This window comes from Sinohyriopsis cumingii, chromosome 3 (assembly GCF_028554795.1).
Source record: "Sinohyriopsis cumingii isolate HCF-2022 chromosome 3, ASM2855479v2, whole genome shotgun sequence".
Lineage (NCBI taxonomy): Eukaryota > Metazoa > Mollusca > Bivalvia > Unionida > Unionidae > Sinohyriopsis > Sinohyriopsis cumingii.
In genome coordinates, this window is record NC_142963.1 from 135,678,087 (window position 1) to 135,750,175 (window position 72,089).

The following is a 72,089-nucleotide window of genomic DNA, read 5'->3' on the forward strand; positions in this document are numbered from 1 at the left end:
GGTTTGAATCTCGGATTCGGCCAGTGTGGGTATGTGAGAAAGCTTGCCAGTAGCTTCTCAAGGGTTGGTGGTTCTTTCCAGTTTCTTCCTCCACCATTAATACTGGCCGCCATGTAAAGCTTATTGTGTGCTGAAAAATGGTGTTAAACCCTGCAGCAACAACAACAACAACAACTAAAGACATTGACATACCTAATGAAGACACTGACATCAATACTTAAGACAGTGACATACCTTTCGAAGGCAGTGTCATATGTAATGAAGCCAGTGACATACCTTTTGAAGAGTGACATACCTATTGAACAGCGATATACCTAATGAAGACAGTGACATACCTACTAAAGACAATGGCATACCTTTACAACAGTGACATACCTAATAGACACTGACATCCATACTGAAGAGAGTGACATACCTTTTGAAGGCAGTGTCATACCTAATAAAGACAGTGACATAACTATTGACGATAGTGACATACATATTGAGGAATCTCTTCAAGTTTTACTGTTGTAATACAAGTGAATGATAATTAAATATTGTCAGCCACAAAGAATGCAACATCTGATGTCTGCTAAAAAGAAACAATATAAACAAGTTGAATGCAAATTAGGCATATACCTTTCAGTACTTTGATTTGAAGGTGTGCAAAGAAGCTTATAGTTTCAGACAGTTAATCATCCTATACTAAGGATTTGTGAAAACAAGGTGCAGGAACACACTGCATACCTGTATATATCTAATGTATGACTGATGTGGAATACAAAATTGTTCACAAGTTGTTAATCGACTTAAAGTAATTCATTGGCTACTTGATAACTGATAATTCATTGGCTAATTGATAATTTCTTTCATAGAAACATCACTTTCTAGCTTTTGTGTAACATGCATAAGATGTGAAAATATTTCACTATGGTCTTACAAACCTTGTTGTTGTTGTAGGGTTTAATACCATTTTTCAGCACAGGCTAGGCTATACATGGTGGCCAGTATTAATAGTGGAGGAAGAACCTGGGAAAACCTCCGGAAAGAACCATCGACCCACGAGAAGCTACTGGCAAGCTTTCTCACATACCCACATTGGCTGAATCCAAGATTCAAACCCACACAGACAGAGGTGATCTTAAGAACCTAAGAACATACTTTGTCTCAAATACAAAATGTGCTGAAGTGTGGTATTTGAGGTTAGGACAATGAAAGCTTCTTTCCTTTTGGTGTGATAAAGGACCCTTTACAATAATAGCTCTGGGAGAAAAATATCATGCAAGGATGGGAAATATAGGTCACACTGACTTAGGAGACAAGAATGATGCAGTGAGATTCATATCCTCATTGAATTGGCTGCCATTTTTATACAAAGAAAAGTCTGGCCAAAGTGAAGCAAAAACAAATTATAGGTCAAACTGACCTGGCTTGTTCTGTACAAATGCATTACCAATAAAGTTACTGGACTAGTCTAGTTGTTATTGATATGATCTGGATTTTAAAATGCACGCTTAACACATATTTATAAAGTCAACATCTGGCTATCTAACATGTGAGGAAATAAATAAGGATGAAAACAAGCTTGCATTTTTGAAGAAATAAATATTTTTATTATTCATCCTGTATCTAGTTTGAATGTTCATCACATCATTATTCTTGAAACAATTTTAGAACACATTTTCTATTAATAGAATTTTAGAACATATTTTCTATTAATATAATTTTAATACACATTTTCTATTAATATAATTTTAGTACACATATTTTATTATATAAATTTTAGTACACATTTTCTATTAATATAATTTTAGTACACATTTTCTATTAATATAATTTTAGTGTACATTTCCTATTACTATAATTTTAGTACATATCTTCTATTAATACAAGCACACATTTTCACAACATTAAAGATTAACTATTTCACATGCAAGTTTGGTACAAGACTACCCTAAGAAACAACTGAATGGCAAAAACAAACAACTGTGCCTTGGTATCAAGGTTCTCACATACCTCTGTACAACCCCTCCTCCCAACACACACTCACAAACATCTGATTTGCAAATAATTTAACTTAAAACTTGACACCTTTGCCATTACTGTCATTGTTGAAAGTGTGGAAACTATGATTCAGCATATTTACACAGATCAGATATTAATGCATTGGTTCCTTATTGTAATGCTGTTCAAGGGAGTCACCTAAGTGTTCCTTACTACAATGCTGTTCAAGGGAGTCACCTAAGTGTTCCTTACTAAAATGCTGTTCAAGGGAGTCACAGAAGTGTTCCTTAATACAATGCCATTCAAGGGAGTCACAGAAGTGTTCCTTACCTCAATGCCATTCAAGGGAGTTACAGAAGTGTTCCTTACAACAGAGCCATTCAAGGGAGTCACAGAAGTGTTCCTTACCACAGTGCCATTCAAGGGAGTTACATAAGTGTTCCTTACTACAATGACATTCAAGGAGTCACAGAAGTGTTACTTACTACAAGGCCATTCAAGGGAGTCACAGAAGTGTTCCTTACTACAATGCCATTCAAGGGAGTCACATAAGTGTTCTTTACTAGAGGCTGTTCAAGGGAGTCACAGAAATGCTCCTTACAACAGTGCTATTCAAGGGAGTCACTGAAGTGTTCCTTACTACAATACTGTTCAAGGGAGTGACATAAGCATTCCTTACGAGAATAATGTTCAAGGGATTTACAGAGGTGTTTCTTTCTACATTGCAGTTCACGAAAGCCACAGAAGTGTTTCTTACTACAATGCCATTCAATTGAGTCACAGTAGTGTTCCTTACTACAATGCCATTCAATGGAGCCACAGAAATGTTCCTTACTACAATGATGTTAAAGGGAATTACATAAGTGTTTCTTTATACAATCCTGCTCAAGAGAGTCACAGAAGTGCTCCTTACTACAATGTCATTAATGGAGTCACAGAAGTGTTCTTTACTACAAATCTCTTCAAGGGAGACAAAGAAGTGTTCCTTACTACAATGCCATTCATGGGAGCCACAGAAGTGTTCCTTACTACAATGATGTTCATGAGAGCCATACAAGTGTTCCTTCCCACAATTATGTTCCATTTATTGGCATTTTTACCTTGAATTTTGTAAAATTAATATATACCTGACCTAATTACTTGACTGAACTGCTGACATAAACAGTTCAAAGTAATGTATTTCATTTCTACAGCACGATGGATAAACATTACATCTTTTCAATGCTGTGTGCAGAATAGGCCGACATATCGCTTGTCAGGAAAACACAGGTTGGTATCAACTGTGTCCATAATTAGTATTATTTTGAACAGAATATTCTGGTGACAATTGCCTCTTAAAAATGGTAAGCATTGCTGCATTATATTTTCATCGGTCGAATTTGGTATGCATTTTGCTTCAATATTGGAGACGGAAACCTTAAGTGCGCAGAAATGCCTGACAGCATTGTATATTTGTCAAGAATGTCACAAATGGCAAGTATTATCGTGTTCAAATTTACACTGTTTTAAATTTGTAGACCCATTAAATTCATGTTGGTAATTATTAACCCTTGTGCTTTTTGTCATTTTACTTCTACCACAATCAAATCTATCTATTGTTCATTCGTTCATTTGATCAACAGTATTTCTCGAAAAGAGTGTTGATATTTGGTATTAAAATACCTGTCTAATTTGGATCAAATAATAAAACTAGAATGTATCCAATTCAACACACAAATTAGTGATGTAGTACACAATGTGTGAAGTGATACACATGTTAAGCGAACGTAAACCATGTGGAATAATGTTTTGATGATCTCCTAAAATACTGTAATTTATCCTGAAATTAATGTTGCTCTATGAGAAAAAAATAAACAAAGTACACCATTAAAAAGAGGCATTTATTCACAGTTAATCTCAGCACGATTGTAAATTGAGTATTCAACGCTATTACCTGCCAACCCACCCACCCCCTTTTGCCTTTACGTTGATCCCTTTATTTGTTTTGGCTTCTTTTATAGGTCCCTTGATTACTTGCGCCTCACTTATAGTGCAGTCGATGTTTTTGCACCCCAATGTGCACAAGTTATCGAGGGAGAGGTGTATTACACAATGTAAAAGGACTATTGATTATATCCAGATAATATAGAGGTCTGTATTACAAAAACAGGGTACACTGTACATAGCATTAACAGTGCCTTATACCAGGGTACACTGAACATAGCATTAACAGTACCTTATACTGGGGTACACTGTACATAGCATTAACAGTACCTTATACTGGGGTACACTGTACATAGCATTAACAGTACCTTATACCAGGGTACACTGTACATAGCATTAACAGTACCTTATACCGGGGTACACTGTACATAGCATTAACAGTACCTTATACCGGGGTACACTGTACATATCATTAACAGTACCTTATACCAGGGTACACTGTACATAGCATTAATTGTACCAAAATACAATCTATAACCATAACCACCTTGTAAAAGGGACCTTGTTTAATAAGGCAACTTGTACTGAACAAAAAGTGCATAATTGACAATATCTATTTTGGGCAGACATGCCTCATCTAGTGAATACTGGTAGACATATTTTGTCCACAGGAGGTATTGCTGATTGGTTACTTACGTAGTCATCCGTTTGAGGGAGATAATATTCTGACTTTTTCAAACAAATTTTCACATCAGTTTATTAAACGTCATGGCATAGCTAAGTTTACAATGCCATGCAGCACATAATGAAACACATGCACTGTATAATCAGATAATGTCCCAAAATCAATCAATGTACATGCAGTGTATAATCAGATAATGTCCCAAAATCAATCAATATACTTCAAACATGATACCAGCCTGAATCACATTCGGTCACTATAACATTTAATACTATATACTGCTTGTAACACTTTCGTAAACAGTCAACAGCGATTCTTTCTAACCTTCTTTTGTCACTGTGCAAGATGACAATGGACGCCCAACTGTCATTGTGTTGTCTGCCTGCAAAAAACGAGGATGTTCCTGTCTTAGAGGAAAAATTCTGATATGGAACCAGAGGATTACACCCCCTATGTCCAACTAGCCCAGGTAACTAAATATCATGTTTGGGCTAGTATAAATCATAGAACGAAAAGCCTTTTGTTTGACATGGCTTTCCATGCATTGTTTATGCCTGGTTAGTAGGTCAATATTGCTATTATTACCACCTGACACTGACCAACAGCTTTCCATCCATCCTTTATTTTGGGTTTGTAGATCAATATTGGAATTATGGCTTGACACTGACCAATGGCTTTCCATGATTTCCTGTGCTGGGCTAGTAGGCTAACACTGGAATTATTGTACATCAAAAGCCAAATGGTTCCGGTTTCTGATCAATGGTGCTTTTTCATACCAATCTTGTACATCAAAAGCCAAATGGTTCTGGCTTCTATTTCATGATAAAATATTGTAAATCTCAAAGATAACATTTCATTGGGTTTTTTTATTCTGGAAAGTTTTAATCACTTTAATAGAAACAAAGTGACAAACTGTTACTGTTAATCAATAGTGTTATGTTTCTAATTTTTTTAATTCACAAGCATTTAATGATTCCAAAATAATATATTTAAGGAAAATAAAGCATGCAAAGTAAATTTATCACATGATTTCTGTGTTAAATAGGTTACTATATATATATATATATATATATATATATATATATATATATTTGCTTATAAGATGAGTACAACTGCAAACTGCACAGACCCAGATCTGAAATTGCATAATACACATTTCTCTCGATAACTCGCACACAACAGGGTCCACAAACATAGACCGCACTATCAGCGAGGCACAAGTTACTGAGGGACTTCCAAAACTTGGATAAAATTGCTTTGACTTCGAGAACACCATGTGTGTGTGTGTGTGGGGGGGGGAAGCAACGTTAGGGACCTGGGCTGTTTATTGACTGGATCCTCATTTTACAATCACGTCGATACTACATTTTAATAATGTGTTTTTTTCTAAGAAAGTTGTTTGTTATTTTGTTTAAATAGCATTTATTTTCAAAATGTTCAGTATGTGAGAAAGCTTGCCAGTAGCTTCTCGAGGGTCGGTGGTTCTTTCCGGTGTTTTCCCGGGTTCTTCCTCCACCATTAATACTGGCTGCCATGTATAGCCTATTGAGTGCTGAAAAATGGCGTTAAACCCTACAACAACAACAATAAAATGTTCAACATATGAAAGATCGTTCCAACTGGTTTCAACAACCATCACGCGAAAAAATCTGTGTATTACATACTGCTTTCTGTTTTCTTGATGAGTCTGGTTCCCGTAGTGGTGCTTAATATTATTTTGCCAAAACAGGAGTCCCATGAGCTAGGAACTAAACTAACTGTTGATACACTGCCAAACAAGATTCATTTTCTTCAAAAACATGCAATATTTATTTCATGTGACAGTGGTCTGTGTCAAAACTCAACTTTTCTATTGTTTAATAAGTACAATATTGATGTTGTGATTTCACTGAAAGTAATACTGAAACTTCTTATCATCCTTGAGGATATCTCTTAGTGCTAGTTCAAGAATTCTCTGAAACTCACTTGCCAACAATGGAATGTATTTGTGAAATCAAGCTCTTTATTTTACGAAGTATTCATTTCGCATGGCTGCCTTGTTATCTTTGATCACACTTATGAAAGAGTCGGATAATACAAAGGAGGTCAGCTTTTAAATCAGTACAACAAATACTTCAGGAAGTCAGCTATCAAAACATGGTTGGCACTTAGTTAGGTTCTCGGAGAAACACTCGTGGATATAGCTGTTACGGTAGAGTGACGCATTTCAAGTTGAATTTCAAGAGGGCACATCACATTTATTATGATTACACTTAAAAGAAACTAAAAGATAGAACTAGAACAAAAATTTCAATTGATACATTGTTTAAATTTAATCTGTATGTATTAAAGTACTGCCGCCACTCGGCGTAAGTCACATTTCATTGATCAAAATTTCCTTACGAATAGTTATTTGTGGTGTCATTTGGAAAGAAAATGTAAAAAACTGTATGATCTATTTTTAAATTTGATAGTGTAAATTAAAATTTCCAGGTCCTCTCTACTGTTTTGTACGATAAAACAAGTGATACATCAAAGTTTCCATTACCAATTTATGGAGTATTTTCTGGTTTAAAAAATGGGATCCACCCCTGACCCTGCATTATAAGTGGATTTGCGAGTTATCAGAGCACAAGTTATTGAGGGAGTGGTGTACAGTGAAAGATCTAGTTTTATGCAATTTGTTAGGAGTAATCAGTAGAACAAACAACATAGACCCTAATCTGACAGAATAAAAACAATGAAGACCCTGATCTGACAGTACATTATGCATTGGCAGATCTGGATCTATCTTCCTTGCAACCGGACTCGACTTGTAATCAAGTATATACAGCACAAATATCATACTCTTTCAGTATGTAACATGTTTAATAATATGGCATGATATAATAATTGATGTAATTATGTAATATATGGCACAAAGGTAATATCAGTTACATGTTAGTAACCAGAGTATAAAGAATGTAATCATCATCTTGAACATCATACACCTTGAGCTGAAGTGTGTATTAGATACAGGATGGTCATAACAGTCCATACCCAGCATAGCTACAGGTAATGAAGTCATTACCTAATAAACAGTCCATACCCAGTATAGCTACAGGTAATGAAATTATTACATAATAAACAGTCCATACCCAGTACAGCTATAGGTAGTGAAGATTTTACCTAATAAACAATCCATACCCGGTACAGCTACAGGCAATGAAATTATTACCTAATAAACAACCCATACCACAGTACAGCTACAGGTAGTGAAGTTATTACCTAATAAACAGTCCATACCACAGTACAATTACAGGTAATGAAGTTATTACCTACTAAACAGTCCATACCCAGTACAGCTACATGTAGTGAAGTTATTACCTAATAAACAGTCCATACCACAGTACAGCTACAGGTAGTGAAGTTATTACCTAATAAACAGTCCATACCCAGTACAGCTACACATAGTAAAGTTATTACCTATAAACAGTCCATACCCAGTACAGCTAAACATAGTGAAATTATTACCTAATAAACAGTCCATACCCAGTACAGCTACAGGTAATAAAGTTATTACCTAATAAACAGTCCATACCCAGTGCAGCTACAGGTAATAAAGTTATTACCTAATAAACAGTCCATACCCAGTACAGCTACAGGTAGTGAATTTATTCCCTTATAAACAGTCCATACCACAGTATAGCTACAGGTAATGAAGTTATTACCTAATAAACAGTCCATACCCAGTACAGCTACAGGTAGTGAAGTTATTCCTAATAAACAGTCCATACCCCAGTACAGCTACAGGTAGTGAAGTTATTACCTAATAAACAATCCATACCCAGTACAGCTGCAGGTAGTGAAGTTATTCCCTTATAAACAGTCCATACCCCAGTACAGCTACAGGTAGTGAAGTTATTACCTAATAAACAATCCATACCCAGTACAGCTGCAGGTAGTGAAGTTATTCCCTTATAAACAATCCATACCCAGTACAGTTACAGGTAGTGAAGTTATTACCTAATAAACAGTCCATACCACAGTACAGCTACAGGTAGTGAAGTTATTACCTAATAAACAGTCCATACCCAGTACAGCTACACATAGTAAAGTTATTACCTATAAACAGTCCATACCCAGTACAGCTAAACATAGTGAAATTATTACCTAATAAACAGTCCATACCCAGTACAGCTACAGGTAATAAAGTTATTACCTAATAAACAGTCCATACCCAGTGCAGTTACAGGTAGTGAAGTTATTATCTAATAAACAGTCCATACCCAGTACAGCTACAGGTAGTGAAGTTATTCCCTTATAAACAGTCCATACCACAGTACTGCTACAGGTAATGAAGTTATTACCTAATAAACAGTCCATACCCAGTACAGCTACAGGTAGTGAAGTTATTCCCTTATAAACAGTCCATACCACAGTACAGCTACAGGTAATAAAGTTATTACCTAATAAACAGTCCATACCCAGTACAGCTACAGGTAGTTAAGTTATTCCCTTATAAACAGTCCATACTACAGTACAGCTACAGGTAGTGAAGTTATTACCTAATAAACAGTCCATATCCAGTATAGCTACAGGTAATGAATTTATTCCCTTATAAATAGTCCATACCACAGTACAGCTACAGGTAGTGAAGTTATTACCTAATAAACAGTCCATACTACAGTACAGCTACAGGTAGTGAAGTTATTCCCTTATAAACAGTCCATACTACAATACAGCTACAGGTAGTGAAGTTATTACCTAATAAACAGTCATATCACAGTACAGCTACAGGTAGTGAAGTTATTCCCTTATAAACAGTCCATACTACAGTACAGCTACAGGTAATGAAGTTATTACCTAATAAACAGTCCATACCCAGTACAGCTACAGGTAGTGAAGTTATTACCTAATAAACAGTCCATACCACAGTACAGCTACAGGTAGTGAAGTTATTACCTAATAAACAGTCCATACTACAGAACAGCTACAGGTAGTGAAGTTATTACCTAATAAACAGTCCATATCCAGTATAGCTACAGGTAATGAATTTATTACCTTACAAAAATTCATAAAAAGAATACATAAACTTATTTGTGGAACTAATGACATAAAAATATCATCATTGCTGTTCATACAACTGTTTACATACATCATGCTAACTGCAAAAGTTACCTCCCTTGGTACAGAAAACTACCTATCCTAAGGGCTGTTCCATTTAAACATACATTGGTACCCAGGGCAGGCAGTTTAAAAAAATATATATGATAGGGTTCTTTTAATTTACATTTTAAAATGATAAGGAAATTCTAAATTGCATTTATGGGTGAGGACCCCATTTCAAAATTCCTTCCCTGGGTCTCATGTTTGTTTTAATGGAACAGCCCCAATGCAAGGCTAATGAATCTGCACTGTTTAGTTAAAATTTTGCTTTCTTTTGGGAGACAATTTCAGTTAATAGTAAACTAAATAGTAACTCCTTTCTAGGTATAATAACATCATTTCATATATATCAATAAAAATTAGGCATTTGCATTTTGGCTTTTGAGGCAGAAGATGTCTGCCATTTGGTTTTAACCAGCTATGTATAACAATTTTGAAAAGAAACACTGGATTTAATAACAGAATAACTGATTAATCAATTTCAAGGAATTTGTTTGTGCAAAATAATATTCTAAATCAAGACAACACAAATGTCAAGAACGTCAAGAAAGATACATTTACAAAGAGAAAGGCAAAGCATATTTTTTATTTATTTTTGAGTGCAAGTCACGTTATCTCTTGTAATATTTACACCCCTTTATAATAATAATCAATAAAAAATACCGGATTTTATGTCTTCACTACTCTCTTCATACCCTCTTAACTATGACCCAGGAATAATGACCCAATATCCATAGCAGAGTTCCCCCTCCACAGGCTACTGCCCAGGGATAGCTGAGGATGGATCCCAAACATTACCCACATGCACAAGGTTACATGGGAGGAGAACCAAAACATTATGTGATTTTCAGATGGTTACCTGGAGAGGAAGAAAATAATTACCACTCTTACACATGGTTACCTGTCGGGAAACTAAAACATTATGACCCTTGAACATAAATACTTGAGGAGGAACCATAAAATTACCCTGCCCATTGCATATGATCATCTGGGATGGGAACACAAATATTACCCTCTCACATATGGTTACCTGTGGATGAAAGTGAAACACTACCCCACTTGCACAAGGTAACCTGGAGAGGGAACCTAAAACACTACCCCTATTCACATGGTTACCTGGATGATTATGAAAATCCTAATTCTATATAAAACCTCTTACCATTACATGCACAGCACCTTTCATCCATTTGAGTCATCTAACTTCTGTCTCTTTTCACCATCCGGTACCACTTCTGTTTGTATAGTAACCTCCACATCATTTTCATCTCCCTTAGCTGGTTCAACCTCACTGGCTATCATCAGAGAAACAACATTATATCGTATCTTGTCAAACTATAAAATCACATACTGTATACACCTTTCCCTCGATAACTCATGCACAACAGGGTCCACAAATACAGACCACACTATAAGTGATTTACTGAGGGACCTCCAAATATTGAAAAAATCGCTTTGACATCTAGAAAACGGTAAGGGGAGGGGAGCGGTATTAGGGAACTCAGCTGTTTATTGACTGAATCCTCATTTTACAATCATGTCAACGATAATTTTTAATAACGAGCTTTTTATAACGAAGTTGTTTGTTATTCTGTTTAAATAGCATTTATTTTCAAAATGTCCAACATATGAAAGATCGTTCCAACTAGTTTCAACAACCATTACATATATGCGAAAGAATCTGTGTATTACATCACTACTTTTTGTTTTCTTGATGAGTCTGGTTCCCGTAGTGGTGTTTATTATTATCCTGGCAAACTGGGAGTCCACAGAGCAGGGAAGTAGTTGATACACCACGAAAACGAGATTCCTTTATTTAAAAAACATTTATTTTGTGAGACATCTGTCTGCATTGATACTTAATTTTTGTATTGTTCAATTAGTACGATATTGATGTCGTGATTCATTTGGAAGTAATAATGAAAGTTCTTATCATCCCTGAGGATATCTCTAAGTGCCAGTTCAAGAATTCTCTGAAACTCGCTTGCCGACAATGGAACGTATCTGTGAAATCAAGCTCTTTATTTTTAAATGAAGTATTCATTTCGCTTGGTTGCCTTGCTATCTCTGATCATAATTATAAAAGAGTTGGTTAATTTAAGGTAGTTTATGTTACTTACACAATACAGTTAATAGTGCTTGATTAATCAAATGAAGTGACTTCACCTGACATACGACCACGACCGCTAGATTTTAAGTTTGCAAGATTTTGGTGCCTTTTAACTTTTCTTTTATTCCACCTCCTTTAATTGATTCAAAAGACATAATTAACATAGTAATACAAAGGAGGCCAGCTTTGAATTCAGTGCAACAATACAATAAATACTTCCAGAAGTCAGTTATTAAAATACAGTCGGCACTTAATTAGGTTCTCAGAGCAATGCTCGTGGACAAAGCCGTTATGGTACATTGACGCACTTTACGTTCAACTACAAGAGGACACATTGCATTTATGACGATTACACTTAAAAGGAACTAAAAGATAGAACTAGAACATAAATTTCAATTAATAAAAAAATTATTTAATTTGTATTTATTTATTAAAGAATACTGCTTCCACTCGAAATAAGTGACATTTTCATTGATCGAAATTTCCTTACATATCGTTAATTGCAGTGTTCTAGGAATGTCGTTTGGATAGAAAATGTAAGAATATTATATGACCTATTTTTAAATTTGATATTTCAAAGTGTTGATTAAAATTTCCAGGTTCTCTCTACCGTTTTCGATGATAAAACGAGTGACAAATCAAAGTTTCCGTAACCAATTTTTATCGTGATTTTCTTCATGTTCAACAAATAGGGATCAATTTTTAGGGTATTTTCTGGTTTAAAAAATGGGAGCCATGTGACCCCACATTATAACCAGGTTCGAGTTATCAGGGCACAAGTTATTGAGAGAGTGGTGTAACTCTGTTTTTTAAAAAAAAATAATATACCATATACTGTACATTTCTATAGTGTCTATATACCATATACTGTATATATATACCATATACAGCATAATCCTAGAGTGTCTAACTATATACCACATACTGTACAACCCTTGAATGTGTAACTATATACCATATACTGAATAACCCTAGAGTGTTTAACTATATACATGTACCATGTACTGTATAACCCCAGTGTCCTAGTATATAACACATACCGTATAACCCTTGAGTGTCTAACTGTATACCATATACTGAATAACCCTAGAGTGTTTAACTATATACATGTACCATATACTGTATAACCCCAGAGTGTCTTACTATATAACACATACTGTACAACCCTAGATAGTCCGAGTTTCCTCTGAGACTTGCCACCCCATTTTTCATATTTGGACATTTATGTTGGGGTGTAGGGTCAGAGCGCATTCCCTATTAAGTGACTTCTATATAATATGTCCAAATTCTATGTACAACAACTTGGGAAATTTGCTTATTTTCGTTATCATGTGACTATATGACCTCTGATGTTATTGACATGTAGGTTCCGTGATTTGTTTAGTCATGTGACTCGGAATGCAAATGGCCAGATCCAGGTCAAATTTCAACAACGACGTACTTTCATCTAGTCTGTCAGTGGATTAAAGACATGACAAATGCTATGCTCATGATTTTTGAGAAAATAAATCATATTCCTATCGATTTCATGCAGATATATCTCAATGAAAGGTCGTTGAGGTGTGCTGGATTGGCTAGAAAGCAGTTACCCCATGCTGACAGAAAATGGTGTCGGCGAACTCCAGCTTTTCGATAGGGAATGCGCTCTGACCCTACACCCCAACATAAGTGTCCAAATATCAAAAATGGAGTGGCAAGGGTCAGAGGAAACTTGAACTAAACCCTAGAGTGTCTTACTATATAACACTTACTGTATAACCCTAGAGTGTCTAAATATATACCATATAATATATACTATCATCTGTCTGTCTGTCAGTTTTGTGTGTAAATGCCTTTCTCTTTTTGTCATATCTCACAATTACAGTATTTCTTATATATTCGTTTGAATTAAAGTTTGCTTCTCTCTTTATGGAGTTCAATTATTTTGCTGTGCATCTGTCTGTCTGTCTGTCTCTTCAGTTTTCTGTCTACATGTCTTTGTCTTGTCTCTCTCAGCAAATCCATATATTTTTTAAAACTTTTGTTTACTAAGTATATTTCATCTTTCAATACAGTTCATTTATGGTCTTTTAAGAACCACTTCCAAAGTTAAAGAAGAAAGAGAAAGAGTAAGAGAACAGAGTACTGGCTAAAGATAATATGGATTATCATAAAAGGAAGAGAACAGAGTACTGGCTAAAAATAATATGGATTATCATAAAAGAAAGTGAACAGAGTACTGGCTAAAGATAATATGGATTATCATAAAAGGAAGAGAAGAGAGTACTGGCTAGAGATAATATGGATTATCATAAAAGGAAGAGAAGAGAGTACTGGCTAGAGATAATATGGATTATCATAAAAGGAAGAGAAGAGAGTACTGGCTAAAGATAATATGGATTTTCATAAAAGGAAGAGAAAAGAGTACTGGCTAAATATAATATGGATTATCATACAAGGAAGAGAAGAGAGTACTGGCTAAAGATAATATGGATTATCGTACTGTCTAACTTCCTCAATCTTGACCATATCTGTATTCATGACACATATCTAATATTTTTTTACTGCTCTAAAAATATTATCCAAAAGCAAAATCAAGAAAATATACCTGTCTCTGACTGCTTGTTTTCTGTTTCCTTTTTTTCCTGTTTGGATTTTAGAAATGCTCGTTGCATGCACAATTTCTTCGTACAAAGAAGCTTGAATTCAAGGTCTTTGGATGCCTTCTCTCTATTTTCTTGGGTTGAACTCTCTCCTGTGTTGACATCCCCTAATAAAACAAAATGACACAATAAAATCTTAGATTCAAAGCTTATGACTTTGGCCTGGAAATTCTGTATGAATACAATTCAATGACAGCCATCCCTCACTACAAAAACACTCATTATAATACCTCCCCTCTCATAATGCAAGTATGGTCACTAATGCAGCCTGATGAACTGAAAGAACTGTGTCATTAAGTATAAATATCCAGTTTTGTATCTTTATGCACTGTTCTGATACAATCTTCATGGAACATCCATCAGCATATGGTGGCATCACCTATAAAGTGGGCCACTTTTATTAACATAATTATGAAAGGGGCAACTTTAACGACTCCCATGAAAATAAATACACAATGGTCCACTTTAATGACTCCCATGTAAAGAATTATACAATGGTCCACTCTAATGGCTCACATGTAAAGAATTATACAACGGTCCACTCTAATGGTTCACATGTAAAGAATTATACAATGGTCCACTTTAATGGTGCCCATGTAAAGAATTATACAATGGTCCACTCTAATGGCTCACATGTAAAGAATTATACAATGGTCCACTTTAATGGTGCCCATGTAAAGAATTATACAATGGTCCACTCTAATGGCTCACATGTAAAGAATTATACAATGGTCCACTTTAATGGTGCCCTTGTAAAGAATTATACAATGGTCCACTTTATTGACTCCCATGTAAAGAATTATATAATGGTCCACTTTAATGGCTCACATGTAAAGAATTATATAATGGTCCACTTTAATGGTGCCCTTGTAAAGAATTATACAATGGTCCACTTTATTGACTCCCATGTAAAGAATTATACAATGGTCCACTCTAATGGCTCACATGTAAAGAATTATACAATGGTCCACTTTAATGGAGCCCATGTAAAGAATTATATAACAGTCCACTTTAATGACTGATGAACATCATTTTAAAGTGGACCAATTTACTGGCTTCAATGTATTGTGTTATGATGTGTAAAACTTTTATAACTCATCAGCAACATTATAAAGTGGGCCATTTCTACAACTTCTTGGAACAGCATTATAAAATGGACAATAACTATGACCTCCTTCAATAACATTAAGTGAGCCACTTCTATGACTTCCTTGAAAATCGTTACAAAGTGGGCCATTTATATGACTTCCATAAACATCATTATACAGTGGGCTGTTCCTATGACTTCCATGAATAGCATAATAAAGTGGGCCATTTCTGTTCACATCCCTGAATAGCATAATAAAGTGGGCCATTTCTATGACTTCTCTGACCAAGATTATGTAGGCTATTTCTATGACTTCCTTGACCATCATTAAAAAGTGGGCCATTTACATGACTTCCTTCAACAGCATTAAAACATGGGCCATTTCTACGAATTTCTATGAATTACATTATAAAGTGGAGCATTTCCTTGATTTCTATGAACTGCATTATAAAGTGACATATTTTGACGACTTCCAGGAATTATACAGTCAGAAATTTATATAACTTCCATGATCAGCATTATACAGTGGGTCATTTCTATGACTTTCTTTAACTGTAATCAGATAACTTTTACTGCTTCCATAAAGTGTTTAAAAGTGGACCACTTTTCTGACTTTTATGAACAGCATTTTAAAGTGGGCCACTTTTATGGCTTTAATGAATAAAGTTAAAGAGTGGACCACTTTTACGGCTTTCATGAATGGATTTATAGAGTGGACCATGTTTATGGCTTTCATTAATGGATTTATAGAGTAGGACACTTTTATGGCTCCAACGAAAGGAATTATAGAGTGGGTTACTCTTACGACTTTCATGAATAGAGTTACAGAGAGGGTCTCATGAATGACATTACAGAGCGGGCCACTTTTATGGCTTTCATGAATAGAGTTATGGAAGGGGTCTCATGAATGACATTACAAAGTGGGCCACTTTATGGCTTTCATGAATAGAGTTATGGAAGGGGTCTCATGAATGACATTACAAAGTGGGCCACTTTATGGCTTTCATGAATAGAGTTATGGAAGGGGTCTCATGAATGACATTACCGAGTGGGCCACTTTTATGGCTTTCATGAATGGAGTTATGGAAGGGGTCTCATGAATGACATTACAGAGCTAGCCACTTTTATGGCTTTCAACAAAAAGCTCATAAAGATGGAGAACTTTACAAGGCTATGTTTAGTGGAAGTACATTGACAGTTATTCTTTTCACAATGGATACTCATGTACTATTTACACTTTGTTCACCAGAAAGAAGTAAAATTCCACAAAAATTTCCTTTTATTACAACTTGGGTAAAAAAAAATTAAATGTTTTTGTCACTTCTATTCAAGTAAATGTTCACTTCTGTGAAGACAAGACAAAATACTTTTTACAGTTTAAATGCAGAGAACAAAATCACAAAATATATACAAATCTCATTTAAATGAAAAATATTATTTGCAAACACACCTCTTGAAGAATTGTACTGGGCAATAATTGTGACAGTTATCTTTTAAACTAAAGATCAATTTAATTTCATTAATAAACAAACTGCTTTATACAAAAGAATCTCAAAAGTTCTAACTAATACTCCTAAAAAATGTTATTTTTATATTCAATGAAAATAAAATAAGAATAATGTAATCCAAAGAACCCATCATTGCTCAAAACTGAGTAGGAATGAGCAGTGATGTTAAGGAGTTTTGTGAACAGTGATGTTGAGGAGTTTTGTGAACACTACACCTGATTGTCCAGGACTGCTCAAAACTGAGTAATAGTGAGCAGTGATGTTGAGGAGTTTTGTGAACACTACACCTGGTTTTCCAGGACTGCTCAAAAACTGAGTAGGAGTGAGCAGTGATGTTGAGGAGTTTTGTGAACACTGCACCTGGTTATCCAGGACTGCTCAAAACTGAGTAATAGTGAGCAGTGATGTTGAGGAGTTATGTGAACACTACACCTGATTTTCCAAGACTGCTCAAAACTGAGTAGGAGTGAGCAGTGATGTTGAGGAGTTTTGTGAACACTACACCTGGTTATCCAGGACTGCTCATGATTCTACCCTTAAAGTGTGAAATTATCAGTAGACTTAATATTTCCTCCAAAACGATATTTTCAAAGTTTATTTTATAAGAATATTATTGTTTGATTATTAAAATTCAACAGAAACTAGTTGCATGTGCTATATTGGTGAAAAAATATGCAGGCAGATGAGAACTGTAGACAACTTGTCCTGTACAAGTGAATGTCTGAGATAATATGCTGTAAGTAACCTGTCCTACACAAGTGAATTTTTGAAATGCTTGAAGTAACTTGTCCTATAAAAGTGAATGTCTGAGATTATATGCTGTAAGAAATTTGTCCTGTACAAGTGAATGTCTGAGATAATGTGCTTTAAGTAACTTGTCCTGCACAAATGAATTTTTGAAATGTTTGAAGTTGTCCTGCACAAGTGAATGTTTGAAATGTGTATGCTCAGCCAAAAAATGCAGATCCAAAATTTCCAAATTCAACACTCTATTTGTAATCCATTGCCAAAGTAAGGTAGGTAACTTACCAGTCATAGGTTTTTCTTCAAACAACATGCAGGTGCCCAGTGTGTCCTGATATTCGCCAGCAAAAATGTAGTGGTCCAGCTGTAAGATAGGTCTGTCTGTATCTATACCCTGTAAAACAGCCATAATTAAATATCAGTACAGACCTGTATATATACCCTGGAAAACAGCCATTATAACTAAATATCAGTAGAGACCTGCCCCAATGCGTAGACCCCCTCCCCCATCCCAAACACAGACAATATGGCAATTGATTTGTCTGTATACATTATGTGTCCTAATCCTATGTACAACATTTGCCAAATATATTTAAACATGTTGCTGTTATTAGAATTTTTTGCTGTTTGAGCTCTGATCATATCCCACAGACCCCAGGGAAATGTGCCATATACCCTTCTTACAGATGATCATCACATGGGCAGCCTTTGTAGCAAGTCAGGGAAATTTCTAACCAGCAGTTTAAAAGAATAAAATTGGCAGAGAAAATATGTTAAAATGTCAATGCAATTACAAATTCTGCATATTTGATCTGACCCTTTCCCTGAGACCCCAGGTCAATGGTCAAAAAATTACACCCTCTTTCATTTGGTCATCACATATGCAGCCTTTGTATCAAGTCTGGTGAGTTTACAACCAGTACTTTGAAAGGAGATGTCATTATAGACAGATGGACAGGCAGGCAGACAGACAGACAGACAGTCAAGGTATGACAATACCTCCATGCTAAGCATGCAATGATCAGCTACAGTTTATGAGTAATCCATCTGGACAGCTGACCAATCAGATTGCTGCTAGATGTTAGACAAAAGTTATTGATACTTGACATAAGCTAGATGTTAAGCAATGTTTGGGTTAAGAGATTATTATCAGTTAAAAATGCATATATATATATTGAAGGTGTAAACCTGCATTTACTTGGCATACAGATATTCTCAAAGTCCAAACCTGAATCAAGGACTAGTAAGCAGTGAAGTTTTCCTTAGCACAGCCAGTTTTCACATGGTTAAGTCAAAAGCTGGAGTGGTTTCCTTGGCACAGCCAGTTTTTATGTGGTTAAGTCAAAAGCTGGAGTGGCTTCCTTGGCTCAACCAGTTTTTTACATGGTTAAGTCAAAAGCTAGAGTGGTTTCCTTGGCAAAACCAGTTTTTGTTACATGGTTAAGTCAAAAGCTGGAGTGGCTTCCTTGGCACAGCCAGTTTTTACATGGTTAAGTCAAAAGCTGGAGTGGTTTAACTGAGCTCTGAATAAGTTTGTTTCATGACCAAACATCCAATTTCAATCATGTATTCTGATGAGGGACTGTATATTTAATGCAATATTTGTCAAGGACACCCAGCACATGGGATTCTATATTGAAAATTACCTCAAAGGTCAGTAAATTTCAACACATATTTAGAACAGTCTGATAGTAACATTTACTGCAAGATGAGCTGGGGATGTCGAAGGTAATTGTTGACAATAATGTTTAACACCATATTCCCAGTGCAAACTATCAAATAGTAAGCAAAGATTTATGACAATACATTTTACTTAAATTTACATTTCAAAAGGGGAAATGGAAAAGACAGGCTTTAATACATTTCTCTAACACTTACTGAGGTCACAACCATTGGTAAATTGTGATGCTAAACTGGTCTTTCACATAAGAAAATATACTGATATGGTATGGACTAAGTGGTAACCAGTCTACTTGACAAATCCAATCACCTCAGTGCATGGATTTACCCTAAAAAAATGTTTATAAGCACCCAAATGATTCACAAGGCCCTTGTATCTCAAATGAATGAAAAGCTCTGCATCCTTCCAAAATTCCAATATAGAATTCAATAAATTGAATTCACAATCAATTCAATTGCAACTCAATACCATATTTTTTATGTCATGAAGAAGTGGTGGCTGAAAATTCTTGATTTTTCCCCAATATTATTCAATATTTGCAAAATGAAATGGCTTTTGTGACAATCCATATAAATCCTTCCACCTTTTTACTTGTATGACAGAAAATAGTAGTGAACTTATGACAATACTTGTAAATCCTTCCCTTTCACATGTGTAACATGAAATGGTAGTGAACTTAAGACAAGCAAAAAATTCCTTCCCTTTCACATGTGTAACATAAAATGAATGTGAACTTACCAAAATTTTACAATCTTTGGCCTTTGACAAATAATCTGTCTCCATAATGCCAGATAATTCCACAATTATATGGGTTTCCTGAAAATGGAAAAACAAAGTTCATATTTCCGTGTGCCATTTGTTCACACGATTTCTGCTTTGAAGAAATTAAAATAATTGCATAGCAAAGTATACATTTGGTGATTATTACTTACAATCTTATGAAGACCTGAAATAGAAAATACCTAATTCTTTATGCAGTTTAAGTAAAATCATCACTCAAGGCAAAGATAATAATTTAGGATTATTTTTTTTTAACCCTAAAAGCATGCAAAATGATTAAATGATGAAATCTTTGTACAGTGGAACCTGTCTTGAAAGACCACCCCTTCAGCCAAAACATAATGGTCTCTCATGACAGGCGGTCTCTCATAACAGGTTATAACACTATATAATCTCTAAATCTGTACATGGAGAACCTGGTCCCTCAAGACAGGCAGTCTCTCATAGCAGTGGTCTCTCAAGACAGGTTTTACTGTATTTGGGCTCAACAGGGGTCAAGCTAGACTGGAATTTCAGGACAGAACAGGAAAATGTGAAAGCTGGACAGGGACAAGTGGAAGCAAAGCAAGAAATGCAATGTATTTTTATGAATGTGCGTGCTGGTTTCGTTCTTTTATTTGAATTATGCCAACTGTTTCCCAGTATGAATATTTTTGCATTTAACACTGGTTTTAAGCAATAATGTATTTACAAGTAGAAAATTTTCTCAGTTGTATGTACACTGTATATTATAAACACATCTGACAGATGTTTATAAAATATCATATTCATATGCAGTATAATTTGGCAAAATGACTCAAAAAGAGATCAACAGAAGCAATACATTGTAATGAATTTGACTGAGTAACTAGATTACAGGATTGTAATTAGAGGTTACTAAAAATGCTTTATGAACTACTGGTACCCTTAATTATGAATATTTTTTTACTTTCTGAAAATGTAGCCATTACATACCCTGAAGTCTTTTTCCTAATAAGTTCATACTGTGACACAAGCAAATGGGCCTGTTTTAAAGTTGCATTGGCCTACATTTCTGTAGGCAGGAAAGCGATGGAAGCCAAGAATAATGAAATGAGTTAAAACTCCTGTATAATTCTTTAACGAACCCAATAAAAATATATTAATGCTGACAAAGATATTTTGAAAGCTTCGTTTCATTCAAGATTCTTATAATCCTTTAACCACATTAGGTATTCCTGACTTCTATAGCATTCCAGCCAACTGAAATATAGGTCAATGGAATTTTAAAACATGTCCATTTGCTTGTATGGGAATGATAATTTGTAAGGAAAATGATATCAGAGTAAGTAAAATCTGACTAAAACATTACATCTTTAATTTGTAGAAATGTGCCGATATGGTCTGCCAAGTGTGTGAGATATTCCTGAAAATTTAACTTATTGTTCCGATCTTAATCGACATCAAAACACGCTACACATTGCCGTTATTTGGGTGGTAAGACTTTGATGCCTAAAACATAAATTTCATTGTAGACTTACCTGAAGCATATTTCTCAAAGTATTTAAGTACGTTAACACTGACTACTTAATAATACCTTGAACAATGCACATAGTGCCCACAGGACTTGTTACAAAGAAACTTAGGATTATCTACCACAGGTTCTACCCTCCTAATCCCTCAGTTCTTTGATGGATTTTCTTTGTAACAAGCCCCTGTACTAGTCCTACAATGGAAGACACATCATATTTATTTATGTTTTAGTGCTATGCCTTACTACTCAAACAATGGGCTTGTTTAGTGTGTTTCGATGTTGGTTGACATTGGAACATGTAGTCAAAGTTTGAGGAACTTCTTACACACTTGGCAGCCCATACTGACATTCTTTCCAGAAATTGATATGTAATTAAATATACTTACTGTGCTGTTTTTATCCCGGTAGAATACAAATCTGACATTACCACATGGAAGCATTTTCATGCTCCATTGAAATACAGCTGAATTTGTTGAAATGCGATGGCAGTTGAGGTAGGCCGAAGTAAGTTCAAGTAGGTTCATGTGGGGGATATGTTTCTTGAACAAATCGAAATGTTGCTTACAGTTCTCATAGGCATAATATATTTTTATTCATTTTGTTAAAGAATAATATTTCAGCTTAACCCTATTTCAGCATTCCCGGCTTTCATCGCTTTCCAACCAACTGAAATGTAGGCCAATGGAACTTGAAAACAGGTCCATTTCATTTAAGAATTTGAGTTTATTAGACAAAAGACATAAGAGTAAGTAAAGTCGGACTAAAACTTTATGACTTTATAGAAAAGAATCGTTACTGGCTGCCAGCTGTGTGAGATATTCCTGAAAAATCTGACTTTCATTACGATGTTAGTCAACATCAAAACAGTGCCATTATTTAGGCACTAAGACCCAGACATCCAAAACATAAATATCAGCATCAAGGTCTTACATGTAGGACACAGGGTACTAATGGTATGGAAAATGGCAACCAGCCTGGAAATGGGTGAACATAAAATAAAGTATACAGGGATGGTCCTGGCTTTTAAAAAGCTGTCGCCAAAAAAATCGCCAACCTCAATATTTTGTCGCCAATTTTCAAAAAGTGTCGCCAGAACAAGTAGTGTACATTTTTTCAAGTGTTAATTTAGTCTATTAATGTAACAGGCAACAAAAATTACAAAAGATGGGTTAGTTAATACTCTAATTACAACAAGCATTAACAAAATGTTACAAAGTGTTACATGAAGATCCGTCATGATTTTAGGGCTGCCCACTTGTTGAATGCAGTTTCAAAGTCTAATTTTTCACATCTGTACATGCTGATTCTCATTAAATTCTCGAGAGATGAGATGCAGAGTTTATTTCTGATTTCATATATGGGTTAGGCTGACCAGGATTGGTTAATAATGTAAGTTATGTTGTAGGAAAAAGAATCTTTTAAGAGCTTATTCTAGTTGTAAGTGGAAAAAAACAAAGACTTTGTTTTATTGATGAAATTTCAGTCCTTTAACAGTCTTGAGTTTGGAACACTCATTACTAAAATGAGCACCTGACTCTTTGGTGCGGAATTGAAAGCACATGTTTCAAACACATGCAGGTCCAGAAAATGCCGCGGATCCTTCCCTCTATACAAAAGCTAACATCCAGGTTTCATCTATGCTGATAAATATAGGTTTGATCATGAGCAATCAAAAATTTTAAGTTATTTAATTTTGAATATCATGGTGTTTGCATGGGCTTATTATGAGAATTGAATTAGTGCCATGAGTATTATAGGACTACCTTGTACCAGTGCCCACCACGAAAACATGTTACAAATCAGTAAAACTAATTTTCTTATGTACAAATAAAAAACGATTTGTTAGTTTATGGTACCACTATATTTTAATATACCTCTTCTTCATATTCTGAATCCTCTGATGCCATAATAACTGATAGTTTTTTAGACAATGACTTGGCGTCAAGTAGACCAATGTTATATCACGCTTCCCCTGCTGACAAGCTTGTAGAGTAGCTCCCCTTGAGAGACCAAAACTTTGGCTAGTCCAACAGATTTAAAACTGAACCGGATGAAAAAAATTGCGAACTTCCTCCACGGTATCTAATTCCATTACCTGTCTTCAAAATAACAAACAAGCAACAAACAAGAATATACACAAACGCACATTTATTTCTTTCAAGCGAATCCCCCCCCCCGAATTATCTGTGCTGAAAATGTAGTTCAAACACGTGTGATCTCCTTGGCAATTCCTACTGTCTAGATCATGACCCAGGGGTCGTAACCCAAGTTCGTTAAATATATTACAGGTCATTCCTCTAGGACCACTTGTTAAGTTTGATCCAAAAACATTTAAATATTCACTGTAATTACGTTTTCATAAAAAAATATCATCGCTTTTATGGGAACTCATCGGAGGGCACCAAAATTATATTCTTCTCTTGGATGGTTACCACATAGCGCATGTTTTCATTTGCAAAGTGAAGACTATTTGATAAACTAGACCTATTGCATTATTTAGACGTTTGTGTTTCAATATGGCAGTAAAATCACGAAATATTTATGACACTAACATTCACAAGCTGAATGCCTATATGCGATTTTATTAATAATATACTCAACACAGGTATCAGTCTTGAGTTAATATGCCATATGTCTTGTGTTGCCTATATGCGATTTTGTTAATAATATACTCAACACATGTATAAGCCTTGAGTAATATGTCATATGTCTTGTGTTCACAAATCATTATTTAACCTGAAAACGAGAACAATAATTGTTTTGTAATACTGAAGAAAAGATAAGTGAGTGGAGAAAAAGAAAAAGGAAGAATCTAAGTAAATTTATTCAGAGTGAATACACATATTTTGAACTTCTAGTAGTCCATAACATTCGTAAAGTTATATGACCTTCAAGTCAAAGTCGCATGATGGCAATATTAAATGAACCTGATGGCAATATATTGAGTGCCTTAATCTGGCAATGATATATTACTGAATTTATCAAACGAATTGAATACTTTCCAGTTTTTGGAAGTCTTGGAATTTGCATTTAATTCTGACTCAGATACCGCACGTCTCAATTCTCTCGCGTGAAAATATTGTCCTATATGTATACCGAAGCAATATTGCACAATTTGATAACCAGCAACAATTATAAGTATTCTGTCGTTGTTATACAAATTACATTTAAAAAAGAAACTGTCATTTCAGTAAAAAGAACATTTGGCACATATACCATCATTCTTGGACAATGAATTTCCGCCGATAGAACTTCCCATGTGATGTCATATAGTTCTTTCAGTCGGGCCATTTGGAGCTGTTGAGCCCCAAATACATTAATTTTGATGACACAACGATGTTTTTCGACCAGACATTTACATTATTTCATCTGGAAGAATGTTGTGCTTTATTAACATTTTGCCCATTGACAGAGTAGGATTTGTCCACATTATCTTCATATGAGAATTGAGTTTCCTGATTTCCATAAGTTTAACATGTAAACCATGCATGTCCTGGGGGTAGGTGCAAGATTATGTGTGCTAATATCAATGTAGTGGGAACTGTCAACATTACTATAGGCTTCAAACGTTTCTCTGTATATACTCAGTATGCATGTTGGATAGCGTAATGTGTTTTCTTTATCTGGCAGATGTTCAGTTTAACTATGCGAGAGTCCAGCAGCTTTTCTCATTTTCTAATTTTAGCTTTGCATTTTCTTGAAAATACTAGGAAAAGAAAGTGTGTGCAGTACTGTTCAGGAAAATTAAATTATTATAATATAAATTAGTATTCCTCATCCATGAATATCGCTGAGTAATCCATACAGTGCTAGAGTGATTTCCGAGGTATACTTTCTAGTGCAACGGGTAGGGATATATATATATATATATATATATATATATATATATATATATATATCAGAGAGAGAGAGAGAGATTAAAACAGTCTTGTAGACAGTAGCAAACAGTCAGCAATGCAAAGTAATGACTTATATTAACTGTAATGAACTTTTAATGTTTTAATGACATCTTGTTTTGTTTGTCATTTCGCTCAGCATAATCGCCACTCTGTTCGATATTCTCGACGGTTATGGAATAGAATGGTTGCGCTTTCACCGTTTGGTACACTAGCCACGTAAGCCAGCTTTCACTGTTTGGGTCACTAGTCACGTAAGCCAACTTTCATTGTTTGGGACACTAGTCACGTAAGTAGTGAAGGGGGGCACTTTACCGACAATGGAAATTAGCATTACAAGACCCCTTGGGGCACTTTACCGACAATGGAAAATTAACATGGAGAAAAATCGTGGGGCACTTTACCGACAAGGGGAATTAACATGGTGATAAATCGTGGGCCACTCTAGCGTCAAGGGGAATTTAACATGGGAATAGAGTTTGGGCTTGTTTAGGGACAAGGGGAATGGAACATGGGATTTTTTTCTTTTTTTTAAAAAAAATTTTTTAAAAAAGGGGTAGGCAATTCAAAGACTATCTCTTTTCGAGAAATATGGCTGGCCCTGAAAAGGGCCTTTGGGTTTTCTTCTTCTTCTTCTAATTTCTTCTTTTCCTCCACCAAGTTCTTATTTTATCTCCTACACTCTTCTTCTCTTTCTTTTTTTTCTTCTCCTCCTCTTCTTTCTTCTCTTCCTCCTCTTCTTTCTTCTTCTTTTCATTTTCTTCTTCTTTTTCAATTTTTTCGTTCCAATTGCGTATTCTTATTCTTTCCTCTTCATCCTCCTTCTCCTCCTTGATCTCTTTCATGACACCACTAATCTTGTCCTTTGCTTTCCTTAAGTTATTAATTTCCATCTTCACACGATGGGGACTATAGGAATAATGGTCTTCAACCAGTCTTAATAGCATCTGTTCCATTATTCCTAAGTTGTCTAAAACGTCTTGCAAGGTTTGTAATTTGTCCATTTGGTTTGACGCCATCTTCTTTTTATTCTTTGCAGAATGGTTTGAACAACGAACACTATGGGTTCTTATAGTGAAAGTGCGGACGTGAAGGAAAACATCCCCCTAATAACATAAAATGGATCTTACCTAGATCATGACTAACATCGCGCGGACGTGAAGGAAAACATCCCCCACTTTTCTCATTTCATATAATCAAACCCAAACTATACTCTCCACATGCGCTAAGAAACATTAAAAAAACCTATAATCTACTATTCACACAAACATACCTGAGCTCTTACAAACACAAACACACAATCACACAAACACATACCCTCACATTTTTTTTTAAAAAGAGTTAGTGTTTATATTCACACTACTCTACCTACACATTGGCAAATCGATCGTTATTTCTTTTCTAGAGTATTGGGTAGCCCTGAAAAGGGCTGTTTTGTTTGGAACTTCATGGACACCTGGTTAATGGTGGCACCTTCCAGGCCTGGCGCCACATACACATCTTATCCCCCAGTTACTTTTTACCTTTTGGGGGGAGAGAGCAGAGGCAGGATATGTCGCTTCAGAATCCCAATTTTCGCTCTCTGGGATTTTGAAATTTCTTCTCTCCTTTTCCTCCTCCTCTTCTTTGTTTCTTCTTTCCTCTTTATATCTTCTTTCTTCTTCTTCTTTATATCTTCTCTCCTCCTCTTCTTTGTTTCTTCTTTCCTCCTCTCTTATCCTTCCCTCCTCGACAATGGCTTCCGCGGCCAGTTCATTTAATATGCGCCTGGCATATTCCAGATGCACATGAAGCTCCAACAGTTTCTCAAGTCTCGTGTTCATTTTTTGGTGTTGATCAATCAACAAGGGTAGCTGGACTGCCGAACGACTTTCAATTTATACTGAAAGCGCGGACGTGAAGGAAAACATCCCCTAATAACATAAAATTCATCTTACCTAGATCATGAACCAAAAAAAAAAACAACAACGCGCGGACCTAAAAGAAACACTCACTCACTTTTTATGCTACCCATCACTATTGTAAAATTTTTTTATAAATCACTTCAATAGACTATCCACATACTCAAAGCAATCCAATCTAATCCCAAATATACACCTCAAACACTAAGATAAGATATCATTTTAATCTACTATCCACACCAACTTACATTTAGCTCTTACTAACACTAACACACAAACACACAAACACATACCCTCACATTTTTTAAGAGAGAGTTAGTGTTTATTTTCACACTACTCTACTTACACACATTGGCAAATTAATAGTTATTTCTTTTCTAGAGTATTGGGTAGCCCTGAAAAGGGCTGGTTTTTTTTGTTTTTTGCTATGGCATTCTTTTTTAGTTTCTAAGAATGCGATGTCCTCTGAGGATAGACTTTCTGGCGATAGGTCTGCTTCTTCGGAAAGAGAAGAAGAATTCTTTGGTGTCGATACGACAATCGACAAAGCCTCTGTCAGCTTCAGGTTGCTGCTGTTGCTGCTGTTGTTGCTGCTGTTGCTGCTGTCTCTGAAGTCTGTACTTCTCTGTCCATTCTTCTTTCTCCCTGTTCATTTCTTCTCTGAAGAGCTCTTCTATCAGGTCTTCAGTGATTTTTAACATTCTCACATTCTCTATTTCTTCTGGCTTCGGTATCAGACTGTGTCTGACCCTATGCAAATTCACGTAGGCTTCGTTGAGCTTAGCTAGTTTGGAGCACATCTTCTTAGGAGGATGAGTCGACAATGGATGGCTAGACTGGGAACAACCCGGTTCTTAAAGTTAAAGCGCGGACGTGAAGGAAAACATCCCCCACACGGTTTTCGAGCCGCAACGTTCATGAGAGGGATAGTAAGAAATGAAAGAGCATCAATCCAACATTCTTATAGCTAAACAAAAGACAAAGGCATTTTTTTTCTAAACACAACATTTTTTATTCAAAAATCACTTAACACTAAACAACAACAACATTTTTAACAATAATCCAACACTATAACATCAAACAATTTTTTTCAAATCACAAACATTTTTTTCTTCAATTACTAACTACTTTGAACAGGGCTGACAACGTTGTGAATGAAATTGTGATTTCCACTGTTGGAAGTCATTAGGCCATTGATGGACACTACGTTTCCTAGCTTGAGACAAAAGATAAGCATAATGGTCACAAAACCATCGATCTACTTTCACATCGTTTCTAGCAGAAGAACGAGGATCGAAATGAGTCACTAAATTTTCTAAGGAATAGCCCAGGCTGCGATGATGCAGAAAATACACACAGTACTGTCCACACACCAAGGAATCTGTGCCTTGGAATTTCACATTATTGAATCGGGTGGTTTGAGCATTTCTTCTCATAAAGTCGATGATATCGTCTTCCAAAGGGGGCAATCCGTACGAATCGAAATATTCCACACATCCTTCTTGAGGAAAGTAGACGGCTACCCAGTGGGTTCCTGGGAGATGACTGTCGTCCGTGTTGATCACGTAAGCTTGATGGTCTTTAGGTTTGCGATGAGGGAGTTCATCTTTAGCACAGACGACAGGATTCCAAGAAGCCGTATACGAACTGTGGTTCAAAAGGTAATAAAGTTCCCAGGTATCCATTGATTTTTGTTTGTTTTCTTCTTCACAGGTAATAATAAGTCGTCAATTCGATCCTGACTTTTTGCTTGAAAATGTCTGACGAATAAACGGTTATTCGTTCTGTTTCCTCACTCTGATTCAGGAGAGCTTCGATACGATGGATCTCTTGAGTGGTTAATGGTGGACAAGAATGTTCACGCAAGTCTTTATACCACTGGTGCAACACGTCTTTGTTCGAGATGAGGCTCCAAGCTTCGTCCAGATACTCGTCCAATTTTTCTTCTTGACTCAACATCAGGCATTTATCGTGTTGAATTTGACTGGGATGATCGTTTTGACATCCATAGCAATTTTTCTTGATCAATTCCGTCATTTTGTTGACCAAGTGTTTGGCAAAACAGCAGACTAAATGGGCTTCTTGTTCTGGCCATCTCGACTTCATTATGATATCTTCTTCGTCTTTGTCTTGAGATTCTTCTTTTTCCACGGTCTCCTCACATTCAATCTCCAAAGTTTCTCCACTAGGTAAAGAGGGATAACAGTCTTCCATGGCTTTCTAATAATCTAGAATGACTTCTCTCAAACTGTTGATTTATATGGTATTATCGAATTCTGCATACAGGATCACGTTCACTGTCTGTTTCAGTTGTTCTGCAAACTGAAGTTCCACACGAATCTGGCCAGATTTTATAGGGTGGAAATGTCCCTCGTCGCTGCCTTGGCCTGGAGTGAAATCGAAAGCCCACAAAGCATAGCCTCCTGCATATTCCTCATACTCAATGCCGTGACTGGTGTTGGTTCCTAACTGGCCGGTGGCTTCGTACAGGGACAAGTACGATCTCAAGTAATTCATATTTGTGGGATCAAAGTTAGGTTCGAAAGGTCGGGTACACAAGGTCTTGCCATCGCGACTGACTTCGATTTTCTTCACGTTGAAGTGTTGAAAGTTGAAAGGATTTTCAGCGAAGGTTCCGTTGAAGGCTGCATTCGAGACCATACCAAGGATTAAACGCTTGGGTAACTGTCCTTGAAACAGATGATCTTCGGTTATGGATTGCAGTCCAGTAGAAATGGTGAACGTTTTCACTTCCACACGTCGTATGGGATACTTGGCGGTCGTTCTGCTCAACGTCTGACTGATTTCGTTTCCCACTTTAGGTAACACTTCCACGCGCCGTACGTAGAGTCTGGCCACCATGATTTGGCTTTTAGGATTGCCACCCTTAGTAGCATCCTCATTAGCCAACAAATGGAAAGCGGCACTGCTACGATTCAGTCTCAGGCGAACATTCACTCCGTTCAGCAAATATTTCTCTTGCAACCACATGTCCAAATGCAAACGATCCATCAGTTCTAAACTCTTTTTGCCTGCGATTCTGCTTCGTCTTGCGTCAAAGCCGTCATTGTCATTTGCGTCAGCTATCTTAAACTTGCCCGCTTCGTCATCTGCCCACAGCACACAGGCATTGAGATGACTTGTCTTGGCATCTGGTCCGTACGTCAAGAGATTTTCCAGGTAGGCACGGTAAGGGTAAGTATCCATGCTGCTGCTAACCAGTTTGTTATTCAAGTACAAGTCCACTGAGCTGAACAAGGAATGCATGAAATTGTTGACGGGAGCTATAATCTCAGCGGGATCTACTCCACCATCTTCCTTATCTAGAACTTGGACTTTCAAGTACAAGTAACTGCTATTCAGATCGATGTAATCTTCGGGCTGTCCTTTGATTTCAAACTCGATGGGAGCTGAGGCTGCCAATGAGGAGACGGGATGAAATTCCACCCATTGGGATTCTTGCATGGTCATCATGGTGGGGGGCATGGCAAACAGATCCAGTTCCGTCTTGGAACAGGCGCAAGACTCTCGGTGCATCATTTTTTGTTGTGTTTCAATAATCGAAAACGTCTAAGTCTCGAACGGTTCTTCTTTTCTTGGCCTTTCTCGCTTGAAGTCTGGTGAAAGGGTGTTTTCTTCTTCGTCGTCTCTTTCTGCCTTGTCCTTGCTGAATGCTTGACTCGGTAGCGTGCAGGGCATTTATAGGTGTGTCTCGTCGGCCTAAAATGTCTTTGCCCGTTTGCAGCAAGACATTTTTGCCAGCCCTCATGAAGGCTTCTTTAGGGTTTTGTTTGTCGATGATGACATTTTGGAGAAATTCTTTGCCTTGTGTCAGTGCCTCATCTTTCAAGGCGTGCAATCCTCGTGTCACCATCGGTTTCAAGACTGGAGCCACCGAACGAAAGGCCGATTTTAACATGTCTCCTAAACCGTGTCCTCGCTGTCGAGCAACCCCTCGGTACACTGGATACATGACTTACTTACTTACTTACGAGTCGTGAGAGAACCGTTTTCGAAAATGGAGTTTCACCGTGACTTTTCCTTTGGTGAATGGAATATCTTGTCCCAAATCTCCTTTTATAGTAATGTTGACCGTGTCCAAATACGACTTGTTGACGGGCAAATAGTGAGGATGGACAAATTCGCGGTGAACGTGGTAAGTGTTTCCACCTTCTTCGTCAGCGATTGTGGCAGAGTCCACTTTGAAAGGAATGACACGCAGTAACGGCACGGAGGTGCGTCCCACCACGTTGTATTCCACCACATCGGAATACACAAAGATCAAATTCAGTCCTTGGTTCAGTTCTACCGGGGCATGAAAATACTGGCCAAAACACTCGTTGCTGTAAATGATGGTTTTTTGTTTTAGTGTTTGTTCTACTTTCTTCCTCATCTTTACGTTACCACCCAACATGTCAAACAATTCATCACAGAAATAGAAACCCAAGATTTTTTCCTCAGGAAATTTCATCAGTAAGCGACGAGCTGTTTTGTGGTATTCCAGGGTGACAGCTTTGGACTTGAAAGTCTTAAAAGCTTCCCCAAACACGCCATTAAACTTGGAGGCTATGGCGCTGACCAAATGTTGACCACTAAAATAATAGCCTGAGGGAATGAACAACTCATAGTCCATCCAATTTGGATTGACTTTGTTTTTTGTTTTATGGGGATATTTGTTATTGTCATTCATCCACTTTTGCAATGGTTCGTCATAAACTTCCACCGTAAATTTATTTTGATCGTCAATGACATTCAGGACTTGGGTCGGGTGAATCATTTCTACCAAAGCCACTTCCCAATGGGCTTCGTGATCTAAGGGGATGGCCTGAGGTAATTTGGCTGTGTAACAGCACAACGTGTTGTTGGGAAACACCTCCATGGAACTGTCACTGGGTAAGGTTAAGTAAAATTGGTTTTGGTGACTAATAATTCTAGAGTTCTGTGGCTGTCCGAGGGGTTAGTGGACGTCAGAGGCGTGTCTCCGCCCAAAATGGGGTTCTGATTGTGGATGTTGGAGTGGTGACTGGCACTGGCACTGGACACAACGTTCCCGTTCGAGGAGAATTTCAGGGAGGGATTGGGAAGCAGGTAACCGATGCAACTGCTCAATAAAATGGTCCACAATTGTTTGTCTCCTTGTTGCAAACTCAAATTGGCGATGGCTGCCCCGATGACACAATACACCACGAAGATTTGGCAGAAAAAGACGATTTGCGTTTTAGGCACACGTTCTCCACACCACACCCACAAGGGTTGTTTTTGTAAATCTTGCACAGAAGAACTAGGGGAAGAAGGAGTGGTCGACGTAGCTGCGTCTGCTGCTGTGTGAAAGGGCATGATGGTCACTTCTTCTTTTTATAGTCGATGACTTGCGAAGCGTCGATCCAAGAATCGAAACTGGGTGGATATCCTTTCCAACGTACTTTGACTTCTTTGACACGTCGTTTGCCCACTTTACGGGTTCTGCGTTCGAGAATGCTTTCGATGTCGTACACGTCGTCTTCTTTTTTGGTGACACGTTGTAACTCGGGCAAATAAAACGTTCCTTTGAGTACTTCTCCGTTCATGTCTTCCAATTTATAGACGGTAGGATGACGACCATGCACTCGTCCAGTGACGCGAAACAATTCGGTCGTCCAGTTAGGTAAGTAACCTTTGTCGAAAGTGCGTTTGGTTTTGCCAATGCGCACCCAATCTCCTACGGTCAACTCTCCACTTTTCTTGGGGACAGCCCTCGTCGGGGACGTACCGAACAGGTGCTCGAACACCAGCACTTCGTTGTCGGGAGTCACGTCTTGCGGGGCACGTCCGATGCTTCGATGGTAAGATTGGTTGTACGCTTGCACGAGGTGCGGTAAGATGTCGATGTACTTCAGAGTGTGGTGATGCGTAAAATATTTCCACATGCGTTCTTTCAAAGTGCGTTGAAAACGTTCCACGATGCTGGCTTTGGTTTCGGGATTCTCGGTGGTAAAAAAATGAATGTCACGTTTCTTTAATTCTTTTTGGAAAGCTTGGTTCAGAAATTCGGTGCCTTTGTCCGTTTGCCATCGAAGAGGGCGACGGCCGCTTTGTTTCAACACCCGTTGCAGGGCTCGCACTAACTCGCTGCTCGATTTGGAAGTCAAGGGCACGACCCAGGCAAATTTGGAAAAGACGTCGATGACACAAAACAAATATTTGTAACCACGATTGTAGCTGGCCAAATGAGAGACATCGGCTAAATCGGCTTGCCATTGATGATCGATGCCTTCCACTCGGGTGCGACTTCTGGCAAACTTGCGTCGAATGGGTTTGTGTAAAGTGTAGGTAGCTTGTTCTTGTAACCATCGTTGCACTTGAGGTAAACGGAGACTTTTCAGTCGCGTTTTGGCAGCACGATACAATTTTTGAACTCCTGCGTAACCTGCAGGATGCGAGGGATCGTAGTAAATGCTGGCTAAGACTTTTTCCATTTTTTGTGTTGATTGGTGTCTTAATAAGGCACCCACTCTTGGAAGAGGCTACTCTTTTTCTCTTGGGGTATTTTCTTGGATTGCAAGGCTTTGCGTGTGCGGCCAGCAATAGGTGTCGAAGAGGAGGAGGATGTCTGAGCAGGGGATATCGGTTCTTGTTTCACTTCTGTCTTCACTTCTGTCTTCACTTTCTTTTTCTCTTGTGAGGAAGAAGGAGTGGCCATCATCTTTTTAATCCATCCAATTCTGGAGGTAGGTGGTGTTGTTAACTTGCGTACTTTTTCTGGTGGAGTTTGAAACCCTTCTTCTTCTTCTTCTTTTCCTTTTTCTGTCTTGGTCACGGGTACTGGTGGTACTGGTACTAGTACTGGTGATGGTGCTGGACTTTTCATCAAGGTCTTAAAATCTTTCAGAGTGGGTAGAGCTGTTTCGTCTAAAGCTTTCTGGTGAAAGAGTTGTAGTCGTTGCAAGAGTTGACCGTACTTTTGCGATTTTTCTGTTTCGGACAAATCTTGGCGATCCATCAAGGATTGCAATTCGTGTTGTAACTGGGACATCTCGCTCAAATTGGGATTGGGAGGTAAATGCGGGGTGCGTTGTTCTTGCCACCGATGGTATTCCATCCATCGTTTGTAAGGCACTAAAGCTAGTTTTCGTCCTTCCATGGGGTTGTCAGGGGTGAATTCTGAGATCTTGGGATTTCCGAAGGCCTTTTTATCTTGCTCCCATCAGTCCTCCCAACATGGTTCCCAAGACTCCTTTTAGTATGGGGCCTAACAAGAGAGGCAAAATTCCTCCACGTTGGACCAACATCTTCTTTTTTTGACGAATGGGAATTTTCTTTTGAACCATTTTCCGAAGAACGTGACGATGTTTGCCTAAGCATTGTTTCTGGTGTTTGGACAAAGGGATCGTGCCTTTCAAAACGTTCAAACAACATTCGCACACGGTATCGATGACCTCTTTGGAGGCCGTTTGAATGAGTTTTTCTCGTAGGGGTGGAGAAGCTTTGGACAGGACAGATAACATGTCCCCATGTTTGGCTAAACGTGGTGGCAGTCCTTTCCTTTTCTTTCCTTGGGGTTTTCTGGAGGGTGACATCTTTGCTTGTGGGTTCCGGGACATTCACCAAACAGACACTAACGTCGATGACTTAACACACACCCTTTTATTTTTTTTTTGGGACTATCTCTTTGTCATAAAGGTGACAATGTTTTTCCCAAAATCGCCAAGGAATCCTCCCCTTTGTTGACGCCTCTTTTTCTTGGAACGACTGTGTCTTTTCTTAGGGTAATGTCGATGCTTGGCTAAGCGCTTTGTCGGGTGACGCGTCTGCCTTTGTCTCTTTTTTGGCTTCTTGGAGGTGACATCTTTTACAAGTTCACTGATACCCCTACTTGGTCACAGGCCTTTTTTATACTGGAACGCGTCGCCACTGATTGTCTTTACGTCGTATTAGTTTGAGGACAGGCATGACACGTCGTGCAGGGGTACGCAACGGATTAAATCGAGCCAGTTCTTGCTTGGACAAATCCAGTAAACTTTGTAACATGCCCGATCTTTCATGGACTTTGATTTTGGGAGAAGGTACTTTGTGAGCAGCAGCCACTGCCGCTAAATGGGAGGGTCCTGCCACTGGGGAAGTTCTTTTGGGGGTCATCAACGGAGAAGTTCTTGGTGTAATCAACGTCTCCAAGTACTCTTCAGTTCCTGGTGACATCAACGGAGAAGTGGACAAACGTGAGGCTGTCGGAGACGCTGTGGCAGGTCGTGGCTTGCGAGTGTAAGGTTGCGTCCTGGCCGAAGTGCCTCTCTTGCGACTAGTTTTCTTCTTCTGTGGACTTTTCTTTTTCTGGGGACTTTTTCTCTGTTTCTTTTTCTGGGGGCTTCTTTTCTTTTTCCGGGGTGATGGTGGTGGTGTCTGGTAAGAGGAGGGTCCTGCCACTGGAGAAGTTATTCTTCTTGGGGACCTGGTCTTTTTCTTTTTCTTCTTGGGGCTTCGTTGGACTTTTGTCTTGGGGATAACTTTGGGGGCATTAGGATCCCATCTTAAGAGTGAGCGAATGATGACCCCTCCTAGAGTACCGCTCCCTCCAGGTTTCAAAATGATTTGTTTTTTGGTTTGAGTGTCGATGCGGGGATCGGCCAGTTGAGACTAGCTTCTAAGACACGGGCTCGTGTTTGTGGATCTTTTTCTCGACTGATGCCATACAAGGCACGAATCAATTTGACGGGAAGATGCGACTGAAGGGACGTCATGTTCACACTGTGTGAGACAGACGAAAAAGGGTCTGAGGTTTTTATAGATTTTTTTTTCATGGGGAGTGAAATGAAGTCGAGAACGGAGACGTGTACAGGACAGGCCCTCCGTCTTGGCACCAGTGGTGAAACAAGTGGGTACGAAATCGGGGGTCGTAGGTTTCAAATCGACGAGTAAATAGGCGTGTGGCGTTTGAGTGGCATCGTCGTACGCCTGAGTCAGCCAAGGCGTTCCTAACTGTTTGGCTAAGACTTGCACTTGCGATTTATCTCGAGGGCTTTTAAACAAGACCACGTAATGTGCATTGAGACTGATGGTGCGATGGGCTTTACTTTGTTGAAACAAATTTTGGGTGATGTAAATGACACTGGCATTACGGTGATGCCCTTTGCGCGTGAACCACAGTTTAATTTCTTCTTCGTCTTCTCCTAACATGTCGTCGAAAATGACCAAATGGGTTTGACGGGAGTCAGAGACGATGCCGTCGTCTTCTTTAGGAATGCCTTCCACAAACACGATGGAATCGCCTTGACTTTCTCGCAAGAGGCTGTATGCCAATTGCCACTCTTTGTAACACCACACGATTCGTTGAGGGGGCCGATCGATCAAATGATGTTTATGTTCGATCAAACGTTTGACGAATTCGGTTTTGCCTGAACCGCTAGGTCCAGCAATGAGCATGTTAAAGGGATGGCGAAGATACAAAGCCTCCCAACTGGCACGATCTAAGTGTTCGTCGATGACTTTGACAGTAGAAGAAGAGGGAGCAGAGACAGTAGAGGTAGCCATGGTGTGAGAAATGTCACTTGTGACACGAAAAACAAACAAGACAAGAGTTTATATACTTTTTCAGAACACGTTTATTGAATGTTTCAAATATAAACACGAAAGACAAAAATACATACAACCCAAATAGTGATGTACAGGAATATAAAACACAGCAAAGCGATCAAAGTGGAATATAAACAAGTGTCTGTACAACATGTTTTGGGTAACCAAGATGTCCTAGGGACAGTGTGTAATGTTCTTACAGTCTCTACATGAGGTATTGTCACACAAGTGTCCTCCCGGAATGACCTTTCAGGAATGTCCATGACAGTCCTGTCCTGAAGCGAGTGGTTGTTCTCGGTGACGGGTTCTTCTGGCACCGTCACTAACACAGGTTGAAAAGTAACTTTTTTCCTTGAACAACTCTTGTGCATACTGGGCCACTTCTTGGGTCCAAGCTTCAAAACCCCCCTTTTTCCAGTCACGAACATCTGTCCAATGAGGGTGTAAGTCACAAGCTACACACACATCGTCATACACGTCTTGGGTAGCTAAAAGTTGACGAATCTTTTTTTCCTGTTGAGGTCGACAAGTATCCAGATGAAAACGCAAGGCTTTGAGCAAAAGGAGTTTTTCGTGATCATTTAAGGCCATGGAGGTGGTAAGTACTAATCGTAAAGAGTCCACAAAGAATCGGCTGGTAAACGAAATCCCAGAAAACAAGTCACTAAGACACACACCACTTGTCGTCCCAAATTGAATGGATAAAGTTCTTGTAATAAACGATGGTAATGATCAACGGTTTGAATATGGTCATTGAGTTCCTTCCACGGAATCTGTTGGATTACATACGACATAAGTCGTGGCATAGCTGCCTGTTTTTATAGTCTCTTTGTTTCGAAAAGAATACACGTACTTTCTAGCCAGTGATGTTCGTTTTCCAGTGGGGAATGTAAATCTTGCATACTGTAACCGAAACTTCAGAGTTCGATTAGAAGTTTCCTCTTCCGCTAAGTAGATTCCACGGAAAATATGTTGGTAATCCTTTTCCTCGTCTTCCTCAATGGGTTGCTCTAGGTGAATCTCGAAGTAACCAAATTGATCAACACGTGAATCATCGGGGGCCTGGAAGTATTGAACAAGGTCTGACCACTGAAACAATTTCTGACGAATCAGTTCTCTTATACCCTTCAGGTACCAGTGGTTAAAGATCTGGTGACGTAACGGATGCAGTTGTTCTTTACGTTTCACTTGTATTTTCACCAGCTCTCGGTAAATCCTTTCTCTCAACTCCTCAGGCAAGCCCAAAATGTACTCTTGTAAAGTATCCATAAGTATATACACTGTTTTTGGAATCGTTGGGTGGTAGCCAATAGCCTCGTTTAACTTTGTGCCTAATGTAATATCCACTCATAATCAGTATTCTTGTACTTTGGAACAGAGCATAATTTAAAAACGGATGAATCACTTTGAGTTTACGTTTCACTTGTATTTTGACCAGCTCTCGGTAAATGCGTTCTCTCAACTCCACAGGCAAAGCACGAATGTTCTCTTGTAAAGTATCCATGAATAGGTCATACTAAATCCTCTTTGGTCTGACACAAGAAATGTACTCTTTGCACAAACATGGTTTCACTTCAGTGTCGAATTTAAATCGTTGGGTCACTAATCTACACATTACAATTCGGTCAGAAGTTTCCTCTTTCACCAAGTTGACATTGTGTGAAAGATGTTGGTAATTCGTTAACTCTTCCTCTGGAATTCGATGCAGTACGTTTACAATGATGTAACTACAATCGTCCATACCAAACCAATCCTTTTTAAAACTAGAGGATCGTTGATCAATGTCTGTCCAATGGAACACTTTCAATTGAATCAGTCCTTGTATAGCCTTCAGGTACCAGTGGTTCAAACACCGGTGGCGTATCGGATGCAATTGTTCTTTACGTTTCACTTGTATTTTCACCAGCTCTCGGTAAATGCGTTCTCTCAACTCCACAGGCAAAGCACGAATGTTCTCTTGTAAAGTATCCATGAACAGATTATTATGGTAAGAAGTTACTTCAATGTCTCGGTCCCACTAAAGGTAAGTAATGACAATTCGGTGACCATCGAGCATGTTCTACGTAGGCCGAATCTTGCGGTTCCCAGTGGTGAAGTGACACACCGCAACTGAAGCACTTGACTTTATCTCCTTCGCCCAAGTAGAAAAATCCGGCTCTGGCTAATTCTTCGGGGGTCGGTCCTCCCAGATACTTTGGCCATTTTCCTTTGAACGATTGAAGACGATTTTCAAAGTCGCAGTATTCCGACAAACGCACAGGAAACGAATATTCGTTTTTCACAGGTTCGTTTCGATGAGGGTTGAGTGAAATGGGCAGGAGTTTGCTCAGGGCTGGATGACATCCGTAGGGAGGTAAACGTGAAGGTCGACATTCCCCTTTAAAACGAAACCCAGTAAAATGTCCAAGAGGACGAGCAGCATCGCTTTCGCATCCCACAGGTTTGACACGCACAGCATCACTTTCCATGATAGGGGTAGGGGCACTAAAGTTCCCATGATGCTTTACGGCATCGCTCAGGTCACAAGGTACAGCATCGGTCCCATCGCAAGACTCACAATCGCACTCGTCTGCAAACTCCGTTACGCAATTACAATGGTAACCACATGGACAATCGCAGTTTCCTTCCGGACATTTTACGTCGCAATGCATGGGTCTTATCCATCCAATATTAGTCACACTAGAGGAAGATACAACTTTTTTACAATCCCCAAACTGGAACGATGTCTCTTTCAAAGTATTCATCTTGTTCGCTTGGTCTTGGTAGTCACAATGAACTATCGATCTTGCCTAGGGTTCCTTTTTATATACAGACCAATACCGACGTGACCGTACGGTAAGGTGAAATGATTGGGAAGTCGAACTCGCTTCTGGTACACAATTTGATAGACTTTTTCCAAGGGTCGACTGACGATGTGGTGAGTGGGTAAACGTACAATCTTGTTCGGCTGGTAGGTGGTCACTTTAAAGTTTCCATCCTCTCCCGATTGCAAGGCTTCTTTCAATACCCCAAAGTTGACCACTCGACTGGTACGATAATTCAGAGTCAGTCCTTTCACTTTGCACGTCGTGTGCACTTCTCCTTGTTTGTCCCGGTATTCGTAGCCGTAATTTTTGGGACCGCCACTGACGAAACTTAGAATCTTGTCGTCGGGATGCTCGTCTGTCCAGGCTCCTAAACGGTCTCCTTCGATGTCAGGGTGATGTTGAATCGGGTGATGGATGTAAATGCAGCTGTCCGTGTCAAAGTACAGGACGCGTTCCCCTAAAAGTTCTAAAGCTTCGTACAATTTTAAGCGAGCATGGGCTGTCACGTAAGCCGCAATGATGACGTTTCTAAAAGGGTCGTCTTGTACAAAGTCCAGATCTTCTTCGTAATTGACCAAGATCAAATTCTCTCGAACGACGTCCACGTGTTTCATGTATTTGGTTTTGTCGTGAATCATCTGGAAGTAGCGGGAAGGTTCTGTCAAATATTCCGTCTTGGGTAAACACGGGCGTTGTGCCATTTTACCCCACAAGCAATTTAACATCACTTTGGCAAACGATCGCCTGCCTTCGTTTTTCTCGATGTGGTCTAAAGTGATGCCTTCTTGTTCGTAGTATTTCTCTTTGAATTGTATTTGGTCTTCGGGAGTGTGACACCAGGAAGGATAGCCGCTGGCTTCTTGCTTCAGTTTCAAAAAGGCATCCACGTAGTCGGCGAAAATGCCTTTCTGACTGGGATCACCCTTGTGGTATTGTTGTGTCTTGGGAAAGTGGCAAATTTCGTACACTTCTAACAGTTGGTATCCCATGTCCATAGCTTTGAACAATTCTACGCTGACCCAGGTTCCCGTCAAGGCCCGTTGTTCCTGGGTGTGCTGACAAGCTTGGTCTTGGTTGCACGTTTCGGCACAAGTACGGCACAAGGGAAACATCAGTTTGCCTTGGCAATGGTGAGGTAAGACGGGATGGTACAGGTTCGTGGGAGGCAAAACTTTGCACTTGATCAAGCCTTCGTATTGTCGAATGTTTTTCAGGTCGATGTGTTCCGTTAACAATTGCGGGTGCCCTACGGGAAAGCGACAATATTTGCACACGTAGGGATACAGCGAACACACGTCCAAGTATTTGATTTCTTCTCCTTTCTCTTCGTCGGCTTGGTACAGCAAACAGGTGGCATTGGTCCTTCCTCCGTACAAACTATCCCTCGGGTTCAGCGGGTCCATGAACTGGTAACTTTCCACGAGGCGTTTAAACTCGGGATCGGTTTTCATACGGTGATCGTACTCGTGTTCCCACATTTCCACCACTTGGTATCCTTGCTGTTCTAACTTTAGGCGCCGCTGACAAGTGTCCTGGTACAAGTCTTCCATGGTTCGTTGTAAAAACTGATTCTTAGTGCCACGGTCAGGGTAACAGACGGGACATCCGTGAAATAAGCAACCGTTAAACTCGTACACGATCTTGGGGTTTTCTAAGTCCCAGCCATCGACCGAATACGTTCCGATGGTCTTTGCGCCCCCTCCGTTGCGGGCATACTGAATCCACTTGTCTTCCTTGTCGCACAAGTAATGTAACCAACGTAGGGCTTTGACCGAGTATTGACGTTTGACAAAGTGGGTCGTTTGAGGACTGATGACAGCCACGGTGTTTTCAGGCATGAATCGTTGTCGATACACTAAGGAACACGCTTTGGCAATGGTGCAAGCTTCTTTCAAAGGATCGACCCCTCCGTGTTCCATGAACAGTTCTCGAAATTTTCCACAGCAACGCCGTAAAATGTCCACGTCGGAACGACAATACTTTAGCATTTCTTCCTGAAAGTCGAAAGGGTCCGAGGCGTGAGCCTGGTACCAAGCGTTGAAAGCTTCTCGTTGTTCGGTACGCATGTTGTCGGGGTCGTAATAGTGAGCCTCAGGTAAATGGGGTAGAACGGCGTGTTGATTGGCTTCCGTATTGAAAAAGTGTGGAAAGTACCCTTTAGCCATTTCTGTCATTCCAAACGTTTTAGGCATTCGACTCAAAGGCATGGCCAAATAGCTCATCGAATCTTTAAACTGTACTTGTCCCACTTGCATGAAAATGACTTTGGCTCCGTTCAAAGTCACTTTAGGACGTTCGGTGCCTTGTTCCGTATAGTACCTCAACAGAAACTGTCCATCGTATCCGGAGAAATTGTGAGCCATCACCGTGGCATGACGATGACAATCTCCGTAACGTTCGATGTCCTCTTGGCTCCACGTCTTGTCAACGGGGTCTAAGACCCATTGGGCAAAATCGGCTAACGTGTTTGGTCCCCGAAAGATTTTTTCACGCCCTCCGGGTATCTTGCTGCAGTGAGGGCAATGACTGAAGATAGGTTCTTGAATGCACTTCTCGCACGCTCGATGAGCCACGCAGAAATTAGGAATGTGAATGCCGGTCTCTTGCATGCATTCGAAATCGAAAAAGATGAAATTGCCTTTCTTCTTGTGACCGTCCTCTTTCTCTGGTGGGGGTTGGTATTTTTGCACGTAACATTGGTGTTCCAAGTCCACGATGTGGTGACAAATGTGACATTTTTTCTTTCCTGAACATACGTGTGCCTTGGTATTATTGGTACGTATGACTTGTTGACACGTAGAGCACAATCTCAGCAGTTGACAAGCGCATTTCTTCTGTGAACCTTGCGTTTTCAGATGTTGTTGGTAACAGGTAGGGCTGACAAACGTGCGCAGACAAGTTGAACAAGGCACTGGTTCTTCGCTCAGACAGGGTGAAGAGGCCAAACATCCTGTGCATTTCGATCCGCAATGCTTGTGTTGCTCTCGATTGTTATAACCATGGTCACATTTCTCACAGTAATAACTGTATTTCAGGTATCCGGTGATACTGGTAATGGTATCGAAATGTTCATCGTGATGATAAAGGTGAATGTATTTTCCGTCCTTAAAGTCTTGGCCTCGAAACAACAGAGGTCCGCGCACTTCTTGAGGGTGCACTTTCAAGGTGTAGCGTGGAGCTAGGGTATCTTGCAATTTTTGCATCTCAGGAATGCCATAGGGTGTGTCTTTGGACAGTCCGGCTTGTTGTAACAGGAGTTCTGCTTCATTTTGTTGTTTGGCTCGATCGGATCGTTGAATAGTTTTCCAGGTTCTTTTCCATTCTACCGTGTCGTTCTTGTTGACATAGGTTCGTCCCACCACGATGGCACGGGCTAAACACATCTGGTCATGAGAGTTGTTAATTCGGACGAGACTCTTTTTGGTGTTGCGAAGGTCGTCCACCAATAACATCTTTTTGCGTCCAGTTCCTTGAGGAGGAGAGACGTGGGTCATGTCCAATGTGGCTTTTCCATCGGTGATGTCAAACTGGTCATTAGATTGTTGCACGTGTTGAATCTTGTCCATGACTTTGGAAGCGTTCAATTCTGCAGGGGTGCTAAACTCGATCCAAACAGGGGATTTCAAACCGTCGTGTTGTATGGAAAGTCTCAAGCGATCGTCTTCTTTGGGTTGACATTGCTGCTTGAGTGCAGTGAGCAAAGAATCCCACACCTCGGTGATGAACACTTCTGCTTTCTCTAACGGCACTTCAGACTTGAAATCTTTAAACTTCACTGTGTATTTGTAAGCCGTGGTTCTAAATTTTCTAGAGGAGCGCTTTTCCGTCTCTCGAATGGAATAGTACTTTTCAGGGTTGACTAAGGGTGGTGAACTTGGTTTAGAGGTTTCAAATTCTGGTTCACTCATGTCCTCTTCAAAATCACTGGCATGAATTTGTGCCAAGATTTCAGCCCTGGTTCGAGGCGATAGATCACGTTTCTGCCTCTTACTTTCTTCTTCTTTCTTCTCGAATGAATGGGATCGTTTCATCTTGAAAGCAAAAAGTCAAATGACTCAAGTTCAAACACCATAAACTACTTTATAGTCATAGCAGACCAGCGTATATAAAAGGGTGTGTGTCTTGTCCTTTTACTATTCATTTCACTCTCAAGCCGAGCACAACGATGGAAGAGACTAACCAGATGGAACGTTTCGTCAGAGCTTTGCGAGGGGTCATTAGAAAATTCTCTTCAGACCAGCCGACAGACTACTCTCCTTCCTTTCGAGATAAAAGTCAAGATACTTGCTATATCTGTCAGAAGAAAGGGCATTGGTCTTCAGAGTGTCCAGACCGTCAAAAAAGAACAAAAACAGGGACTAAAAAAGACAAAAGTCAAGATACCTGTTATTATTGTCAAGAAAAAGGACATTGGTCTCCAGATTGCCCAAAAAAGAAACAAGAGGAGTCAGAAGAAAAGAGGAATTCTTCAGAAGAAGAGAGGGATTCTTCGAAAGAAGAGAGGGATTCTTTAGAGGAAGAAAAAAGACAATTCTATTTACAAGAGGCAAAGAAAGAGGAGAAGAAGAAAAGAAGAAGGGAAGAAAATGAGGAAAAGACAGTGAAGAAATTCAAGAAACAGAGAGACTAAACAAGGAGAAAGAAGAAGTCAATGAACTTTTTATTAAAGTGATGTGTTGTGAATTGTGAATTGGATTGTAAAAAATGGAGAAAAGAATAAATGAATGATATAAGGTAAGTGTCTTTGAGTTGTGATTTTAAAATAAGAACGTACACTCACGCACTCATACACAGACACGTACTATAAGGGTAAAATGGGTGGGGTTTTTTTTGAGTTATTGGCAAATTGAAATTGTATTTCTTTTCGAGAAATGTGGGTGGCCCTGAAAAGGGCCTTTTTCTCTTTATGGTGAAGGGGTGAGTTTAACCAATCAACTTTAACTGCCTTATGCCTTTGCCACGGCCAAGGCCTACTTCTGAACTGCGTAATGCTGATGATGATTGGGTTGAAATCACTAAGGGTGGTACGGTAGGCTTAGTCACAGGGTTGACGTGTTTAGCTCGGGAAGGTCGTATTCTCTTCGGTCGTAATAAAGAAGTCTGATACATTTGTTTCAGACTCCTTAACTCCGCTAAAATGTCCAACAGTACCGTGACCGTTTGATTTTCACCCTCTTGTTTCTTTGCTGCTACTACTTCTTCTTGCTGTTGCTGCTGTTGTTTTTTTCTTACCTCTTCTTCTTGCTGCTGTTGCTGTAGGAGAAAAACTTGTTCGGCTTCCTTTTGTCGTTGTATAAATTTCTCCAATTCTTCTTTCTGTCTCTGTCTAAAATTTTCCACTTGCGGTAATGAAGAAGGTAACGAAGGTTCCGGAACAAATTCTTGCGAGGAGAGAAAATCCACAAAATCCCAATTCACCTCTTCTGAAAGTAAGTCCGAGTTCCCTTGGGCAGTCTCCCCTGCTGGTGCACCCCAATGAATCGTTTTCTGAGTTTCCGTCATGTTGAATCACTGTCGCATAGATTGACTGCACACAAGCGCTAGCGAATCTATATAGACTACGTGACGTCACAGACTACTCTCTTCGGATTGGATGCGGGCTGACTGAATTCTGTAACGCGTGTTCGGATTGGTGAATGAACTCAATCCGTTTCAATCCTTCCTGTCCCTATAAATAAGCGCCGTTCACTGCATTGATTCACCTATTCTCGGAACCTCAACATGTGGACAGACGTTGAATCTTCAACCCTTGTGTCAACAATGATGTTCAGGACGGACATGCTCATGTATGTCCGATCCAAGTGGACCGTTGTCCACAGGACCAACAGCAGCCTGTGGATAAGAAGAGTCTATATAGAGAGACAAGGTTGCCTCAAGAGGACTCTGATGTATGGCCCTGCTGTAAGACGAAGTTTGAGGAAAAGAAGATGTCGCAAATGCCCTCTATGTTAAGGGCATATTAACATAAACCCAAAGGCCCTTTTCAGGGCCAGCCATATTTCTCGAAAAGAGATAGTCTTTGAATTGCCTACCCCTTTTTTAAAAAATTTTTTTTTAAAAAAAAGAAAAAAATCCCATGTTCCATTCCCCTTGTCCCTAAACAAGCCCAAACTCTATTCCCATGTTAAATTCCCCTTGACGCTAGAGTGGCCCACGATTTATCGCCATGTTAATTCCCCTTGTCGGTAAAGTGCCCCACGATTTTTCTCCATGTTAATTTTCCATTGTCGGTAAAGTGCCCCAAGGGGTCTTGAAATGCTAATTTCCATTGTCGGTAAAGTGCCCCCCTTCACTACTCACGTAAGCCAACTTTCACCGTTTGGTACACTAGCCACGTAAACCAACTTTCACTGTTTGGTACACTAGCCACGTAAGCCGACTTTCACTGTTGGTACACTAGCCACGTAAGCCAACTTTCACGATCAAGCATAAGAGTCTCCTTTATTTGTTCATTATTGGAAATTAAAATAGGGGCTCAAAAAGGGGGCAATTAACAATTTACAAAAATGGAATCTAAATGGCTACAATGGCAGCATTTTATGATGGACACGCTGGAAAGAGAGTGGAGAGTTCATTACTCCGTCAATACCCAGTTTCCTGTCGTCAGGCTTAATTTTGCTGGAAATTTAATTATGTGTATTTATATATAGTTAGAAACGTAGCTTATTCACCATAACCTATTCCCTTCTTCCCTCGATCATGCGTTGTTTGTGCGTTTTTGCGATATAAAAAAACAAAAACAACTTGGGCTAGTGACCATTACCGATGGTGACGAATCTATGGTCTTAAACTAAGTTACAGAAGAGACGAATCAACACATTTTTCAATATATTATTCAATTAGATCAACTCAACATGTAGTAATATTTCCCAAAGCAGTGAATATTGACGATCATTAAACTTATTGGGATGAAGATTTTTTAAAATACTAAATGGGAACATTTTCGTATTTTGTTTTTTTAGTTGTTGTAGAGTATAACGCCATTTTTCAGCACACGATAGGCTATACATGGCGGCCAGTATGAATGGTGGAGGAAGAACCCGGGAAAACCCCGGAAAGAACCACCGACCCACGAGAAGCTACTGGCAAGCTTTCTCACATACCCACATTGGTTGAATCCGAGACTCGAACCCACGCAGACAGAGGTGAGATGGCAGTGATCCGTAACAGAGAGCGCGTTAGATCACTCGGCCACTCGGGGCCCCCATTTTCGTTTTACTGAAGGCAAAATACAATCATTTGAAAAAACGTTCAGCACAGCCTATGACGATATAAAGTATTCGGACATATTTAAACCGATATTGACTTCCCTCTCAGAATATGACGATATAAAGAATGATCTATTCGGATATATTTAAACCTATATTGACTTACCTCTCAGAATATTTGTTCAGTTATAACACATTTAGGTTCGGTTTTTCAGACTTGATGTTTTGGCGCCCAATATGATAACAAAACACCCACCTTGGTTGGGCAAAGAATGCGACCAGGCAAACTATAATAAGACTACTGGGTACGATGCTTTAAATTCTCAAATACAAAACAAAACAACCACCTTGGTGGGACTAAGAATGTAACAAGGCAAACTACAACAAAACTACGATGACTGGGTACGATTTCTGGGTACGAAGCTTTAGATTCTCAAATACAAAAGAAAACAACCACCTTGGTGGGACAAAGAATGTGACAAGGCAAACTACAAAAGTACTGGGTACGATGACTGGGTACGATGCTCTAGATTTTCAAATACTGAAGTTGGCCGTAGAGAGCTTTTAAATCAAAATCACATCCAAGAAAAGATACACTATAGAACCCCAGATGAATAAATTAACTCCAGCGAGGAGAAATCTTCGACAATTCAGGCAAATTTTGAAACGGGAAACGCATTATCCGCAACACGAAATGGAGAGTGTCTCCACAAAACTGGTATGAATACTGTAAATCTTTATTGAAGATGCCCGTGATGAGTTAGATGACTCTGACAATATTGTTAATGAAGAAATTTCTCATTTAGAGCTTGATGACTTAAATACTCCTGTTACAAATGATGAAATTATGAGTTTACTTAAAATTAAAAACAAAACCCCTGGACCGTATATGATACCTACTCCATGTTGTCATTGCACTAATAAAATTATCTTACCATTCCTAAACGCTCTATTCAACAAAATCTTTGAATCCGGGTATTTTCCTAAACAGTGGGAGAAGAATAAGACCTGTCCTATACATATTTGCGGTGTCAAGAGCGATCCAAACAATTACAGCGGGATATCCTTTATCGATAATTTATAATCCAAACAATTACAGCGGGATATCCTTTATCGATAATTTATGATCGAAACAATTACAGCGGGATATCCTTTATCGATAATTTATGATCCAAACAATTACAGCGGGATATCCTTTATCGATAATATATGATCCAAACAATTACAGCGGGATATCCTTTATCGATAATTTATAATCCAAAAAATTACAGCGGGATATCCTTTATCGATAATTTATGATCCAAACAATTACAGCGGGATATCCTTTATCGATAATTTATGATCCAAACAATTACAGCGGGATATCCTTTATCGATAATATATGATCCAAACAATTACAGCGGGATATCCTTTATCGATAATATATGATCCAAACAATTACAGCGGGATATCCTTTATCGATAATATATGATCCAAACAATTACAGCGGGATATCCTTTATAGATAATTTATGATCCCAAAAATTACAGCGGGATATCCTTTATCGATAATTTATGCAAGATCTTTACTGACATATCGAATGATCGTATAAACACGCGGGCGGAAGACACTGGTCTGATAAATAAATCACAAGCAGGGTTTAGGAAAAACGACTCCGCATGCAACACTAGCTGTATTAAAAGCATGTACTGGTGACCATTACCTATCACATCATCTTCCACCCGAGATTTGCTTTTACGAGTAAAACTGTTTGTGGTCATTATCTATTCCCCATCGGATTTGTTTGCATTTGTCGGCATTGGTGAGTAAGAGCATATTAGGTATGGTTGTTGGATTGACAAATTAAGTAGTTGTTTTTAGGTGTGGATTTGTCAGTCTCTGCATACGATTGTCCACTCCTATTAAAATTTTCACCAAGGGCTATACTGACCCTAATGCTTAAGTTCAATAAAGGGATATAAAGGGCCACAACACGTTCAGTTTCCACGAGCCGCACAGTGGCCCTGATATTAAATTTGCAAAAGCCCCATAGTGCCCGATCAGGAAGGTTAATAAGTGGTTGAGTTAGAATTAATTCAGGGAAATGAAAAGGGAAGTCCTATCAAACGTACTTTATCAGCATTCTAATTTATGAAGTTACTTTGATGCTGAAACTACAAAACATGAAGATTACGATGCTAATGATATTGTTGTTGTTGATGATGACGATATTATTATTATTATTATTTGTATTATTTTAATCGATGACTTTGTTTGTATTATGTAAACTCCTTGCACAATGACCAAATTCATGTGTCGCCTACGTATCATTTAGTATGTAGTGACCAGTGACTGATAACACAAATGGAAGGGCAGTAATGTACTCCAAAACCACTAATAATTAATCATTTATTGACCGACAACTGACAATTGGGCTATAATATTGCATAATTGAGTAACGTGTATTTGAGCGAATAATTTGGTAGTAACCAAACCAATGGCAAATTATTTCAACAGTCCAGTTAGTTTGACTTTGATGAATTTTTCGGCTCTCTCTTCACTTCAAAGACTCATAATATTTCGAAATTTTGTAAACACGCCATTTTTTTGTGAACCTGATTTAGATCACTTAGGAGGAAGAATAATACATTAGAAGGTCGTAAATATGAGCAGAACAGCATCTTGAGAAAATATTTTGTACGATTTAAATTTTCAGTGGTTCTTAACCGGGTGAAGTGGTGAAGCGAAATGAATCGACCCAGTGACATGAGAGGTGATTGGCACTACTACAGCAAGGTGTTTGTGAGGCGTTGTGAGATAAGATGTATGAGAGATACTGTGGGAACATGGTGGCTTGAACCTCTTTTTCCGAGTGGAATTCACAAAAGGCAATTTTAAATACGCCCCTGTGAGCTGTTTATCGTGTTCATAAATATAGAAAAGTAATCATACGATACACATGAATGATATGTAGGTATAACACATTTATATATTTTAGTGATTGATTTTCGTCGTTATTGCACACTTAATTTGGGACAACGCGTAAGGTAAAAAAAATAACTTTTTGATTAATGTATCATTTGGTTTATATAAAAGTAAAATGCGTTTTGCGTCATATTACTTGTCACCAATTTATTGGTATCTGTCATATGTTGCAATAAGATAGATATTGCTTACTGTAACGAGTGTTGTATTCAGAGCGCTAGAGAAGATACGTTCTTGAAGGTACTAATGAAATAAGTGTGACTGATAACGATGAGTTGAAAGGAGTGTGACAGATAACGATTGAGTTGAATGGCTGTTGTTGTAGGGTTTAACGCCATTTTTCAGCACAAGATAGGCTATACATGGCGGCCAGTATTAATGGTGGAGGAAGAACCCGGAAAACCCCCGGAAAGAACCACCGACCCACGAGAAGCTACTGGCAAGCTTTCTCACATATGTAAGTTGAATGGAGCGTGACAGATAACGATGAGTTGAACTGAGTGTGACAGAATACGATGAGATGAAAAAGATATGTCTGATGCTAAAACGATAAATTGCTTGACTGAAGCATTCGTCAAAATATTTGTTAGCAAGTAATGTGGCCTTAGAGAAAATATTTTGGACTCTAAACTTTACCTTTTATGTTTAAACGATTGCATAGTTTAAAAATGCCATTCTTTCGGACACTGTAGTTACTCAAATTATGGGATAGTTTTTAAAGTCATGGTTACATTCCAGGTTCACTTATCTTGATTGCAGATACCAATCTAAATTATGATTCTGAATCTATTTCCGTCACCAACGATCTGCTTCCTGCAAAAACATGCATTCCATATATTTTGTTTTTTATACCTGTTAACTCTAAAGGTAAATTAAAGTTTAAAGATCTGCTTCTAAGGCGTAATGATCTGAAAGATAACATACCTGCAAGGACACCTGATAGTATCTGTCTATACCATCCAAAGTTATTTTTGTATTTCCTCATAATTGTATGCAAGTTATACTATAGCTTATGTAGCTGTTTCTTCAGATCATCTTGGAGATCTTTCTCTGACATTTGACCTCATGCATTTTTCTGGCCAACAAGCTGATGGTTTTATGAAAACCGCGCATGTCGACATCAGTCGGCGTAAGAATACATTGGCAAAATATGTTCATTAAAGGAAATAAAGGTAAAACAACATAAGTCAGGATGTAAGAACGGTTAGAAAATAACTATTTTAGGGACTGCGGATTAGCACAGGATTTGCTTCCCTGAAAAAGATAGGTCCGAGTACATTCGTTCAAAAGGCAATAAAGCATACCTCTATGTAAAGAACCGACATAAATCTGAGAGGTACGCGTGTTAAAGTTTTCTTTGTTTCTCCAACATGTGCAAATTACTTATTTGTCTAATTTGGATTTCATTTGGGGTATCCTTTGCAAGTCCGAATTGTACGACGACAAGCAAAGACTGCCCAGCCGGATGGCTTAGACTAGGAAACTCATGTTACTTTTTCTCCGTCTGGAAGCTAAACTGGATGAATTCAAAGATCGCATGCGAAAACATGGGCAGTCATCTGGCTACCTTGGAAACATTCACGGAAGACATGTTTGTATCGACCTATTTGAAAATCATTCAAAATTATATACCAGGTACATACTACATATGGATGGGAGGTTCCGATTTGGAAAGAGAAGGACAATGGAAGTGGGTTACTGGTGAACCTTTCTCTTACACCAACTGGAGAAAAGGAGGAACAGACGGACTAAGCCAGGCTCCAGACAATCACATGGGATTGGAACACTGCCTAGATTGGAGCAATGGATGGAATGACAGCAAATGTAACACTGAATATCACTATCTCTGTGAAAAAGATCTTTGTGTGTAACATACGGAGAAAACTAAAGATGACAATATTGTTAATTACAAAATAATGATAAATAGTTTTGTTTAGCAAATCAAAGAAAGAAGAAAAATGAAAATGACAGACTATGTGGTAAATATACGGTACAATGCTGAACTAACAATTCACTGTATTTCCATTTTAATATTCAGAATTGTTTCGTTATAAAGTAAATGGAAACCGGTACCATCTGGTAAAAAAGATTTTTTTTAGGAAAAGATTCGATCCCGACAAAAGCAGAGAACACACCAGACTGTGCCTGCATACATTGCATTAGTGTAAACTTTTATGTGACTATTATATACAGAATAACATCGCTATGCCAGTCTTGAGGATGACAATTATTACCCAGTGCTATATCTGGCATCGACTCTATTTTCGGTAGCTTCATTCAGTGTGAATAATAAAATTTAACACATAAAATGTTACCATAAAGTGTGGAACATGTATTTCTACGTTCCCTTAATATAAATGTAAACTAGCTTTTAAAAGTCAGTTGGAGCAGATATTTTACTTCTGGTAACAATTAGATCTTGGTTTTTCAACCAGAAATATGGGCAGTGAACAAACTTACATATACCTGAATAATTAGACCACCTTATGACTACCTGAATAATTAGACCACATTATGACTACTTGAATAATTAGACCACATTATGACTACCTGAAGAATTAGACCACATTATCACTACCTGAATAATTAGACCACATTATGACTACCTGAATAATTAGACCACATTATGACTACCTGAATAATTAGACCACATTATGACGACAGACTGAGATGGGAAATATGTGCATAAAAATGTTCACAACCAACGTTGTACGAACACATGGTATTTTGACATTTTAATTACAGAGTCACGTGTATGTGCATGTTTCTATTCAGTTAATCAGTAAATAATTATCAGTTGAAATGATAATCACCACGCCTTCAAATTTGAACACATAAATTGAGAAATGTATAATGTCTTCTGTCTGGCTATAACATCACTTTTACGCTATTCTGTATAATAAACTACCGGTTGGAAATTTACTAAATTTGTCCATATGTAAAAGGTTAATTATAAATGTCTTCTTCTCTAGCCGTGTCCCTGGCAGACGGATAAAGTAATAAATAGTTGAAAAATGTAAAATATAATTTTTAAAAAAATAAAACTTATTATCCGCAATGATAGCCAGGAGACCTTTCTGCTCATGACCATTAGGTTACGGTCGAAGGATACATTTGGAACAATGCCAGTAATGGGCATAATAATCTCAAAATGAAACCGTTTTAAATTAGGCGGTATATCAAAGGGCCGAAAAATTTGTAACGGCGAGTAATTGACGTTTTTCTACATTTGTTGAAGTTATCTACAAAACTGGAAAAATGACTGTAACATCTATAATTTATTTCGGTTTGTCTTGAAACAAGTTACTTGAATATGTCAAACATTAACTCCGATAAAAGGACAGAAATTTTGCGTAAGTGTGATTCTGCAATCCGTGCAAGTAACCGCTGATTTGTATGTGTGTGTGATTATGATTTTTAACGCAGCTTTAACGAATTTTCAGTCATATCGCTAACATGTCATCATACATCAGACATGTAACATGATGTCCCACCTAGTCACATTATCCTGACACCAGGCCGACCAGTAGTAACACTAACCTCGTAATGCTGATCGCCCAGCAAGGCAGCTGTAAGTAACATTTTTGTTAGTCTTTGGTATGACTCGGCTGGGGTTTGAACCCACAACCTCCCGCTTCCGAGGCGAACGCTCTAACAACTAAGCCACCGGAGAGGTCACCGCTGATTTGAAAATAATCTATAAATGGCGAATTGCAAATTTATATAATCTGATTTGAATTGAAACTTGATTTCTGATGAAACAATTAGCAGTGACATTTTACCAAATATACCTCCCTCGTGTAATGATTTCCTCGTTTCTCTCTCTGGTTTCGCTGCAATTTTTACACTTAATGTATAGAAACATTTTGAAACTAAATATCATATGATGTGACAGCAAAATAGTATTGTCTAATGCTTGTATCAACTTGATCTTTTAACATAAAGTATGTTTATTCCCTCTTGCCGGGTGGCCGATTTGTCTAAAACGCTCATCTTTGCAATCACTGCCATCACGCCTCTCTTCTCGTGCGTTTGGTCAAGATGGGTATGCGAGAAAGCTGCCAGTTGCTTCACGTGATTAGGTGGTTCAATGGCTTAAAGCAGGAACAACAACAACTAGAACATGGATACTAATTGTTTCCGATTAAAACAGCAATAGTTATGGCATGTATTGGATGTCGCTCAAGGGAGAATGCTATCAATGAATCGCTTTACGCCATGGATTTCGAGCAATGACATTGCTTACGTAAATGGGCAGTTTATTCTTGTCGGTGGTTACAAATAATACGCTTCCTTTAATGTGGACTAATTGAATAAATATCCAATACATAAGAATTAAAAGGATGAGCCCCAATATTAGTTGTTTTCTATAGTTACTAGTTAGAACCAACAAACAACTACACTCATTGTGTTCACACTGTTACATACAGTTTTGTGTAGATCCTTATTTCAATCCTACGCATTTCATTTGGAATATCTCATGCAATATATATTGTATAGCGTGCTGACAAAGCCCACTCATATAGAAGATGAGGATTTGTGTTAATATTTTTCAAAATGATGTTTACTTATTGAAAGAAAAGAACACTTGCCAAAACATCTAGTCTTGTTGCTTTGGATAATTCCTTGAAGATGTATTTATATCGTGCTGATAATCTACAAATTATATATGGATGGGTGGTTCCTATTCGGACAAAGAAAGGGCAGTGGGTCTTGGAGGCTAATTAAGCGTTCTTTTTACACCAATAGACTGGTTAAATCTAGTTGTTTTTATATACATAGAAATGGACAGGGAACAAGGCTACTGCATCCACCAGAGTCAGGTTGACAAACTCAGACTCTCAACAATGTTAGAGGCACCGAATACGTCCTTGATGAGAGATAGGGGCGGAGCGACACAGATTTAAACAAAGTGGAATCGCTTTCTCTGTGAAAGATATCTTTGTCATTATTCAAATATTGACAACAAACACGTCATCTAGTAGTCATCATCGAATTACTGCGATAATGATAGTTATATACCATAATGATAGTTATATGCCATAATGATAGTTATATACCATAATGATAGTTATATACCATAATCATAGTTATATGCCATTTTAAAATGCAGATAAATTAATAAAATCCCAAGGCGTAGCTTTAGATATAAGAAATTGCTTACGATTTCAACTTTACTGACACGAACTTCATCTTAACTTGTAAACCAAAATTTATTTTTTTAACAGTTGATATGCGTATAAATATCAGTTTTAGGAATGTTCGTCACTACTATCTCTGTCGTTAACAGGAGTTCTTCTACGTATGGGGGCAACAGACACATATAATAATAATAATAATAATAATAATGAGGACATCAGAAGTACTATAAGCGCTTTACAGCATTAGACAACACCGATAAGATAATAAACATATAATGAAATTATCACAAAAACAAGCACCATGAAATTAGAAAAACATTAAAAAATAAAAATATGCTGAGAATATTTCAGGTAGGAAACATTATTAGGTATCTAAGTTTGTTCTTGCAATAGAAATAAGTGAGTTTTGAGAGCCCTCTTGAATGTGATCACTGTGTCTTTGTGTCTAAGTTCAGTGGGCAATTCATTCCACGTTACTGGGCTCTGGTATGCAAAAGAACGCCGTCCATATAACTTTGTTTTCATAGCGGGAATAATAAGTATACGATTGTCAGAAGAGGAGCGTAAGTATCTTGCTGGTGTATACACATGGGTGAGGTCTGATAGGTATGTTGGACTAGAGTCCGACAGTGAAACATAGCACAGAGAACAAATTTTGTGTTTGATTCTGGATCGAAAGGATAACCAGTGTAGGATACAGAACAGCGGGGAGGTGTGCTCTGATCCTGGTACTCTAAGTATGATCCGAGCAGCTGTGTTTTGAAGTTTCTGGAGTAGATATTGAGATGAATCAGACAGAAATGAGTTACAATAATCCAGTCTTGAAAGTACTAATGAACACACAAGTGTTTTAGTGGCATCAACTGAAAGATATTTGCAAATTGATCTGATGCGTCTCAGCTCAAGATATACAGTCTTGCATATGTTCATGACATGTTGGTGGAATGTGAGAATACTGTCCCGAGTAACACCTAGGTTTCGTACTGATTGTGTGAATTTAATGTTGGTGTTGCTGATATTTATTGTTTGAGTTAAAGGATGTGAATGAGAAAGTCTTTGTGTTTGATCAGAATGTCCTCAGATGTATCATCATTCATCTACAGCTTGCTACAAGTCATCCATGATTTCATATCAGTAATGTACCTCTTTACACCTTGGATTATAGCATCACCTTCAGTTGGGTGTCATCAGCGGACAATTGGTGAGACACTGAATGATGATCTATGACACTTGAGAACGACTTAACGTACAGAATTAAGAGCACATGTCCAGACCCCTATGGAACACCACAACATAGATCAACTGGGCTGGAGTGTATTCCATATGCAGATACAATTTGTGTCCTGTTGACCAAGTAGGACTCGAACCACAGATAGGCTGTATCATGAATGCCATATACATGCTGGAGACGGTGAAGTAATATAGCATGGTCTATTGTGTCAAATGCTGCAGACAAATCAAGGAGGGTGAGGACTGTAATCTTTCCGCTATCCAACGCAGAGAGAAAGTCATTAACTACTTTTAGAAGAGTAGTTTTAGGATTGTGGCAAGGGCGATATGCAGATTTTACATTGCTAAAAGGACTGTTTGAATTTAGATGAGATACAAGCTGGAATAGAACAACCTTTTCTACGATTTTAGATATGAATGGGAGATTAGAAACTGTGCGGTAGTTCTTTAAATCGTCATGTTTTAGTGTTGATTTCTTGAACAGAGGCTTTACAATGGCAGTTTTGAAAAATAATGGGATTTCCCCAGATGAGAGAGAGGTATTAATAACATCAGTTAGTGAAGGCAATACTGGATCTAAGCACTCAAGCTGCAGTGATGTTGGAATTGGATCAAGTTCACATGACTTTGGTGCACTCTTGATCAGGATTGTACGTACGAAATCCATAGAGACAGGTTCAAATGCTGCTAATGGTTGCCGCTCAAATTCTGTATCTCAACTGTATGATGACAACGAGTCAATTGAAATTGTGGTGTCAAGCTTATCTCTAATGGTTTGTACTTTGTCACGGATGAAATTTGCAAACATGTCCGGAAGGTCGACTGGAGAGAAGGTAGTTGGAAGTGGTATTGATTTGTTCCTTGACATTAGCTTGTTAGTAATCTCGAAGAGCTCTTTGGAGCTGGAACTTTCCATGATCGTAGTAGTGTAGTGGGCTGATTTCGCTGCATGGACTATATTTGTGACATTCTTCTTAGCGACTTCAGAGATTTGCTTTTGAATAGTGAGTCTGGTGGAAAGCCAAGGAATCTCAGCTTTACGGCGGTCTCTTTTAGCAATGCGAAGCTGGTCCCTAACACTGCTATACCATAGAGAACACTTTTGAATTGATACTCTGCACTTGGTAGCTGGGACATGTTTGTCAGGCAATGAACGCAGACAGTTATCAAGTTGTTCTGCGGTAGAAGGTAAGCAAGTTGTTAGGCTAGCTTGGATGTCGTGCATTAGTTTGGTTCTATTTATCATACGGAGGTTTCTCCTAGTAGCAGATAAACGTGGAGGGTTAGGGACTGATATATCAATATGGCATATAATGCAGAGGTGATCTAATGCAAGGTCATGGGATACCAGGGAGGAACGTAGAATGTTATCATCAGGTCTATGAAGAATCCAGTCTAAAATGTGACCATGTTTATAGGTGGGTTGGTTAACTGACTGTTTGAGGTTGAAAACATTAATGGAATCTATGAATTTTGATATATTTGAGTTTCCGGGACAGTCAAAGTGAAAGCTGAAACCTCCAAGAATAATCAGGTTGCCACCTATCGAATTTTTGTAGTCCAGGAGATTCGGAAACTGCTCCAAAAAGAGAGAGTCAGCCAGTTTGTTTTATCTACTAGGAGGAGGGCGGTATAGGCAGAAAAAGTGGACTGACGTTTGCTCCAGTGAGAGTGTGGTTTGGACATGTTCAAACGTGTGTGGTCGAAATTGAATGTTGTGGTGTAGTTAAGACGTTTTATCATGGAGTTCTTTGTGATGACAGCAATTCCACCTCCGCGAGAATTACGGGGGAACGACTTGATGGAGTAACCAGTGTGTGTTAGATCCGCACACCTGGGCTCATAGCCTGATGATTTTAGCCATTTTTCTGTCAGGAAAAATAAGTCAACATTTTGGTCGTTGATAAAATTAATTATTTCTGTGCGTTTTTCTGGTGGTCTTAACGACTGGGCATTGAATAACGCAATGCGCAGAGGTATTTCTTGGATAGTTTACACAAAGGTTGACGAATTAATATGGATTTCAAATAGGTTATCTAAATTAACGGTCAAATTTCTTTTAAATGGTTGTGCCGAAATAAGGGAGATAACTGGGATTCTTCTTTTTGTTCTACGCCGGCCAGCTTTGAAACAACGTTTCTTTTTTCGCTTCTGTTTACATTTAGGTAATGATGAATGTAGTCCCAGTTCGTTTAGTCTAGAGCACAATGTAGTGTGGAGAGCCAAGGAGTGATCAATTAATGAGGGTCCATCGTAGCATAAACAGGGTGACTGGCGAGTATCACGTGATGGCGGTTTGTTAAAAGACAGTGGAGCAATAGAGCTGAGTAAAAGTCTAATTGTTCTCGTTTCCAAAACAAGGAGATGAAGAAACACATACGAATGTAACAGTCAATATACACTGAACACAATAACGAAGATGAAAACAGGCAACAAGAACAAATATCATGAAAACGGCACTAAAAAACGGAACTCCTGCTTCAAGCCGGTTAAGCGATAGCGGCCATCTTGTCTAATCATATAATAAAAGACATATAATGATATGATTACAAAAAAGAACACCATGAAATTAGAAAACATTAAAAAAAACATGCTGAGAATAATTAAAGTAGGAAATATTATTAGGCATTTAAGTTTGTTCTTGCAGTCGATTTTGTGTTTGATTCTGAATCGAATTGATAGCCAGTGCAGGGTACAGAGCAGCGGGGAGGTGTGCTCTGATTGTGGTACTCTAAGTATGATCCGAGCAGCTGTGTTTTGAACTTTTTGAAGTTTCTGGAGCAGATATTGAGATGAACCAGACATAATTGAGTTACAATAGTCCAGTCTTGAAAGTACTAATGAACACACAAGTGTTTTAGTGGCATCAACTGAAAGATATTTGTGAATTGAGCTGATGCGTCTCAGCTCAAGATATGCAGCCTTGCATATGTTCATGACATGTTGGTGCAATGTGAGAGTACTGTCCAGAGTAACACCTAGGTTTCGTACTGATTGTGTGAATTTAATATATGTGAGTTACAGTTTCTGTACACATGTCAAAGTTTGCATCATGGAATATATCACCTGCTCAATAAATAGGAAAGTTTGTATCTGCGACCAGGCTGATAGCATTTGAACTGTTTCTGGCGGGACACTGTGAGAGGCTCCAATGGGGACTTGACATGGGGATTGACAACATTATTTTAAGTTTTGTTTTACAGCGGGATTGAACAAATTGTTGGAACTTGAAGACAAATGTTTGTTAAAGAAAATGCAACTCATTTCAGTTGTATGTCAAGATAAGCTGTGCTTAAGTTATTCACGCTTGTCCAGTTGTAACATGGAAACCTCCAGGGAAATGCTTCTGCCTCGTTTGAGAGTACGGTTATATGATTAAAAAAACGACAGTATCAGTTTTCGAATTTTGGAGTTGACGATAAAATTGTGGTTCATTTCTTGTGTAGGAAATTGACAGGTATATAATAAACTTGCATGATAACATAAGCAATATCTATATTTTCCAGAATGGATCAAATGCTGAAATAATATTTCATTTTGATAGATAATGAGTTCCGGATCACTGGTGTTATGATCTAGGGACTTAAACATTGTAGCAAGAGAGAGAGAGAGAGAGAGAAAAACAAACAAGTTTTGTATAATTTAAATTGTAAATTTATTTCCCTAAAAGAAAAATGAAAGAATTAAAAATAAAAGGATCTAATAAGGCAATTCTCTCTTGAAAACGTTATTTTACCGGCAAAACATTTAAAGTGGACTAAACGATGTAAGCAGTTTCGATGAGGCATGAAGTACCCATACGTCAGGAAACTTGGATCGAAGTGTTACAGGAAATTCGATAAGAGACAATGTATACATTTTTATAAGATTTTGGAAATAATTGATTTTAAGATAAATAAAAACAACGTATTAATGAATTGATGATTATGAGACATACAAATAAACAGATATACACCAATCAAAAGACGAACACCATCCATTAGAAAACCAAATGTTGCATAATAAAATGAAACAGAAGGAATCAAAAGGAAAATAAATAGAGACTAGAGAAATCTGGTAAATAAACGGGAAAAGCCTTCTATTGGATCATGCTTTTTGAGAGATTTTTCGCCAGCCATTTACATCTTTCTAATATAAAAAGTCAGTCTAGTACGAAATGATGCTGTTTTATGTGAGAAAGGAACCTGATCACTTATAAGATCTTTCTTTGTATTAACACAAAATATATTGGTATTAATCAGTGGCGTAACTATCTTACCACGGGCCCTACAGCAAACTTTTCGCACGCCCACCTCCTTACTTACATTTATTTTCCTGGTTGGGCCTGGCACCCAAGGCGGCCAGGCCCCACAGCACAAATATGTATTTATTTAAATAAGTTTAAACAGAAGCCCCGTATTTAACGTTTGAGAATTAGAGGAAATTATTAGGAATTATATTATGTTAATTTGTTTCATCTTCATGTATTTTGGAGTGTTCTTCTCCAAGAATTTACAAATCCATTTGATTACTCCCAGGAGAAGCTCAAATTCCGCTCATGCAAGCTGAAATTTCCAAGGTACTTCAAAATAATTGAGAGACAGGGAGAAAGTGATTATGTTTTGTTTGTATCTTTATGTTCTGCAATTTGTATACCCTGTATTCTTGTCATATTATATATACAACCACCTCTCTCTATGTACCACTTTGTTCTTTTACATAACTGGTCAAAGTTTCTTTCATCTGTCTTATGCCATTTCCATCTTGTAGTGAGTGTCAAGGTCAGTCATACAATTTCCTTTTCATATGTGGTAATGTGAATGTCTCAAACAATAAACCACCAGGAAGATTTTGTTCAAAGTTTGATTCATATACAGAAAATATAACACCCACAAACAGTGTTTATAATCCATTGTTTACATGGTAATTACTTAAAACCAATACATAGATACTGCTTGGCAATTAAAGGTGTGCTGAGTGATATTTATCAAAGCCAGGTGTCAAGGTAAAAGTGCGTGTACTTAGTCTATTTATCAAAGAATCATTAATTTTTCATTTTTTTTGGGGGGGGGGAGGGGGACACCAGACAGATGCCCCCCGCCCCTAGCCAAAGCTGTAGATGGTTTATGTGTATTTGTTGCCCCCAAAGGTGTGTTGTTTGTATATTTTATCTTTTGGAATTTACATTTTTGTTTAGAAATTTAGAGCGGGGTATTTCCAAGTTCCCTAGTGTGTCTATAGGGTTGTTTCTCCGAGAGTGATTTCTGTCATCCTCTCGGAAATCCTTCCCTAGTGTGTTATCGACCTGGCTAGGGTCTCCTATGTCCTGTGTTTCGTACGTGTGTTTGCTATGTGTTCTGGTTGCTATAAATGTTTCCATGTTAGGACAGCCGCTATGCCGAATTTCAAGATCCCAGTTGTCTTAGCTTTCCCGTGTTTATAATACATCGGGGATATTTGTGTAATTTTGAATTTTGACGATAAGTGGTAATATGTATATTAATTTAAAACCCTATTGGTTTTTGTGTGTGTACCTATATTCCACTCTCGTATAAGAATAAGATAGGGTTGTGTTCGAGATGGGGTTCATACTTTTTTAATTTGGTGTACTTCTCCCATGTCGAGCAGGTCCATCTTTTGAAATTGATATTTTATGCCAAAACGCCAAAATTATTCTTCCCTTTCGGGGTGTAATAAAAAAAAAAAAAAAAAAAAAAAAAAAAAAAAAAAAAAAAAAAAAAAAAAACGTGGGGGAGGGGAAACCCCACCTTAATTTTTAATAACTATGACCTGACCACAGGCTCTAATTGTTGATATGATATAGTTACTAATTTCATATAACGTATTTTTAGTAAACATTCCATCCAGGAATAAAATATTTTTTTTTTGCATGGATTCATTTTCTGAATTTCACTTATAACTTTTATACGATTAGTTTGTGTTTTTGGACATTGTACCATTACATGATATTTAGAGAAGGGTCCTTTTTTACACATTGGACATCTCGGCGGTACTCTGACTATACGCCGTCTCACTGCGACCTCTCCCGTCAACCATGCATTATGCATGTATTTGAAGCAGAGGCTTTGAATTTTTAGCGATCCTATTTTAGTCCAATTTTTCCATGCCCTATTCCAGTCTACAGATATATTTTCTTTTTCTGTTGTACTTTTAATATTTTTTGTAGCTTCATCCCTAACCCAGTTATATGTCAATTTTTCTTGTGAACCTCATAATTCCTTTATATCTCTGTATTTCAAGATTATTCCCTTAATATTCCTAAACGGTCTAGATATTTCTAAACGTTTGGTTAATTTGTTATTATTGTATATATCTTCCCATTTCTAATTGAGAATCCATAACGGTATATATAGATACCTTCTCATGGACTCATCGGTGTTGCTCTTATCCTCTTAAAACGGTTTATTGCATTCGCTACTTTAATTAAGATGGGGCTGGGGAGTGCTACCCCACCCCTCTCTTTAGCCTTATATAATATTTCTTTGTTTTTGTAATGAAGTTTAAAGTCCCATATGTAGTCAATTATAGATTTATCTATTGTTTTTAAAATTTCATTGCTTATGTCTATTGATTTTAAGATATAGTTTATATGCACATACATATACGTTTTTGCTACTTGTACCCTTTCCATCAAGCACAGCGGCGTAAGAGCCCAGATTTTCACATTATGTTCGATGGCTTCTATTATCTTCCTACAGTTTGCCTTCTCTGCATTTTCTCCAAAGAAAATTCCTAATGCTTTGACCTGATTCTTAATTTGATGTTGCGGCAGCTCTGAGTGGTTGCCCTTCCAGTTTCCTATTTTAAGTATCTCAGTTTTATGATGATTAATTTGTGATCCCGACGCTTTCCGGACATTATCAATTTATTTGGTCAGGTGCTTAAAGGAGTTAGAATCCCTTATAAAGTTTGTACAATCGTCTGCATGTTGCAGCACTTTCACTTCATCCTTTATGTTCGGTATTTTGATGCCTTCAATCTCTTTGTTTAGTGGAATTTTCCTATTTGGAATTTCAATTGCTATTACGTATAATAGCATAGATAGTGGGCATCCTTGCCTCATTAATCTTTGAATTTCAAATTTACCTGTTCGCGCTCCATTAACCTGCACTCTGGAAGTTATTTTAGTGTACAGGATTTTAGTCCATTTTAGGAAATTATTTCCCAAGCCAAATTTGGCTAGTACTTTTTGTAAGTAGTTATGTTCTAATCTGTCGAATGCTTTTTCTTGGTCAAAAAGTACCATGGCAGCTTTTTGTCCAGTGTCTTTTATATGTTCTATAATGGTTGTAATGCTAAATATATTATGCTGAATATCTCTTCCTTTCGATCCGCATGTTTGATAGGTATTTATCGCTTTTTCTATCCTATCTACTAAAAATTTACTTAATATTTTGTAGTCCTTGTTAAGGAGGGAGATGGGCCTCCAGTTTTTAAGGTCCTCCCTATCTCCCTTCCCTTTATATATTAATGTTATGACCCCTTCCCTCATACTGTTCTTCATTGTATCATTTCTTAGTAATATATTATTATATAAACATTCTAGGATTGGCGACAACTCACCACAAAACTTCGTATAGAAGTCCGTGGTGAGTAAATCTCCTCCTGGAGATTTCCCTTTTGAGAGGCTCCGGATACTTTTTAACATTTTCTCTTGCGAAATAAATCCATCACATAAGTTCTTATGTTCTGTTGGAATTTTTTCGCATTCAATGTGATTTAAATATTCGTCAGTTTTATTATCCTCAATTTTTTGGGAAGTATATAATTGGGCATAGTAATTTTTAATATGTTTTAAAATTTCTTGCTTATCAGTTGTAATTTTATCTCCCTCTATTTTTAAAGCATTTATTACTTTACCCCCCCCCCTTCTAATTTCTTCCCTTTTGTAAAGTCCTTCCGCTTTCTTACAAATTTGTGAAACTTAATTCTTTGCCCTCTATTTTCCCTTCATTTATTTGCTTTAATCTATCATTTAATTTTTTTGTAAGTATTACTAAGTTATCTTTTTTAAGTTGTAGCTCAATAGCCTCCTGTTCAAGTTTGATTTTCATACTTCTCATTTGTGTAAATTTTATTGTTTTATTTTTAATGTTATCTTTAACACCTCCCACTCTTTAATTATATCCCTATTCCGTTTTTCATCTGTGTTGTCTATTAAAAAAATTATTTCTATAATAAATTGGGGATCTTCTAACAGTTTACTGTTAAATTTCCATAATCCTTTGCCCTATTTCTTTCATTTGATATTGTGATATATATATATATATATATATATATATATATATATATATATATATATATATATATATATAAGTTTATTGTCTGAGATCTTAAAATCTAATATCTTTGCTTTTTTATACATTTTTTTCACTGTAATTAGTACATAAGAATTTATCAATCTGACTTCCTTTATTGTTTTTATACTCAAAAGTAAATTCTTTTCATGGCATGTTTAAAATCCGGTATATGTCTGTGAGTTTATGTGCATTTGCAAATTCTCTCGTTATTATTTTACCATTCATGTCATTAGTAGTTAACTCCCCTTCCCTATCAATGTTATCACCAACCCAGTTATAATCTCCCCTTATTATCACATTTTCCATATTGTATTTTTCTAAGTGTTTGGATAACACCTTTATAAACTCATGTTTCTTATAATTCTTTTCGGGTATGTATACATGTATAAGGTGTGTTTTATTAATTTTAATATGGATCATCCTACCTTTAAAATCTTTTCCTTCTTTTATTCTTTCCCAATTAACTCCCGGTTTATTTTTAATCAATATGACTACTCCCCCTTTTATGTCCTCTCCTATATAGTCATTTTTTTATCAATATTTCATTTAAGTAGCTTTCACAATAAGCTTTAACCTCATCTGTGAAACCATTATGGGTCTCTTGAAAAAATAGGATATCATATTTTATATTTTTATTAAATTTAGAAACTATTTCCTTATTTATCCCATTTACGTTAATAGATAGAATATGGAAGTTCGATCCCTCCATTTCTGCTTCTCCAGGTTGTCGCATTTATATCCTAGATGTTTGAGTTTATATCTCATATTCTTATTTTAAGTTAGGTTGAAGGGGTGGTTTCCCCCTCCCCCTGGTGCTATTTGTATTGTACTGTGATGTCTCCATTGTGTCACTATAGTCATTGTCATTGTCTGTCTGGGCTGTAGTGGTTTCCGCATTTCCTGTCGCATTTTCCGTATTCTCTGTAATTATCGTGCTCCTGGTTTCTTCCGTACTCCCGTTTTCAGAGTCCGTGTCCGTTCTTCTATGCTCAACTACGTCCACATCATGGTCATTCTCACTGTCTATTTCACTTGTATCTGATTCCATTTCTTGATTTTCTTTCTTTTTCTTTTGTTGCTGAATTTTCTTTCTTGTTCCAATTTCCTTATTTGAATTTACATCCGATTGATCCCTAAAACTGTCTTCTTCTTTCTCTTGCGGGGATATTTCTATTTCTGCCTTTCTTTTTGGTCTCCGACTCCTTCGTAACGGGGTGGACGTCAGGGGTGCTAAAGGTGTTATTCCCGTTATTTCTTCCCCATCTTCTTCTAGTGTATCTTTTTCCTCTAGGCATTGGAAACGGTTTTGGATATTGATTCCTTCTTCTTTCTCCCTTGCCGGGGTCTCCATTTTTCCTGTCTTTTTAGGACTCAGTATTTTCCTCCACTCTGGTGTGGTTTGTGTCTTGTGTATTTCCGTTACGTCAATATCTGGAAGGGTGTGTATTATGTCAGCTTCTTCTCCTTCCTTTTCTTTTCTTATTTGTTGTATCATCTTCACTATTTCTTCCTGTTGCTTCTTCAATTGTTCAGTTTGTTGTTGTTGTTGTTGTGATTGTTGTTGTTGCTGTTGCGATTCCACTCTCTGGTTATTTCCATTTCCGGCTGCTTTGCTTGCGTAGGTTTCTCTTTCTGCTGCGCCCCCTGTTGTTAGCCTATTGCCCGGGCAATTTCGTGGCCCATGCCCGACCTGTGTACAAATAAGACAAATTCTGTCTTTTTCTGCTCCTGTGTACCACGTTTTCAGTTTTAAACCCAATACATAAAAAACGTAAGGATTTTTTTTACATCTTCTCTGTGTACATATATGATACGGTTCCCGGATTTAATTGGGGCAAAGCCCCATATTGTAGCCATTTCGTGGCTCAGTACGCTTACTCTGAACTTTTTCTTTAATTTGTGTACCAGTTCATCACTACTGACTGATAGAGGCAATCCCATGATGTGAACTTTTGTAGTTTTAGGTGTAATATGTCTTACAAAGGGTTCTGTCATCGACACTGTTGCCTTTACTCCTTTTACTTCTGTTTCCTTTACGTGGAGCAGTGGGTTTTGGTCTTTGGTATAGATTACATATTTGTAGATGCCTGCGTGTTGAACGTCATCTATTTTCCCTATATCTGCTCCCAAAACCTGTAGTGTCATTAATACCTCAGCTTGCTTGGGCATCGAGGGTGCTCTACTAAAGTCAAGGGTCTGGCATCATGATGGGTGTTCAGCAATTAATTTATTGTCTTCCACCTTTGTATTAAAATATTTCCCAAGCTTCGAACCAACTGGTATGGCCTCCGGCATTTATTCCCTGTCCATTTTTTCTGAATTGTTTGTATGAGTTAAGTTCACTAGTGTAGGTCTCACACTACTATTTAGACTCCCACTATTAATTAATGATGTTGTTGTTGTGGGGTTTAACGCCATTTTTCAACACACGATAGGCTATACATGGCGGGCAGTATTAATGGTGGAGGAAGAACCCGGGAAAACCCCGGAAAGAACCACTGACCCACGAGAAGCTACTGGCAAGCTTTCTCACATACCCACATTGGCTGAATCCTAGACACGAACCGCCGCAGACACATGTGAGATGGCAGTGATCCGTAACGAAGGGCGCTTTAGACCACTCGGCCACTCGGGGCCCCATTAATTAATGACAAATTTAGGTAGATTGAGGCGGTGATACCTAGCAAAGAATATTCCTGAATTGTTTTGTTTTCCCACTTAATGTATATGCAATAGTTTTAAATGGTCTTGCGACCTGGAAAGCTCCAAAAAAGGGGGTGCCTTATACTCCACACAATTGTTTATATGCAATGAAAATGAAAAGAAATGAGAAAAAAAATTATGAAAAAGTCTCACAACTAATCCCGTCCGCAGCTACACTCCTAATCCACTTGCTTGCTTAGGCGACATTGTACTGTCCTGTGCTGTACTGTACTGTACTACTGAGAATCATTAGACAATAAGTTTAGAGGTGTATAAATCCTCCTGTCAACTAAGGTCTCATCTATGCAATTTCACCCCTTACAATCATTTGAACTTTACTGGATATAATGCACACTGAATCACTGATATTTCCTTTGTAGACGCAGAAAAATAAAAAATAAGTTCAACAAGAACAAAAAATTGGATACTGAGGACTTGGCTTTTGGAATTTGTATGCATCCAAAAATTAAATTTGTGTACATTTTTACATGGATTTTGTCATCCCAGAGAACCCTGGTCAGATGGCATCCCTTAATGAACAGATGGAATTCACCTGCAGCATAAGGAAATCACTTCATGAAGGGCCATTGAAAACTGGGCAACCATGTTTTGAAAACATTCTTAAAGTTATATGTAAACTATTTGCTTTCATAGCCATAACACTTCAAATATAATTTTTAACTTTAACAAGTCAGTATATATCAGCCAGATGTCTAGTATCAAGCAGATTTTACAAAGGGACACAGCACAGGCTTCAAATACAATTAAATTATCATGTGCCTATGGTGTTTGTATCACATAATGATTTGACCATTAATGTCAATATATATTTTGTATCACATAATCATTTGACCACTAATGTCAAGAAATATTTTGTATCACATAATCATTTGACCACTAATGTCAATATATATTTTGTATCACATAATCATTTGACCACTAATGTCAATATATATTTTGTATCACATAATCATTTGACCACTAATGTCAAGAAATATTTTGTATCACATAATCATTTGACCACTAATGTCAATATATATTTTGTATCACATAATCATTTGACCACTGACGTCAAGATATATTTTGTCATACAGCAAGTAATGTGAAAAATGAGAGTTTAGTAGGTTCAGTTTATAAACATTATGTGTTTTTGGTCAAGTGGCGGCTAGCATTAAAGAGACAATATATATTTTAATTGTTGGATATGAGAAAAAGAATCGAGAATTTTATTTCACACAGGCCAACTGAAAGTAAGTTATGGATAAATACAGTACGTCATTTTCTTTTAACCAACGAGAGGACAGTATTCCATTCAGCGCTTTGTTCTTGCATATTAAACGGGCGCGATCAGGGCCATGTCGAGCGGTACCGTGGGAAAATGATTTGGCATTCTTAAAAGGTATGATATTAAGTCGAACTTTGACAGGAATACAGAGTCGAATGCTTTAACTAAATGTCGGTACTAAATGTATTAAGCTATGCAAAGCGAAGCTTGAAATATCAGCGTTTATTCTTAAATAGGTCGCGCGAGCAAGGAGAGTAGTGAATAGGGATATCGTAGGGACTAGGGGACTTCCATGTTAAATTGGTGAGTTGTACCGTAGGGACTATGGAAAATTTAACATTAGTGAAAAAAGTTTGTACCGTAGGGACAATGGGAATTAACATTAGGGAATAGTTCGTGGGATACCGTAGGGACAATGGGAATTTAACATGGGGGGAATAAATCGTGGGACTGTTTAGGGACAAGGGGAAATTGAACATGGGAATAAATCGTGGGACTGTCTAGCGACAAGGGAAGTTTAACATGGGATGTTTTTTTTTTTTTAAAAATAAAAAAGAAAATAAAAAATGGGGTAGGCAATTGAAAGTCTATCTCTTTTCGAGAAATGTGGGTGGCCCTGAAAAGGGCCTTTGGTTTTCTTCTTCTAACTTCTTAACTTCTTCCACCAAGTTCTCACTTTTGCCACTATTCCTGTCTTCTTTTTCTCCTTTTCTGGCATCCAGTCAGGATGGCCCAATGCTCTGAACTTTTCCTGGACTTTGATTGAGCCTCTCAAACTCTGCCTGTTTTTTTTTGTTTTCCTGATCTTTTCTTTCTTTACTCCATGTCTCTTTAATCTTCTCTACTTCTTCCTCCATCACTTTTCTCATCAGATCTTCCCCTTTCTTTATCTTATCCATCCCCATTTTACATTCATCCACTCTGTCCCGTACATTATCTTTTCTAGAAAGCACCGGACTTGGATGACATGATCCAGTGCTTCCTTCAAACTTCCCACTCTGACATAAGGTGGGTCAATGAAGCCTCTTGACTTATTGACTTCTTCTTCTATCATCCCTGCGATGATATCTCTGGCTGCCTTTAGACCTTGAACTTGACTGGTTACCAAGTCTTTCATATTTCCATGCCTCCATTCCTTTTCTATTATTTCCATCACATATTCTACATCCATTATCCAACAATAGATGTCTCTCAATAGATTAAATTTAGCTGATACTTGAGTCATTTTGTCTCAGTTATTCCGTAGAATGGTGTGAACGACGAATACTGTGGGTGCTTATACGAAAAGCGCGGACGTGAAGGAAAACATCCCCTAAGACATGAAATTTATATTACCTAGATTATAACCAAACAACGCGCGGACGTGAAGGAAAACATCCCCTACTTTTCTCATTTCATATTATCTACTATCCACATACGTGAATCAGCAATAAACAAACACCAAATCTACTATCCACACACGCAAAGCATTAAAATTAAATCCATAATCTACTATCCACACAAACGTACGCGAGCGCTTACAAAACCCCATAATCTACCATTCACACAAACCTACTTGATCACTTACAAACACTAATACATACACTCGCACTACGAAAAAAGAGTCAGTGTTTATATTCACACTACTCTACATACACACATTGGCAAATTGATTACTATTTCTTTTCTAAAGGTTTGGGTAGCCCTGAAAAGGGATGTTTGTTTTTTAAACTCCAGGACGCCTGGTTAATTATGGCACCTTCCGGGTCTGGCACCACAGATACAACGTCTACTCCAATCATTGGTCCAATTCACTTAAGTCGTTGGAAGAGCAGACGGGGGTTGAGTGGCTTCACTATCCCACTCCTCCGTTTGCGGAATAGTGAACACTTCTTGTTCCCTCTGTCTTCTTTGTCTTCTATTCCACACTCGAGGATGAACAACTGGCCTCCTTGCCTCCTGTGAGTCCTGTACTGGTTCTTGTTGTTCACGTTGTGACTGTGGTTCAGCTACAGGCTGGGGAGATGTCCTTGCCTCAGGTGTCACCTTGCACACAGGGTTCATCATAGGGTGACACCTGATCTCTCTCTTTCCTTCCTCCTCTTCTTTCAGTTTTCTCTCTTCCTCCTCCTGTTCTATCCTGGCTTCTTCCACAAGGGCCTCCGCGGCCAGCTCGTTCAGGAGGCATCTGGCATACTCCAGATGCATCTGAAGTACCATGAATTTAGTCAGTCTGCTGCTCATTCTACTCATTTTCTAGTGTTGATCAAACAACAAGGGTAGCTAGACTGCCTAGCGATTTTCAATTTATAGTTAAAGCGCGGACGTGAAGGAAAATATCCCCTAAAACCCAAAATTTATATTACCTAGATCATGACCAAACAATGCGCGGACCTAAAAGAAACACTCACTGACTTTTTTATACTACCCATAACTATTCTAAAAATTTTCATTAATCACTTCAATATACTATTCACATACGCAAAGCAATCAAATCAAACCCAAATCTACTCTCCACTCACGTCAAACAGCAAAAAAAACCCCATTATCATTATCTACTATCCACACAAACACATACACTCACACCACAAAAGAGTCAGTGTTTATATTCACACTACTCTACATATACACATTGGCAAATCGATTGTTATTTCTTTTCTAGAGATTGGGGTAGCCATGAAAAGGGCTGATTTTTGTGTGCGAAGTTGAAGCTAGGGCGATCTTTTAAATTCTAAGAATGCGACGTCCTCTGTCGATAGACTTTCTGACGATAGGTCTGCTTCTTCGGAAAGAGAAGAATAAATCTTTGGTGTCGATACGACAGTCAACAAAGTCTCCGTCAGGTTCAGGTTTCTGTTGCTGCTGTTGTTGCTGCTGTTGCAGCTCTCTCTGCTGTTTCTGAAGTCTGTACTTCTCTGTCCATTCTTCTTTCTCCCTGTTCATTTCTTCTCTGAAGAGCTCTTCTATCAGGTCTTCAGTGACTTTTAATATTCTCACATTCTCTATCTCTTCTGGCTTCGGTATCAGACTGTGTCTGATCCTATACAAATTCACGTAGGCTTCGTTTAGCTTAGCTAGTCTGGAGCACATCTTCGTAGGAGGATGAGTCGACAACGGATGGTTGAACTGGAGGCTACCCCCGGCTTTAAAGTTAAAGCGCGGACGTGAAGGAAAACATCCCTCCACGGTTTTCGAGCCGGACCGTTCAATGAGTGTCATGAGAGAGATAGTAATAAGTCAAAGAGCACAAATCAAGATTCTTATAGCCAAACAAAAGACAAAGGCATTTTATTTCAAAACACAACATTTTTTATTCAAAATTACTTAACACTAACAATAATTAGACAATATAACATCAAACATTTTTTTCAAT

General features: G+C 38.1%; 2 protein-coding genes across 3 annotated transcripts; one reads left to right on the top strand and one right to left on the bottom strand.

Annotated features, from left to right (window-relative positions):
- Positions 1-1,564: 1,564 nt before the first annotated feature.
- LOC149803923 (uncharacterized) lies at positions 1,565-23,757 on the bottom strand. 2 transcript variants are annotated; one of them, XM_089953739.1, is made up of 6 exons: positions 23,631-23,757; positions 20,223-20,300; positions 18,089-18,197; positions 14,410-14,571; positions 10,892-11,007; positions 1,565-4,970 (listed from the first exon to the last, which is right to left on the bottom strand). In XM_089953739.1, exons 1-5 carry the CDS (start codon positions 23,661-23,663, stop codon positions 10,895-10,897), a joined length of 495 nt encoding a protein of 164 aa, XP_089809865.1. In that variant the 5' UTR covers positions 23,664-23,757; the 3' UTR covers positions 1,565-4,970; positions 10,892-10,894. The 2 variants fall into 2 exon arrangements, with proteins under 2 accessions (XP_089809865.1, XP_089809864.1); XM_089953738.1 differs by having other exon boundaries at positions 10,875-11,007.
- Positions 23,758-51,625: 27,868 nt separating this feature from the next.
- On the top strand, positions 51,626-51,949 carry LOC149803924 (perlucin-like). The gene has a single exon (XM_089954005.1). The coding sequence runs from the start codon at positions 51,626-51,628 to the stop codon at positions 51,947-51,949; it is 324 nt and encodes a 107-aa protein (XP_089810131.1).
- Positions 51,950-72,089: the final 20,140 nt, after the last annotated feature.

Coding starts and splice junctions, on each gene's coding strand:
- LOC149803923 (XM_089953739.1), bottom strand. CDS start 23,663: ATGGCATCAGAGGATTCAGAATATGAAGAAGAG. Junction 20,301..23,630: donor ATTCAGAATATGAAGAAGAG/GTATATTAAAAT, acceptor TTCCATTTTCAG/GAAACCCATATAATTGTGGA. Junction 18,198..20,222: donor CCAAAGATTGTAAAATTTTG/GTAAGTTCACAT, acceptor GCTGTTTTACAG/GGTATAGATACAGACAGACC.
- LOC149803924 (XM_089954005.1), top strand. CDS start 51,626: ATGGGCAGTCATCTGGCTACCTTGGAAACATTCACGGAAGACATGTTT.